Raw genomic sequence first — 72,089 nt, 5'->3', positions numbered from 1 at the left:
TGTATAATTCCTATGTATTTCCACCTGTATGATAATACAATAGTGTGGGGTTTTTAGCTGAGGCTTTCTCCAAAGTATTTTCATGTGTATTGTGTAATTGATTCTTCTTCTTCTGGTTATATTATTCAACTCGATCTTTAAGCTTCCACAAATTGATAGTAGAAGTAGGTTATAGTATTCTGCTTTGATTTATATTGCATTATTGGGTTAACCTACATCAGATTTTCTACATGGTATCAGAGCGAGATTTGTAGAAATTTCTACATGGTATCGGATCTAGATTTGTAGAAATTTTCTACATGGTATTAGAGTTGTGAACAATACACTGAGAAGAGAATTCAAAGGTTGAAGTTCGAGGTTGTAGGTGCAAATTGAATTCATATCATACTTCAAGGTTGGCCAATGGCGTTCCATGGCTTGAGACTCGAGTATGCCTTGGAAGGTAGCTCGAATTACATAGCATGGAAAGATAGAATGGAGGTTGTAATTGAAGACAATGGCTTGAAGGAATTCATTGATCAAGAAATCCCAAAGCCAGCTTCAACTAATGCACAAGGTTTGGCTGAGTGGAAGAAGTGTGTTGTGAAGGCGAGATGGATCATCCTTGAGGGAGTTCGAGACCATACTGTCTCGAGTCTCCATGGGAAGGATACTCCATTTTCAATGTGGAAGACATTGAAGGACCTCTACCAGAAAAGTAGCCACCAGAGGAAATTGGCACTCAAGGATAAGCTTCGAAGAATCAAGATGGAGAAGGGCGATACTATTTCCACATATCTGAACAAGCTCACCACCTGCAAAGATGAGCTTAGCAATGTGGAAATAATTACTGTGGATGATGATATGGTGAGCCTCGCTCTCCTTGTCCTTCTAAAGAGTTGGAATAGCTACCAGGACTCTGTGAATGGACAGGAGAAACTGTCGGATTGGGAACTACTGTGGTTGGATCTTATGCAGGAGGAGATCGGGAGGAGTGCACAAGATGGTTCTTCATCCAAGAATGATGATGAAGAAAATATGGCCTTAGCAAGTAAGGGAAGGAAAGGGAAGGGGAAGGCTTCCCATTTCAAATTGAATTCTTCTCATTGAGGGAAGAAGGGTGACATGTCTAAAGTAAGATGCTTTAATTGTCACAAGATGGGACATTATGTGACTAGTTGCCCATCGAAGAAGTCCAAGAAGGGATCCTCGGGTGGATCGGAAAGTGAGGCATTAGCCTCTCAATTCGAAATGGACTTTACCCTCTTCGCATGCATGGTGTCGTCGATGATGGGTTGTGTTTGGTATCTTGACAGTGGACCCTCATTCACATGACTGGTGATAAAAGTTTATTCAATGCCTTGGAGGAGAAAGACCTCAAGATGCGCATAGATATGGGTGACGATGGAAGGTATAGTGTTTCAGGAGTAAGCACGGTTTCTTTTCAGAGGGAGCATGGAGCTCCTATCACCTTGACAGATGTGAAGTATGTTTCTGGACTAAAGAAGAACTTGGTATCAGTTGCGATGTTGGAGGACAAAGGCTACGATGTTGTCTTCAGTAAAGGAAAGGCATTCCTAAGTCACATAGCCATGGGTCAGACCAAGAGGATAGGGATTCGGGTGAAGAATATCTATAAACTAGAGGTATATGATTGTGTAGCATTGAGTACGAAAGCAAAATTGGTGCAAAGCCAAGACATTGACGAGTTGTGGCACAGGTGGTTGGGCCATTTGCATCATGGGGCTTTGAAGATAATGCAATAGATATCTACAAGACTTCCCAAAGGTTAACTTGAGCAAGTTGACACATGTAAAGGTTGTACCTTGGGAAAGTACACCAAGTCTTCCTTTCATGATTGAGACAGTCGAGCAGAGGCTATCTTAGAGCGAGTTCATACTAATGTGTGTGGACCATTCTTGATCGCATCCACAGTGAAACAAAGGTATTATGTGATTTTCATTGATGACTATTCTCGTAAATGTTGGATTTATTTCATGCAAAATAAGGACCAAACCTTCACAAAGTTTTGTGAGTTCAAATCTTTGGTTGAGAAAGAGTTAGGGAAGAATATCAAGGTCTTGAGAAGTGACAATGGTGGAGAATATGTCTCTCAAGAGTTTAAGGACTTCTGTGCAGCGGAAGGAATTAAACAAGAGTTGACGGAACCTCAAAACCCACAACAGAATGAGGTGGCCAAGAGGAAGAGCAGAACTATTGTAGGGGCAGCATGGGCAATGCTGCATGACCAAGGCCTACCACTTCACTTGTGGGCTGAGGCATGCAACACAATGGTCTATTTGCAGAATAGAAGCCCGCATCGCATACTTGGGATGAAGACACCAGAGGAAGCTTTCTCCCGTAAGAGACCAGATGTTGGTCACTTTAGGATCTTTGGCCCATTGGTATATTGCCATGTGACAAAGGATGCATGGAAGAAGCTTGAGCCGATAGCAGAGTTGGGGATATTTGTGGGGTGCACTGATACACCTCATAACTATTGGGTGTACTTTCCTACCAAACGGAGGATAGTGGTTCGTCGAGATCTCAAGTTTGATGAGAAAAAGGCCATGTGATCTTCCCTTGGGAGGGAACTCCAACTACAACTTGTGGAGGAACTGTTGGTTGCTAAGGAGGAGGAGTCTTAGACTAATGCGGAGCAGCCACATGTAGAGGTTCCAGGAGTGGAGACATCCACTCAATGAGAGTCTTCCAGAGATGGACGGAAGCGCATAAGAGAAGCTGACATATTGTTGGAGGATGCGAGAGAGAATTTGGGAGCAACATTTTCTCAACACAGACAGAGGAGGTCACCTAAGAGGTACACTAGATACATGGCCCTTGCTGGGGAATGTGTTGAGACTGAGCCATCTTCCTTTGAGGAATCAGTGCAGCAGCCGATTTGGGTTAATGCTATGGTGGAGGAGTATGACTCCATAGTTCGTAACAGTGTTTGGGATGTGGTTCTGAGACCAGATAACAAGTCAGTTGTGAGTTCCCATTGGCTTTACCAGGTAAAGCAAGCTGATGATGGTAGTGTGGAGAAGCATAAGTCAAGATTTATTGCTCGTGGCTTTTCACAGGTCGAGAGGATCATGTTGCTGCAGTATATTTCGACAGAGGAGCAACATGCTTACATTTTGACAAAGGCATTGTCAAAGTGTAAATTCGAGTTCCATAGAGACAGGATTGGGTTGGCATATAATCCCTTTCTTGTTGAGAGGGAGTGTTGAAATGTGGCAACAAGAATATTCCAATTTAATTTGTCCTTGAATTAAATTGTGAATTAAAATCGAATTTAGTCTTAATGGCTACTTGGAAATAATTAATTAGTTATTTCTAAATTAGTTAGTTGGAGACATACAAGTTAGAATTCTTTTTGAAGTCATGCAAGATTTATCCCTTAAATTAAAGAGATAAGATTGAGTTATATTTGAGTTGTAATTAGTTAACTCAGTTTATTGAGTTAAGTCCAGATAAATTAGTTCCAAACTATTTGAGGAACTAATGGTGAGTTAACAGTCAGTTGATGCATGCATGCACTCAACTAGTGCTACTCCAGTTAACTGAAGATTCCCTCATCAGAAACTCATGCATGTCTATTCTGAGAAAGACCCAGTTGAGATTAAAGTCAAGGACAATGTACTATCAGTTGCATGTATTTTCTTATAAAGAAAACTCATGCATGCAATCAAGGCATCATTCTTGAGGATTGCGCAGTTTTTAAGGAGGTCATCCACTTGGTTGAAGGAAGATCATCCATAAGGAACTACCCAAGGAAATAGGAGCTTGGAGGGTGGAGAGGAAGGGTGGAGAGAAGCCAAGATTTCCTGTGAGCATCTGTGAGGATTGTACTGAGAGCTGGCTAGCTGTGAGAGTTAAGGCTTTGTGTAATTCCTATGTATTTCCACCTGTATGATAATACAATAGTGTGGGGTTTTTAGTTGAGGCTTTCCCCAAAGTATTTTCATGTGTATTTTGCGATTGATTCTTCTTCTTCTGGTTATATTGTTCAGCTCGATCTTTAAGCTTCTGTAAATTGATAGTAGAAGTAGGTTATAGTATTCTTCTTTGATTTATATTGGATTATCGAGTTAACCTACATCAAATTTTCTACACATAATATCTCTCTAAATTTACACAAGTTCATGATGATCTTGGAGGGGTTGGTGTGAATGTTTTATAAGATGACCTAGTGAGCCTAACTCTTCTAGGCCTTTGAAAATCCTGGCATAACTACCAATACTATGTGAATGGAACGGAAAATTACCGAATTGGGAAAGGTTATGGTCCAATTTGGTTTAAGAAGAGTTTAGGAGAAATAATTGAGATAAAACATCGTCCAAAGATGAGGATGACGAGAAATTTTCATTGCTTAGAAAGGGGAGAAGGAGACTAGGAAGAAGGTGAAGGCTCTCAGGATTGAAAATGGAGGTGAATTTGTTTTGCATGCCTTCAAGGATTTTTGTGCCAAAGAAGGTATTCGAAAGTAATTAACAACACCCCATAACCCACTGTAGAATGGGGTAGATGAAAGGAAGAACATAAGCATAGTGGGAGTAGAAAGGGTTGTGCTACATGATCAGGGTTTGCCATTACATATATGGGCAGAAGTATGCATCATTGCAATCTACTTGCAGAACCAGAGTCCTCATAGGATACTTAGTATGATCACACCAGAGGAAGCTTTCTCTTGGAGAAATCTTGATGTTTCCCATTTCATAATTTTTTTAGATTCAATTTATTTCCATGTCTCCAAGGATTTGAGGAAGAAACTTGAGCCTACAACATATTTGGGAGTTTTTGTAGGAGACACCGAAGCTTCACACAATTATCAGGTGTATTTTCCTTCATTGAGAATGACAACTGTAAGGAGAGATGTCAAGTTCGATGAGGAAAATGTCATGAGATGATCTCTGTAATGAGAGATGAGTACCTCACTGGAGTAGGAGCTTCTTTCTCTAAAGTAGGAGCCTTAGAACGAGCTTTGGGAGGTTGTGGAGCAACCACATGTAGAGGAGCAAAGTGGAGGCAAAGTGGAGGCACCCACTCAACTAGAATCTTCCAGAGAGGGGATAAAGAGAACCAGAGAAGCTGATAGATTGGTACAGGATGCTAGGGAGGATGTGGGATCCCCTACATCATAGTGCAGGAAAAGGAGGTCACCTAATAGGTACACTAATTACATGGCTCTCATGACAGAGCTCATCAAGACAAATCCTTCTTCATTTTAGGAAGTAGTTTCTCAACTAGTTTGGGTTGATGCCATGGCAGAGGAATATGAATCCATCATGAAGAACAATGTAAGGGAGGTGGTGTCGAGACCAAAAGGGAAATCACTGGTTGGTTCTAGATGGATCTGCAAGGTGAAGCATGCAACATACAAGAGCATCGAGAAGTACAAGGCCAGATTTGTGACCAAAGGATTCTCTCAGGTAGAGGGAGTGGACTATGAGAATTTTTTTGCATAAGTTACAATATATTCCTTAATCAGATCCATTCTAGCATTGGCTGTGCATATGGGATGGAAAATCTACCACATGGCTATGAAGATCGCCTTTCTCAATGGTATTGTTGAGGAGGAAATTTACATATCTAGAAGGATCTGAGACATATGATCAAGAGTTGCATGTGTGTAGACTCAAGAGAGAATTATATGGTCTCAAACAGGCACCCTAAGCATGGTACACTCAGATCGACAGTTATATAAGTGGATTGGGCTTCACCAAACGTGAAGCAAATACAAACATATATCACATTGTGGTAGATGGTAAGTTGCTTATTCTTGTTTTTTATGTTGAATATTTAATACTGAAGGGTGATGAGCAGCTGATTCACTCTTACAAAGAGGATCTTGCAAGGGAATTTTAGATGAAAGACACGGGCCTCATGTATTACTTCCTCGGGCTGGAAGTATGGCAAGGTGATGGTGAATTGTTTGTGTCTCAAGGGAAGTATGCCTCCTAAATACTTTAGAGATTTCACATGGAGAGTTGTAAGCCCATGAACACACCTCTAGCTACAAACTGGAGAAAGGAGAATGCCACTTCAGGTGAAGAGGTTGATGCTACGATTTACAAGCAGCATGTGGGTTCACTGATGTATCTTGTGAACACACGACCCGACATGTGCTATGCAGTCAACCAACTTATTCAGGCTATTGATTGAGGTGGATATGTTTGGCCACCCACCTATTCCACCTAGACCTCCAGTTGGTTTTAGCAGTTTGCTTGTTTATAGATTAATTTACTTTTTTAAGCAATTTTTCGGGTCTTGAACTTCCAGAATCGTTTTGACCCCCTAAACGACATTTTTTTGTGGTTCACAGCATGGTCATAACTATAGGTAGTGAGCCTACCACAAATACTGTAGTACTCAAAGATATATTTATAACAAGGTATCTTATGTGCCAAACTGAGATCATATGACCAAGTTACGATCCCGGGAAGTTGGCTATCCAACTAACCCCAATGGGACCCACAAACTCTTGGCATTCCATATCCTAGCGTTAGGGTTTTCCCTTGTTGTTCAATAATAAAAATTCCTTTGAGCCCCATTGTGGAATAGTCAAAAGGCATGTAGCTGCCACATCTCTTCTCAGAGATAAGATACCATCGCCCGAGATAATTTACTTCCATTCTATATGTAAGAATATTTCAGTTCTTTGATATTAATGAAATGAAGACTTATTTATGTTACATATCTATGATTATGTTTATATCTGTATTTTTTTGTGTTCTTGCATAATTTTGGATCAATGGTATTAGAGTAGTCTGTTGTTTCTCTATTTTTCTTTGCATGTCCCCAACAAGGTTGGGTTAGGGCTCGAACTGGTTGAACCTTTCCAATACCAACCTCACAAACCCCGAAGGCATCCCATGGTGGAAGAAAAGAAAGAGTTCCCTTCAAAACATTGCTTGAAGAATCCCTTGATCAACAAAGGAATGTGATGATGGATAACTTTTCCTAGATCCTTCTGCGAATGCCCATGGGCGATGCATCTTCATTTGACAACAACTCTCGAGGCACCACTCCCTTCAAGGTACAAGTCAACTTTGACATTCCCATATTTGAAGGCCAGATAGATGTAGGCATTGTATGATCTGAGTTGACTCAACTACCAGATTTAACCAGGATATTTTACTTCCGTGGTGTAGTTAGAATTGAATTTTATAAGAGCATAAATGAACATATATGCATTCTTAAGCAAATGGAAACACAATAACAATAAACAAATCATAGACATGAGACGTTGATAACGGTTCGTCCGGTGTGGACTACGTCTTTGGGCCCAGTGTCAAGATGGTGTTGCTCGCTTCATTCAGTGCTGTAAATGGTGAAGATGTACATGGATGATTTTTTATGTCATACAAGGACATGTGCCCTCTAAATGAGTGGAAAAGTCTCTCCATGAGACATTCTGCTACAGGAACTATCACTCACAACAGACCTCCTATCAACTTGACATAAACTTACACATGGTGACAATGAGTATCCCAGCATCATGGTATCAAAGGATCTCAACCAAAACACCCATGGTGAAAACGAATATCCCACCATCATGGCAACAAAGGGATCTCAATCAAAACATACATAACAATCCATGATGAATACATCTCACATGAAATAGACACAAAGATTTTGCATCATACATCAAGCAAGAATTGAAACAACATAATACATCTCACAACAAATGATCAAAGAAGTACATGACAAAAACACTTCATATACCTCAAATCTGATGTTGACTGAAGAATGGAATACTCAGCTACTGGATCTGAATGCACCATCGAAATCGTGGAGTCGTATGGTATAGAATCGATTGTCCACACTCTAAAATATAACACCATCAATCCAATCTGGAAAATGGCCGAAACTGGATCAGATACAAAAAATGGTTGCACCACTGAATTTGTGTTATTGAGGGGTGTAAAATTGACTATTCATTTTCTGAATTATGACATCGGAAAAATATGAGCCTGTAGGAATCTTTTAGATTCCCTCGCGATTCTCCAAAGATTCCCTCCTCTGGGTTCACTGGATATCTACAACTCAATACTAATCTCGCCAATGAGATCCAAATCCCAAGAAGAATGAGTATAAAGGTGGTTGCATTCTGGATCTGGGAAATTTCAGCCTCTAAGGAATCTGGAAGATTCCCTCAAGATTCTTGAAGATTCTCCTCTACTGGGAATCTACAAATGCACTGCTCAAAAGGTGAATCCAACCTCACCATAGCGTTCCCTATGAAAATCTAAGAAAAATGACTGTAAACTTGATTACATTCTCACAAAAATAATTTTTATCTCCCACAGAATCTTTTTTGTTGAAAATAGCAATAAGAAATGCTAAAATTAGCATTGGTATAGATAGCATTTCAGGATATATTCCAATTTATTTTTTCCTTGAATTAAAATTGAGAATTAAAGTTCGAATTTAGTCTCACTAGTTGTTTGAAAAATAATTAATTAATTCATCCTGAGTTAATTAGTTGGAGAAATTCAAACATGAAGTCTTTGTAAAGTCATGCAACAGTTATCCCTTAATTAAGGAGATAAGGATGAGTTGTATTTGAGTTTTAATTTGTTAGCTCAGTTAACTGAGTTAAGTCTAGTTAGATTACTTCCAAATAGTTTGTGGAACTGATTGTGACTTCAGTCAATTAATGCATGCATGCATGAAAGTAGTGTACTCCAGATAACTGAATATTCTCTCATAAATAACTCATGCATGTCAGTTCAGACAAAGGCCCAGTTGAGATTAAAGGTAGGGACAATGTACTATCAGTTGCAAGAATTTTCTTATAAGAAAATCTCTTGCATGTAGAAGGAATTCATTTCCTTGAGGATTGTGCAGTTTTACAGTGTGTTGGAGCAGTGTGTGAGAGCAGTGTCACACAAGGTTACAACAGGAGCACCCAGGGAAAACAACGCAAGGAAATAGGAGGCTTGGAGGATAGAGGGAAAGACATATGAATTGTCTGGTCTCTCTATGAGCAGTGAGAGGGATTGTACTGAGAGCTGGATAAATGTGAGAGAAAAATCTTTGTGTAATCCTGAGATATTTCCACTTGTATGATAATACAAATAGCAGGGTTTTTAGCTGAGGCTTTCCCCAAAGTATTCTTCTGTGTTTCATGTGTGATTGATTCTTCTTCTCTGTTATATGTGTTCTATTTGATCTTGCTCAAAATCAATTAAGCTTCCGCAAGTTTGATAGTAGAAGTAGATCAAGTATTTTTCTTTAGTTACATTGCATTATCAAGTGATCTACAATGAGAATTTCTACATGGTATTAGAGCAAAGGTTATTAGAGCTGTGAACAACATATTGAGAAGGGAAAAGTTTGAAGTTTGAAGTTCTTGATTGCAGGTATAAAATCGATTTCTTATCACATCTCAAAGTTCACCAATTGCGTTCAATGGCTTGAGACTCGAGTATGCTGTGGATGGTAGCTCGAATTACATAGCATGGAAGGATCACATGGAAGCAGTATTAGAAGACAATGGCTTGAAGGACTTCATTGATCAAGAAGTCCCCAAGCCAGCAGTAGCTAATGCCCAAGAATTGGCAGAATGGAAGAAATGTGTGGCGAGAGCGAGGAGGATTCTTCTGGAGGGAGTTCGAGACCATATTGTCTCGAGTCTCCATGGGAAGGAGACTCCATTTTCAATGTGGAAGACATTGAAGGACCTATATCAGATCAACAATGACTAGAAGAAGCTGGCACTGAAGGACAAGCTTCGGAAAATCAAGTGTGAAAAGGGTGACATGATTTCTACATATCTGAACAAGCTCACCACCTGCAGAGATGAGCTTGGAAGTGTAGGAATAATGACAGCCAATGATGATATGGTGAGTCTTTCTCTCCTCGATCTTCTTAAGAGTTAGCATAGCTACCAGGACTCAGTGAATGGAAGAGAGAAACTGTCGGATTGGGAACGACTATGGTCGGATCTGATGCAGGAGGAGATCAGGAGGAGCACCAGAGATGGTTCTTCATCTAAGCATGATGATGAAGAAAATCTAGCCTTAGCAATAAAGTCGAGGAAATGGAAAGGGAAGGCTTCCCATTCCAAATCGAGTTCTTCTAATGGTGGGAAGAAGATTGACAAATCTAAAGTGAGATGCTTTAATTGTCATGAGGTGGGTCATTATGCAACTAATTATCCATTGAAGAAATCCAAGAAGGGATCCTCCGAAGGATCAGAAGGTGAGGCACTGGCCTCTCAGTTCGAATTGGATTTTATCCTCATCACATGTATGGTTTCATCGATGGTTGGTTGTGTTTGGTACCTGGACAGTGGAGCCTCATTCCACATGACTGACGATAAGAGTTTATTTAGTACCTTGGAGGAGAAATACCTCAAGAAGTGCATAGAGATGGGCGATGATGGAAAGTACCATGTTCCAGATGAAGGTATAGTTGTGTTTCATAGGGAGCATGGAGATCCTCTCACCCTGACAGATGTAAAGTATGTGCCTAGATTGAAGAAAAACTTGGTATCGGTTGCGATGTTGGAAGACAGAGGTTATGATATTGTCTTCAATAAAGGAAAGGTGTTCTAAAGACACATAGCCACGGGTCAGACCAAGAGGATTAGGATTCGAGTGAAGAATCTCTACAAGCTGGAGGTAGATGATTGTGCTGCCTTAAGTTCCAAAGTAGAATTGGTGCAAAGCCAAGATATTGGTGAGTTATGGCATAGAAGGTTGGACCACTTGCATCATGGGACCTTGAAGATTATGCAGCAGATTTCTACTGGACTTCCCAAAGGTAAACTTGAGCAAGTGGACACATGCAAAGGTTGTACCTTGGGTAAGTATGCAAAATCTTCCTTTCATGATCGAGACAGTTGAGCTGAAGCAATGTTGTAGCGCGTTCATACAGATGTGTGTGGACCATTCTCGACGGCCTCCACCGCTAAAAAAATGTATTATGTGATTTTCATTGATGATTTTTCTCGTAAATGCCGGATCTATTTCATGTAGAAGAAGGATCAAACCTTCTTAAAGTTTTGTGAGTTCAAAGCTTTGGTTGACAAAGAATCAGGGAAGAAGATCAGGGCCTTGAGAAGTGACAATGGTGGAAAGTATGTCTCTCAAGAGTTTAAGGACTTTTGTGCAGCGGAAGGAATTAAACGGGAGTTTACAGCACCACATAACCCACAGTAGAATGGGGTGGATGAAAGAAAGAACAGAACAATTGTGGGGGCAGCTCGAGCGATGCTGCATGACCAAGGCCTACCACTTCATTTGTGGGTTGAGGCATGCAACACAACGGCCTATTTTTAGAATAGAAGCTCGCATTGCATACTTTGGATGAAGACACCAGAGGAAGCTTTCTCTAGGAAGAGACCAGATGTGAGTCACTTTAGGATGTTTGGCTCATTGGTTTATTTCCATGTGACCAAGGATGCCCAAAAGAAACTTGAGCCAACAGTTGAGTTGGGGATACTTGTGGGGTACACTGATACACCCCACAACTATCATGTTCATTTGCCTACCAGTCAGAGGACAATGGTTCGTAGAGATCTTAATTTTGATGAGAAGAAGGTGATGTGAGTTTCCCTTGAGAGGGAGCTCCAACTACAGGGTGTGGAGGAACTTTTGGTTCCTAAGGAGGAGGAGCCTCAGACTGATGCAGAGTAGCCGCATGCAGAGGTTCTAGGAGTGGAGACATACACTCAAGAAGAGTCTTCCAGAGATGGGCCGAAACGCACGAGAGAAGCTGACAGATTATTGTCGGATGCAAGAGAGAATGTGGGAGAACCATCTTCTTAGCGTAGACAGAGGAGGTCACCTGATAGGTACACTAGATACATGGCCCTTACTGGGGAATGTGTTGAGACCGAGCCATCTTCCTTTGAGGAAGTAGTGCAACAGCTGATTTGGGTTGATGTTATGGTGGAGGAGTATGACTCCATAGTTTGGAATAGTGTTTGGGATGTTGTTCCAAGACTAGAGAACAAGTCAATTGTGAGTCCCCATTGGATTTACAAGGTAAATCAAGCTACTAATGGTAGTGTGGAGAAACATAAGGAAAGGTTTGTTGCCCGTGGTTTCTCACAGGTCAAGGGGATTGACTATGATGAAACTTTTTCTCCTGTAGCAAGGTACTCATCTATTAGATCGATGTTGGCACTATCATCACAGATGGGTTGGAAGATCCACCAGATGGATGTGAAGACTACATTCCTCAATGGTAAGATTGAGGAGGAGGTGTACATAGAGCAACCGGAAGGTTTTGAGACCTTTGATCGTAAGTCACATGTGTTCCGACTCAAGAGAGCTTTGTACGGGCTGAAGCAAGCACCTCGTGCTTGGTACACCAGGATCGACAACTACTTCACCGGGTTGGGCTTCACAAAGAGTGAAGCTGATGCAAACGTGTACCACATCATGGTGGAAGGTAAGTAGTTGATCATCTTTCTTTATGTTGATGATCTGATATTGATAGGTGATGATCAGTTGATCATGTCTTGCAAGAAGGACCTTGCAAGAGAGTTTGAGATGAAAGACATGGGTCTCATGCACTACTTTCTAGGCATGGAAGTGTGGCAGAAGGATGAGGAGTTGTTTGTGTCTCAAGGCAAGTATGCCAATAAGATACTTATGAGATTCCACATGGAGAAGTGCAAGCCCATGCAGACTCCTCTAGCAGGTAATTGGAGTAGACTCCTCTAGTAGGCAACTGGAGGAAGGAGGATGCTACTTTAGGAGAAGTAGTAGAAGATACTGTGTATCGGTAGCTTGTGGGTTCACTGATGTATTTAGTGAACACATGACCAAATTTGTGCTATGCGATGAACCAGTTGAGTCAAGCTATGGTTTAGCCTACCAAGCTGTTTTGGAAGGTAGCGAAGCATGTTTTGAGATACCTCACAGGCACATCTCAGCATGGATTATGGTACAGACAGTCAGAGGGAGTGAAGCTACAGGGCTTCACAGATGCAGATTGGGCAGGGAGTCCATCAGATCGGAAGAGCACATCAAGAGGAATTTTCAACCTTAGTTCAACTATAGTTTCTTGGTACAGTAGGAAACAGAGGTTAGTTGCACTCAGCTCAACAAAGGTTGAATACATGGCTGCAAGTCAGGCAACATGTGAGCCCATTTGGATGCGGAAAATTCTAGTTGGTTTGTTTGATCAGAGGATGGATCTAATTGTGATCTATTGTGATAATCAGAGTTGTATCAAACTCTCTGAGAATCTAGTATTTTATGACAGGTCCAAGCATATCGACATTTTGTATCATCATCTCAAAGACTATGTCGTGAGGAAGATCATGTTGTTGCAGTATATTTCGACCGAGGAGCAAGATGCTGACATTTTGACTAAGGCATTGTCAAAGTGTAAATTCAAGTTCCATAGAGATAGGATCGGGGTGGCAGATAATCCCTTTCTTGTTGAGAGGGAGTGTTGAAAATTGTTGAGCTAATTTGTTTACCGAAATTAACACAATTATTTCTTATCAATGCGGGTTGTTTATGCTTTGTGAACTATGTGAAGATCAGATGTAATCAACCCTTGAAAGATAAGTTATTCAAAAGCTTAAAGCAATACATCCTACAACTCTAATTCAATTAGTTTAAAAAGAGGAAAAATATTGAAATGGTTCTTGACTCAAGAAGTCCACTTTTGCCTCAATTACCACTTAATGAATCAGAGATTAAAACAAAGAACTTAAGATGGATAAATTATTAATGAAAGAAGCTCTTAACTTAAGAGACACATAAGGTATTTCATCATAATTCATTCATCTCAATACCAAAATCACATACAGAAACTACTTGCATGCAATCAAGGGAAACTAGTTTTAATTCATCATTTTAGTAGAAGGGATGCTCAACTTGAACACTTGTTTTTCCAACTTAATAAAGTGATGAATAAGCTAATAAATAATGAAATCAATCACCATGCATTAATCATAAAGCAATCTGAAATAAAGCTTTGAAAAACCAGTTCTACAATAAGCAGATTACAAGAAATAAAACTAGTTAACAAGGAAGTGTACTTAGCTTGGAATGGGGGCCCTCCACCCTTGCCTTGCACAATTGAGAAGTGATATTAGAAGCTCAAATTCAGTCACACATCCATAGCATTGAACAACAAAATAATGATAGCACAAGTCTTCAAATTAACTCTCCAATCCAAAAATGTCTCAGCATAAAAGTATAATAAGTCAATACATAAGCCATCAAAGTCTTGGCTCTTAAATAAGAAGTCTCATGAAACAAACTGATCTATATTCACTCAAACAAACCCATCTACTCTCATCCATCTATCTAAGTCGAATTCATTACTCCCATTCCAAGAAATATGACCAATCCCATAGAATCTCAAAACTGCCCTATTTCTATGGGATTTCTGAATGACTAGTCATGATTGACTAGCACCAAATGGGCCTAATAAAGTTTGTTCTGTTCGAACTAAGCATAGCTAGCTTAGTCCTAGTTCCCAAGCTGTCCATCCATGCATTCAATTCGTGCCCAAGTGTCCTGCAACCACATCAACCATAGAGCTATTATGGGAATTTCTGAATTTGCCAATTTTGCACTTAAAACCAAACTTTCATAAAAACTTTAGAAATTGAAAAATTAAAATCAAATACCTGAATGGATATCAAATATAAATCAAAATGGGATGAATGAAGGGAAAATGGGTGGCAAATAGATGGATTAGTAAGTTTCTTAGAGCAAAAATAAGACCAAAACTAAGGCCCAACATCTCTCCCTTGCTTATCATCAAGCATGTCCCCATGCTTGCTTACTCCTCTTTGATCTTCTTCTCTCTGTAGTAGATGTTTTACCTGTAGATGCTTCCTGTTGTGCTGCCTTGACCAAACAATCCAAACCTGAGTCATGTTTTTCCCTGAACAAAGCTGCTTTTACCTTCTGTTTTTCATACTTTGCCTGCCACATATTCTTTTCCTTTAACCATTTAAATGCTTGCTTAGAAAGTAGATAATTTTTCCGTTTCAGTCTCCCTAGCTCTTCATTTAGCTTTTCATTTGCCTTGACCAACTTAGTATTATCCTTCTTATTTGCCTTGTTTTCCTCTTTTAACTGTTTTTCCAGGATTTTACTAATTTCTAATTGGTCAGTTAAGTCCTTGATTCTTCCTAAATTGATTTCTTTTTCAAAATCTTGTGTTGTTTTCAATAATGATGCTGCTGCTGCATCATCATATGAAGATTCCCTCTCAAATACTTCTTGTGCAATGTCATTTTCTTCCTGTTTTCTTGGAGAATATGTATCTACTTCCTTGTCTAAGTCAATGGGACTTTTATTCCTAAATCTTCTAGGAATAGACATAACAAATGTTTCATTTTCCTGCATGGCCATGTTATTTTGTTGTTTAGCTCTTGTTCTGGGATACAAGGGTGAACTCATCAATCCTCTGTTTTCCTGCTCTATTTTATCCTGTACTTCATTAATCTGTTCAATAAACTGATTTTTAGACATGAACTCTCTCCATACTATGCCTTGTGACCTCACTTGATACTCAACTAGGATTTTGATCAATCCTTGGTGGTAAATCTGTCTTGCTTTAGGCTTGTGTTCATGTCTCACTGTTTCAATCATTCTCAAGAGGCTCCTATATAGGAAATATGGCAAGTTAATCCTATCCTCTCCCTTAATATGTTGTAGAAGCCTGACATGATACAGGTGGGCAACACTATATCCTCTATCACAAGTCAAAAACTTCTGGATGACCAAAACCAACTCACCCCATGGTTCATTGAACCATTCCCTTGGTATCCCCTTTGTTCTATCAAAAGTCCCTTTCCGGTTCTTCTCAAGAAAGAAAGTCCATGCTTTCTCCTTGAAGTGCATGCCTTTATAATATTTCTCACCTATCATTGGTAGATCTAAAGCTTGGGAAAGGTATTCCTGAGTCACAGGAATAATAACATCTCCTACCCGTGTCTGGTCCTGACTGAAATTGTTTATAAAGTCCCTGGTTATCTCTTCAGAGTGGCCATCAAATTTTTGTAAAAATCCTATCATTCCTGCTTGGTAAAGTTTTTCTATAGTTTCCTTCCTCCAGCTCTCTATCTAAAATTTTGGCTCTACTCTGGCTGACATTGTTTCTGAAAACCAGTGAATGTATGCTTCTGCTGTTACTAATTTCATCTTGACAATAAAAATTTTATGACTATTGTTCTTTTCAAAATGAAATTCTGAAAGCAGAGAAGCTTACCTGCCTCTTCACAACAATTTAACTTTGATTTCCTCAGCCTCTGTTTACCCTTTCTCTGCAGCAGCACTGTTTTAAATCCCTGTTCAAGCAATCAAACACCTGTATATCCCTGTCAATATGCTAAACTCTGTTCTGGTAAACAAAATACATATGAAAACAACTTTTCCATAAAGGGTCCTTAGTTTTCTAATGTATTTGTTTAGGCATTATTCTCATACTGTTCCATGTATGCCCATCACCCTACACTGTGTATACTATCACCAAAATCAAGCCATATGTTTACTGTGTATATACAATCATTAAAAAAAAACAGTGTTTTTACTGTGTACATACAAGCTCTTAAAACTAGCAGTGCATTCAAATGGCTCTCGGCCCCAACATAAAAATTTGAAAATCAACAAAATGCTCTCGGCCTCAAAACAAATTGAAAAACCAAATAGCACATTTAAAATGAATTTTAAATGGCTCGGCCTTTACTTTCTTTGGCAATCAACAACACTCGGCCTTAAACATTACACACCTCTTTAAACATTACACAGCTCTTTCGGCCTACACAGACCTCAACCCATTGTTTTAATCAAAACAAAGACACACAATGGCAAAAGGTTCCAGAACAGAGACACATCCTTTATGTTTGTTCGCCATACGGGCCGTTTCCATACACAGGCATGTGATATATCAGTTATATAAATAATGACATCAACCAACAGCGCGCAACAAAACAAACATATCATAAAAATCACATCTTTGGCACTATGAGGTAGACTCTGCCTCCTCTGTTTTATGGACTTTGTTTTGATTTACAATACTGCACTCCATTTTGGTTTACACAACTTCTCATGCGAGCCCCATACCACTAACGTGTTATCCATGCAACAAGTTTGAACTTAAATTGCTGCGCTATTTACTAGTGTTTTATGCCATGATATACGCAGTGAATCTTATCGCCAAGCTCATGTTTATTAATTGCTGTCAACCAACTTACTGCTGGAGTTAATGCGTGGTTTTGGCGTTACCTGGTTGTCAACGAGCGCTGAGGAGTGTTAAACAGCGCTCTGAATCCCTGTTGCTTCGTTCAGCTGACTGGTGGCAAGGGCAGAATCATTAACCATTAATCACAGGCAGTATACAACTACATCCCATAGTTGTCGAACTTAAACAAACCACACTGTTACCTGAATAGATCCCGAAAATTCAGTGATCACTTGGCGTTAAGTTTGGGACAATTTCCTTCGTAAATCCTCTCAAACCCGCTTCAGTTTCCTTTTTACTAGCTTGCAGCTCCAAACACAATCGTTCTGAGCTATTCGGCGATGAAGAATGAGTTTTGAACAGTGCAAGAACCATAAGTCAGTTCATGACCGTTTCATGGGTGTACTGTGCACTCTGTTTATTGGTGCTACAACGTATGGTTGGTATGGTTGTCCTGTTGACCAGTCGTCCGACTGTGTCATGAGGATGGCCGAATTATATTTTTAATTTGAAAGTATGCGCATAACTCCCTTCACAGCGCACAGTCCAATGGGAAATGGTCGCTATGCCACGGTGTTTACCCCGTACTTGTGTGCTGGCCTGTATTGATTTGGATTGTCGTTTTATTGATGTCGTTTGATTTGGATGTTCTACCTTGGCTGCATGCAATATGATTGCCGCACATCATATAGACTGTCGTGTGCTTATAACCTTGCTCCACACTCATGCTTATATGCAATGATTTTAAACGATGCGCTCCTATGCAATGAGTTTGAGCGATGCGCAATTAACTTTTAGTCCATATGCAATACCCCACTACCACATATTCAATCATAGTTTTGACTTTGTACGCGGTCTTGCCATATGTATTGCATGCAGTCTTCTCTTTATTGTATGCGCTATATGCACCTTACCTTATACCATATACATGCGCTTTAGTTTATGATATATGCATATTATCTTACTCCACCATTTTGACTATAGCGCATATATTGATATATGCATATTATAACCATTTGGACTATAGCACATATATTACATTTGTTTGTTTTGCATATGGCATATATAGATTTTCATATAGCGCATGACTTATTTGGTTATATGCACATCTTTATAATTTTAAAATGACCATCTTGGGTCATATTTAAAATTATCACCATTACTAATCCTTGAGTTGTATGTGCAGGTTGAAATGTTGTCCCAGTTTGGTCTTTTTATGCTTCTAAAGAAAAATACTTAGGGGTTAATGATCATGAAATAAATATGGGATATGTATGGATATGAAATGGAATATGATGTATAAGGGTTATAGGGTATGTATAGGGAATATAGGATATGGAATGATAATGAATATCCTCAGGTACTAATTTCAACTTAACAAAGACTAAAAATTTCTAAGAAAAATTTGAATTTTCAAGCACAAAATGACTATACATATACTCCCCTAGATGATGTCTGTACAAGTGGAATGAAATCAGTTGATCAAATGTTGTAGATGGATTGAAAAGTAAACTTTATTGCTGCTCCTTGTTCTTCATGCTCTGGTTCTTGAATTGTTGTTCAGGTCCCTCTGTAATGATTTCTTGATTTAGGTCCCTCTACAATGCTTATGGAATATGTACATGTTGTTTTGACATTTGCAGGTCTTTCAGGTCCCTCTGTAATGATTTCTTGTTTCAGGTCCCTCTGTTGACAATACAAGTTCCATCTATACTTTAGCTTTCCAGCTAAAGTTCTTGTGCAATTCTCCCCCTTGCTTAAGATTTGACTTGTCCTCAAGTCAGTTGTTTGTGGAGAATTTCCTGCATTGAAATTATGTGAGAAAAGTAGAACAAGAATAAGGAATTCATAGAGTCCAAGTTGCCCTGGTTTTCCCCTATGAATTCGTGTTTGCTTGGTGCCAGTTTCCTAGTTTTCACTAGCAAACAAGTTATTTATTTTTTATATGTTTTTTTATTTTTTTTATATATTTTATATATTTTTTATTTTGTTTTTTTTCTTTTTATTATTATTCAACTACAAGACTGGAATATGGCTGAGCCTGGTGTGCCATGATTTCCAGTTCTGTATCCTCTACCAGTTGTTTCATAAATGCTTCCTTACTGATAGGCCTATTATAAACTTTGAGCCTATGTCCATTCACTACAAATGAGGTGGAGTCCTGGTCGATTGTCCTGATATTTACTGCTCCATTGTCAAAGATTTCGTCAATTTCATATGGGCCTAGCCAGTGTGTTGTGAACTTTGCTTTGAAGTCTTTGAATTTGGAGTCAAAAAGTAATGCCCAGTCTCCCTTGTGAAATGTCTTAGTTTTGATATATCTGTCGTGCCACTTCATTCTTTGTTGTTGCACCAATGTGGTATGTTCTATGGCTTGCTGACGATGCTCATCTAGTTGATTCAGTTCCATGATCCGCTGCTGTTGTGCTTCAGTCAGGTCTAGTCCTAGTTCAACTGCCAGTCTATATGTTTGTATCTGAAACTCTATAGGCAATAAGGCCTCTTTTCCATATACCAACTGGTATGGACTAAAACCAGTTGTATTCTTCCATGTGATTCTATAGGCCCATAGTGCATATTTTAATTTTTCAGACCAATCTCTTCTGTTCAGCTGTACTGTTTTAGTCATGATATTTTCTAGGACTTTATTTGTTGATTCAACCTGCCCATTTGCTTGAGGGTGATATGGTGTAGACTTTCTGTGTTTGATCTTGTATTTCTCTGTTAGATCTTGTACCAGCTTTGATGTAAACTGTGCTCCTTGATCTGTTACAATTTGTCTGGGTACTCTGTATCTTACAAAGATTTCTTCAAAGAGAAAGGTGACCACTGTATCTTCTGTTGCTCTGTTTACTGCTTTGGCCTCCACCCATTTGGTGACATAATCTGTACATACTAGGATGTACCTCTTTCCATTTGATGGTGGATTAATAGGTCCAACAAAGTCAAGTGCCCATTGCTCAAATGGTTCTATGAGGACCTGTGGCTTGAGCGGCATCTCATCTGATGTGATTGGTCTCCCTGTTCTTTGGCAACTGTCACATTGCTTGACATATGCCTTAGAGTCTCTGAAGATGGATGGCCAGTAATAGCCCAATTGCAGCACATTATATGTTGTTCGTTTGTCTGTAAAATGACCACCACATGGTTCATCATGACATGCTCTCAGGATGTCTAATATTTTATCTTCTCGCACACATTTTCTAATCATCAGATCTGAACCAGTATAAAATAAATCACCATTTACCCAACTATACCTAGAACTTTCTCTAACAATTTTTCGTTTCTGCTTTTTAGAGAATTGTGTTGGAAACTTTCCAGAAGATAAATAATTTGCAATGTCTGCAAACCATGGTGTTTTTACTGTTATGGAAAACAGGTGTTCGTCTAGAAAGTTGTCTACAACCGGATTTGGATCGTTGGGTGAATGTATGCGGGACAGAAAGTCAGCCACTTGATTTTCCTTGCTTGGCCGGTCTTGTATTGTGATATTAAATTCTTGCAATAATAGTAACCATCTTGTTATTCTTCCATTGGTGATGGGTTTATTCATCAAGTATTTGATTGTTGAATGATCTGTATGAATGAAAACTTGATAACCTGTTATATAGTGCTTGAATTTGTTTACTGCATGTATAAAGACTAACATTTCTTTCTCTGTGACTGTGTAGTTCAATTCTGCAGGTGTTAAATTCTTGCTTATAAAGTATATTGCATAATTGAACAAGTTCTCTTTCTGCCCAAGAGAGGCACCTATCGCGGTGTCAGATGCATCAGTTGAAATATGAAATGGCAAAGACCAGTTTGGCCCACGGAGAATGGGTGCAACTGATAATTTTTCTTTTATAATTTGAAATGCATTTTGACAGTCATTTGTCCAGTGAAATTCAATATCTTTTGCTAATAGTTTGAACAGAGGTTGGGCTATTTTACTGAAGTTTTCAATGAATCGTCTATAGTAGCCTGCATAGCCTAAGAAACTTCTTACCTCTTTTTGTGTTGTAGGAGGCATTAAGTTAACTAGGACTTGGATTTTTGCTGGATCCACCTTAATTCCTGAAGCGGAAATATGGTGTCCCAGAACTATTCCTTCTGTCAACATCATATAGCATTTCTCATTGCTCAATGACAAATTTGTTTCAATGCATCGTTTCAAGACTTTCTCAAGGTTATTTAGGCAATCATTATATGTGTTTCCATAAACTGTGAAGTCATCCATATAAACCTCTACACATTCGTGAATTAGATCAGCAAATATTGCAAGCACTGCTCGTTGAAAGGTTGCAGGTGCATTGCATAAACCAAATGGCAAAACATTATATGCATAGGTTCCCCATGGGCAAGTGAATGTTGTCTTGTCTTGGTCTTCTGTTGCTATTCTAATCTGATTGTACCCGCTAAACCCATCCAAAAAGGAGAAAAATTTCTTTCCAGCTAATGAGTCTAACACCTGGTCAATGAATGGTAGAGGAAAATGATCTTTTAATGTAGCTTTGTTTAGTTCCCGATAGTCCACACATACCCTCCACTTTCCATTTTTCTTTGGTACTATAACTAATGGAGAAACCCATTGACTATTTGAAATAGGATAGATGAATCCAACATTGAACAATTTTTGTAGTTCCTCTTTCACTATTTCTTTCATCATGGGATTCATTCGTCTTTGAGGTTGCATTACAGGTTTGAGTTGATCATCTGTATAGATGTGGTGGATACATGTGCTGGGATGGATTCCTTGCATGTCAGTATAATCCCAGGCAAAAGCTTTCGAATATTTCTTTAATAATGCAATTACCTCTTGTTCTTGTGCTGATTGCAACTGGTTTTCAATGTTTAAATGTTTTCCAGGATATACCTCAATTGTTTTTATTGTTGGATTGGAGATTGTGTTTACAGGAAAGATGTCTATAAAAGAATTCTGCAAAGTTTGAACAGTACAAGTTTCCTGAAAGCATTGATTCAAAAGATTACTTGCAGCTTCATATTGGACTTCTCTAAGCTGCTCTGAAATACTTGGTTCTGAAATGAAAAAATCCATTAAGTCTTCATTCTCTTCTTCTTCTCTAAAGTCAAAGAATTGATTTATACTTAAAACTGATTTAGTTTGCTATTTTTCTTGAGTTTCAAGTACTGATTCTAAAGAAGTTGATTGTGCAGGTGAATAAAGAGAAATGTGTTTCCTTTCATCTCCATGTGAAATAATCATGCTTCCTGATCTGCATCCTATAAAGGCATCAACGATAGCTAACCATGGTCTGCCTAAGATTAGAGGATGTCCTCCCAAATTTGTTTTTGGTTGCAATATAAGGAAGTCAACAAGATACTCCCATGAATCCAAAGAGACTATGATATCTTCTAATATTCCTTCCGGAACAACTTTAGATCTGTCTGCTAGTTCTAAAATTGTAGAAGTTGATCTAATGTTGTTTAAATGCGGAGTTTTCATTGTCTCCATTGTCATTACATTTATAGCTGCTCCCAAGTCTATTAATGTGTTTGGTACTGAGAAATTATTTATTGATATAGTAACCATAGGGATACCAGGATCAATATATTTCTCTACAATGGTTTGTGTAGACATGAGGCTTGCTAATTTACCAATGACTTGGATTGTAGTAGGATCCTTCTTCTTTTTCCCTGTTTTCTTAATGCACAATTCCTTTATTGTTTTAGCATATATTGGTATTTCTTTAATTGCCTTCAACAAAGGATTTTTTACATAAGCATTTTTTAACTCATCTAAAATATCAAATTCAGGAAGGGTTATTTCTTTTTGTTGTTCCACTAACCTTTCAGGATAAGGTGGTGTTTGAGTTGTAATGGTTTTTCCTTTCTGAATTTGTATCTCAGTTTGTGATGTTTCAGGTGATTCTCCTTGTTCAGTTGGTTCTTCTATGATTGGAGGAGAATCCTTTTTAAGCACTTTTCCAGACCTTAGATGGACATCATTAAGAGGAAGAATCGAGTATGTGGGAAAACATTCTGCTTCCTCTATAGTGTATGCAGATTTGTCCACCTCATTATTCGGATTTGCCATTGGTTGGGCTGGTAATTGAGTTGGTCTGGGTTGATTTGTGGATCGCTGTAACTGTTGTGGTTGGGTCAACAACGGTGGTGGATTCTGCTGTGGAAATGGCATGGATTGTGGATATGCAGAATGTTATTGTTGAAATGGTATGGATTGTGAATATTGTGGATATGCACATGGCTGTTGGTATTGTTGCTGGTATTGTTGTTGATACTGTTGAGGTGGCTAGTTTCTATAACCATATCCTCTCCAACCTTGTGCAGGTTGTTGTGGATATTGTTGTGGAGGCCAAGCTTGCCATGGCATTGGAGGGGTCCAAGGATTTTGAGGTGGATAAAGGTAATTTTGTTGAGGGAATTGTTGTTGATTTTGTTGAGGCATCCTAGGTTTCCATGGTCTTCGTGGTGCTACATAATAAAAACCTTCTATTCCTGGCACTTCTTCCATTGAGTTCATTTGTAATTCTTTCAATCTTAGACAATTTTCTGTGGAATGATTTTCTATACAAAGACCACAAACCTGAATACTATCCAAAGGACATTCTCTCAATGGATGTTTCTTTCTACATTTGGAACAAAAGATTGCTAGAGCTTGTTCTTGTTCTTCTTTCTTCTTGTTTGCCTTTAGAACATCTACTTGTGTTCCTAATGTACTTAAGAGGTCTGTTTTGAAGTTTTCCAATAAGCTTCCTATTTCAGCTCTTGTTATCCCTTCTCTTTTTCCTGTTTTTGATTTTCCTCTAGAATATTTTTGACATAACTCAACAATTTCTTCGAATGGTAGGTTTGAAATGTCTCCTTTACCCATCACATTCAAAATGTCAAGGTATTCATCCCTTACACCTTTGAGAAAGATTGTTCGAATGGTTTTGTTGAGTCTTGAAAATGTCATTCATTTCCATTACACTTTCACTGTTATGTCCATTATATCACCTCCATTTCACTACTATGTCACCACATTCATCCCACTTTCATTATCATTGGGCCACCTTTATGTTTTTCCAATCTTTATTATTTCTAAGCCTTTTAAGTGAATTTGTGGTTAAACATTAGAAAATAATGTGCATATGCTTATACCTAACAAATGGGTTGAGGTTGTTGACATGTGTAGGTTGAAAGGAGACTTCTAGAAGACCCTTATGTGGCACTCTAAGGCCAAATTCGAATTTGGTTGGAAAGAATCATGGGATCATGAGGATATGTGTCACATCTCCTAATTGTATTGTAACTCTAAAAAGACATGTGTTTTATCAGTTCCTATTCTGATTAGGACTCTAGAGGTAGAGGGAGAGATTCATGGATTCTCATTAATGAGATGGCTCTCATCTTTTTGTATAAATAGGAGATCTCTCTCCTTCATTAGTTAGTCCTTTTTAGTCTTTTAGTTTCTAGTTCTCAAGTTTGTAGTTCTTACTTGATGGCTTTTGAAAGCTTTTGTACTTTGTACTTTTGAAGAAATTGAATAAAGCTTTGATGTTCTCAACATGGAAGGAGATGTGAAGTAGATGTCATGGAGCATATTAGGATGTAAGGTAGAGTAGATTTCATTTTGTAAATATTGCTTTGTAGAATGTAAGGTAGATTAGATTTTTCATTCATGCAATTTTAATTCATGCAAGTGTGTTTAATTTTGCTTTGATTTCATGACTAGTGGCATGTGTGATCATCTTGTCTATGTTGCTGACCTTTATTTTTCTGCAGTTTGATTTTCATTAGTATCATTTCTTTAGCTTGCACTTTACTTTCTGCTCTTAGATATCAAGTTGTTCATCTATTGATGGTTCTTTTTCCATAATCAAATAACTTTATTGGAGCCAAAATATCACTTAGTACAGCTTGGTTTAGTTTGCTTTAAGACTCACATTGCTGACTTGTTCATAACTGTTCTCACACGATAAATCTAGCTGAAAGGCAAAAAGGTTAAGAAAAGGTTAAAGTAGTGTGATTTGTCTCCTTTATGTAGTGTCACTTAGATTTCACATTTCATTTTCATTTTAAATCAGCAGCAGAGATACTGGGCCGATGTCATTAGTCCTTTATTTGATGTCTTTATTTTCCTTTAAGCATTTGATTTCATAGGTGGAAGGGGGCCCCTGCCTTGTATAGTTGTCATTTTATTTTTGCATTTTATTTCACCATGTATATTAGCTGTACATAAATTGCTTTCAAGTTGATTGTAGATTAGTGATGCACATAGCCTTTTAATGAACTAATGACGTGATAGAATCATCTTGTCCTTTTGCTGAAGCAGCAAGGATACTGGGTCTCATAGTCATTCTCTCATTATTTGATTATTGCATTTTATTTCGATTGAACTAGTTGCATTAAACACTTTAGAAAAGCAACAAGAATAAAACCCCAAAAACAACATAAACTATAAAACAACGAAGTAAGAGAAAGGTTAACTAAGCACATATAGTGCACCACACTTCATCAGTTTACGATACCCGGATTGATAATTTATGTAGAGCAATTTAAGACATTAAATTGACTAGACAGGTTTCTTGATTTAGAGAGTGTTGTTTAGAGTTTTGTATATTATATGCAAATCTTTCCAAATATTCTTCTAAACTTTCATCTTCTTGTTGTGTCATTCTAAAAACATCTTCCTTTGAATCTATAGATCTACAATAAGCTTGATATTTTTTAAGGAATACCGATCTCATATGATCCCAAGAAGCTATTGTTTGTTCTCCTAAACCCATGAACCATTTTAAAGCTGCTGCTTTTAATGTTGCAGGGAAAAGACAAAGTTTATGAATGTCATCAGTGTATCCATATGTTCTACATAGAATATCAAATTCAAACATAAAAGCATCAGGATCTTCCGTGGACATTCCATAAAAATTTGGCAATACAGAAGGTGGAATATTTTTCATTTTCACTTCTTCTCCTAATATTGCACTTGTGTCTACTATTGGAAAGCCAAAGGTAGCCTCTTGATCATTACCATCTTCTTGTCTTTTCCGATCATTTTCTATCTTCCTATCATTTTCTTGTTTTGCCTCCTCCTCTCTCTTTCTTCTCCATTCTCTTTGTTGTCTTTCATACTCAATTCGTTGTTCAGGAGTGAAAATAGCAGATCCATGTCCCTCTTCTGCCATTGGTTTATTTGTTTCAATTTTGAGTGGAGATTCAGGTTGTTGAAAGACAGGTGGATTTATGGATGGAAAGACAAGTTGTTTTTCTTTGATAATTTCTTTTTGTTTTCCTGAAATTGAAGGTTGTTTTTGTTTTGCTTCCCAAGCTAACAAAGTTTGCCTCTCAATCAAAGTTAATCTTTGTCTAGTTCTTTGTTTTTCTGCCAATTCCTCAATTATTGGATTACCAGTAACTGGGGTGTTTGATGATCCTATCTCTATTTGTGGGGGGTTTTTAATAAATCTACCTTGAGGATCTCTATATCTAGGCATAAAGAAACATAACAAAAAAGGAATGTAACTAATGTTTTTTTGTTTGTTTTGAAATTTATATTTCTATTGACTATGCCGATATTTGCCTCCCCGGCAACGGCGCCAAAATGTTGAGCTAATTTGTTTACCGAAATTAACACAATTATTTCTTATCAATTCGGGTTGTTATTCTTTGAGGCAAGTTCACTATATGTGATGATCAGATGTAATCAAACCTTGAAAGATAATTTATTCAAAAGCTTAAAGCAATACATCCTACAACTCTAATTCAATTAGTTTAAAAAGAGGAAAAATATTGAAATGGTTCTTGACTCAAGAAGTCCACTTTTTCCTCAATTACCACTTAATGAATCAAAAATTAAAACAAAGAACTTAAGATGGATAAATTATTAATGAAAGAAGCTCTTAACTTAAGAGACACATAAGGTATTTCATCATAATTCATTCATCTCAATACCAAAATCACATAAAGAAACTACTTGCATGCAATCAAGGGAAACTAGTTTTAGTTCATCATTTTAGTAGAAGGGATGCTCAACTTGAACACTTATTTTTCCAACTTAATAAAGTGATGAATAAGCTAAGAATTAATGAAATCAATCACTATGCATTAATCATAAAGCAATCTGAAATAAAGCTTTGAAAAACCAGTTCTACAATAACCAGATTACAAGAAATAAAACTAGTTAACAAGGAAGTGTACTTAGCTTGGAATGGGGGACCTCCACCCTTGCCTTGCACACTTGAGAAGTGATATCAGAAGCTCAAATTCAGTCACACATCCATAGCATTGAACAGCAAAATAATGATAGCACAAGTCTTCAAATTAACTCTCCAATCCAAAAGTGTCTCAGCATAAAAGTATAATAAGTCAATACATAAGCCATCAAAGTCTTGGCTCTTAAATAAGAAGTCTCATGAAACAAACTGATCTATATTCACTCAAACAAATCCATCTACTCTCATCCATCTATCTAAGTCGAATTCATTACTCCCATCCCAAGAAATATGACCAATCCCATAGAATCTCAAAATTGCCCTATTTCTATGGGATTTCTGAATGACTAGTCATGATTGACTAGCACAAAATGGGCCTAATAAAGCTTGTTCTGTTCGAACTAAGCATAGCTGGCTTAGTCCTAGTTCCCAAGCTATCCATCCATGCATTCAAATCGTGCCCAAGTGTCCTGCAACCACATCAACCATAGAGCTATTACGAGAATTTTTGAATCTACCAATTTTGCACTTAAAACCAAACTTTCATAAAAACTTTAGAAATTGAAAAATTAAAATTAAATACCTGAATGGATATCAAATATACATCAAAATGGGATGATTGAAGGGAAAATGGATGGAAAATAGATGGATTAGTAAGTTTCTTAGAGAAAAAATAAGACAAAAGTTAAGGCCCAACAAAAATAACAACAAGAAATGCTAAAAATAGAAGTGCTAAAATTAGCATTGCTATAGATAGCATTTCAGGATATATTCCAATTTTAATTTGTCTTTGAATTAAAATTGAGAATTAAAATTCGAATTTAGTCTCACCAACTGTTTGAAAAATAATTAATTAATTCATCCTGAGTTAATTAGTTGGAGAAATTCAAGCATGAAGTCTTTGTAAAGTCATGCAACAGTTATCCCTTTGATTGAGGAAGTTATCCCTTAATTAAGGAGATAAGGATGAGTTGTATTTAAGTTGTAATTAGTTAGCTCTGTTAACTGAGTTAAGTCCAGTTAGATTAGTTCTAAATAGTTTGTGGAACTGATTGTGAATTCAGTCAGTAAATGCATGCATGCATGAAACTAGCGTACTCGAGATAAATGAATATTCTCTCATAAATAACTCATGCATGTCAGTTCAAACAAAGGCCCAGTTGAGATTAAAGGCAGGGACAGTGTACTATCAGTTGCAAGAATTTTCCAATAAGAAAATCTCTTGCATGTAGAAGGAATTCATTTCCTTGAGGATTGCGTAGTTTTACAGTGTGTTGGAGCAGTGTGTGAGAGCAGTGTCACACAAGGTTACAACAGGAGCACCCATGGAAAACAACGCAAGGAAATAGGAGGCTTAGAGGACAGAGGAAAAGGCATATGAGTTGTCTGGTCTCTCTATGAGCAGTGAGAGGGATTGTACTAAGAGCTAGATAGTTGTGAGAGCAAAAGCTTTGTGTAATCCTGAGATATTTCCACTTGTATGATAATACAGATAGCAGGGATTTTAGCTGAGGCTTTCCCCAGAGTATTCTTCTGTGTTTCATGTGTGATTGATTCTTCTTCTCTGTTATATGTGTTCTGTTTGATCTTGCTCAAAATCGATTAAGCTTTTGCAAGTTTGATAGTAGAAGTAGATCAAGTATTTTGCTTTAGTTACATTGCATTATCAGGTGATGTATAGTGAGAATTTATAAATTTTTGGCATCTTAAGGTTCTTTGCAAAAATGTTGTCTCGAAAAGCGTGCCATCATTCTGCCTCCTGGAACTGCATCATGGTTCCACCACACTGTTATGTTGGTTTCTGTTCCATTCAAATCTGCCTCCGTTCTCAAATCTGCTCCTTTGTTCGGCACTCCTCTGTGCAAATGAATTTGAAGGCTTAAATAAAAGAACATGGGTGGAGATATCAAGAAAATGTTGTTGGCGTAGTGGCAAAAATGAAAATTGGTTGAGGAGAGGTCGTCGTATCAAATCCGCCCCTCCTAAATTCGAGGTGCATATTTTTTTTGGCTCGTTAATTAAATGGAAAACTCTTTGTGCGCATAACCGTTGGTGATATATTTGAATGGGCACATTTAAGTGGAGCTGCCTGGGTGGTGGGTCAGCTAGGCTGGCCGAGCGGGTTCAAGCCCCGCCACCTCCAGAACTATATGGCACATGGCGGAGTGTGGGTCGGGTCTATGAGAGGTGGCCCACCCAATACAATGTATTGTTTTCTTTTTATATATATAATGTTATATGGTGGTTGGGGGGCCAGCGAGGGTCATGGCCCGTCAGCCCATATTTAATTTAAAATCGTTTTTAATACATATCCAACCAGTGGGGGTGGTGGCTCACCACCCCTATTCATATTTTTTATTTAATTTTTATTAAATAGAGGTATTTTTTTAATTTTGCCTAATATAACAATTATTAGACAAATTATGTATCCAACAAATTCGCCCATTCCTTGGGAGCCATATTCCATATCCTAGACTCGGTTAATTTGTAGGACCATTAAACCTAGCCCATATAGCAACTTTGACCAACACTTAGACTAAATATTTCTCCCTTGGACGAGCTCATATTTGAGTTTCGTTTGCACAGTTGGAATTAGGGAGACGAGCACTTCGATCTGGTGCTAGTTTGGGACAAATCTGACCACTTTGAATTTTGTGTTATAGATCTAACCCGGAAATACTATAGATCTGATATGAAAATATGAGATAATGCAAATAAACCCAGAAATAATATGAAATGATTCTTTATTGATCAAACCCTTAAGGTAGGGCAACACCATACATTCACTCCTTAAGGAAGGAGAACACTCCACAAGCCATATGATTGTTCATACAATAATCCTTGACAATTCCTTGACATGGAGTCTCTAGCCTCTATATAGGCCTCATACATACAATACCATGGGTCATTACCATGGTTCCCTCATACCATCAAACTAATACCATGGGCCCATTACATTATTACTAACTACTTGTGGTCCTTTACATGATATGGGTTAACCACCTTATTTATTACTATGGCCCCTCCCATTATTACATTATTACCTTGGGTACCTCCCTCAGTACCACATATGATCCCCCCTAGGTATATAACATTCCACCCCCCTTAGCATGTTTCGTCCCCGAAACATGGGAAGAACACAAATAATAAGATCTAGTCAAAAGAGTAGTCCACTGGTACCATGCACATGCATCTAGCCATCCAAGAGAGAGGTGAACCCTTGGTCTCGCTGGTGCCTCGCTCGCTTGAGATGGAAGTTGACCGTGGTAGCTCTTCTGTGTTGATGTGTAGTAGGTGGATCTTCGCTCCTCTCTATCTGTCCTGCGGGGGTTGTTGTCAGTGTGGCTAATTGGTTGCCATCTTGATGGTTGTCTTGCGGGATGATGTGGGTGATGATATGTTGAAGTTTTAATCCACGATGGCTTTTTCTTTAATTCACCCCTTACGGGATCCTGACTGTTATCTGGTGCATGTTGTGGTGCCTGCTGTAGTGTCTTATCTTTCAATATTACTTCAACCACTGAGCCCTCCTCTAATGTATCAGCACTTGTAACCTTTTCTGCTTCAGCCTCTGTTTGTGTTTGATTGTCTATCATCATTGGCTCATCATCTAATATGTCAGACCCTGAAACATCTTCTGCTTCAGCCTCCTTGGACTCTACCTGTTTATTAATGGAAATATCCTGTAATGTAATTTTCTTCTTTTTATACCAGAGCTTCAGGAATTTCTTCTGTACATTAATATTGATAATACCCACTGATTCCATCCAAGGGTATCCCAAAACAACATCCATATTATCCATATTTGAAGCATAAAAGTCACCATGCAACACATATTTATCCATAGAAATCTTCAAATCCTTGTACACTTGAACATCCTCATCATCCACTTGAGTTTTTTCAATGTGTTTTGCTGGAATTTGCAATTTTTTTGCCAAGTTGACTTTTATGAGATTTTGCTTTCAACTCGGATTTCTAGACACAATGACTTTCTCCTTTTGAATCAATCCATGAACCTGTAATAAGGATATACCAGTAGGAAATAGACCCACATGTTTCTCCTTATCTTGTTCTCTGGCATGAGACCATCTGTCTAAAAGTAATTTTTCAAATTCTTCATCGGGCATGTTGAAACACTTCTTTTGGTTAAGTAATCCCCATCATGTGGCTGCCTCATCTTCAAAATTAGCCAGTGCCACCCATTTCCAATTGTGTCTAAATAACCTCTTGTATTCCTTTATGTATTCTTCAATAGTAGAACCATTATCTTTTCCTGTAAAACATAGAACCGCCATGAAGAGGGTTCTGAAAAAATTCACTTACTTGGAGAAAATTTGAAATTGTCACAGTTTAGTCAATATTGCTCAGAATCCCTATTATGACCTGTGTTCAGAAATGGAACAATCATTCTGCATCTGCCCATGTGATAGAAATCTTGATCCAGGCACTGGAATTTCAGATCTGCACTGCAACTCTCCCGTCGTCACCAAAATTTCTGCAAAAAAGAGCTGATTTTAAATCAGTAATATCTCCCTCATCCGGACTCCAATTCGACTGATTTTTTTTTTGAAATTGGGTATTTTTTAACAAAGAATCCAGATCTACAATTAGATTTTGCAGATATTTCACTAGGACATCTAAATCTGCACCGCAAACTCGATGCCCTGAAAATTTGTCTGCAACCCCACTGATTTTTAAATCAGTGATATCTCCTTCATCCGGACTCCGATTCGACCGATTTTTTTTTTGAAATTGGGTATTTTTTCACATAGAATCCAGACCTACAATTAAATTTTTCATATTTTGCACCAAATCGTACAGATCTAATCTGCAAACTCGCCGCCCCCGAAATCCTGCAAAAAATAATAAAAAAGAAATTCTCCACTTTTGCCCAAGAAAGTGCTATGATACCACTTTTTATAGATCTAACCCGGAAATACTATAGATCTGATATGAAAATATAAGATAATTCAAATAAACCCAGAAATAATATGAAATGATTCTTTATTGATCAAACCCTTAAGGTAGGGCAACACCATACATTCACTCCTTAAGGAAGGAGAACACTCCACAAGCCATATGCTTGTTCATACAATAATCCTTGACAATTCCTTGACATGGAGTCTCTAGCCTCTATATAGGCCTCATACATACAATACCATGGGTCATTACCATGGTTCCCTCATACCATCAAACTAATACCATGGGCCCATTACATTATTACTAACTACTTGTGGTCCCTTACATGATATGGGTTAACCACCTTATTTATTACTATGGCCCATCCCATTATTACATTATTACCTTGGGTACCTCCCTTGGTACCCCATATTATCCCCCCTAGGTATATAACATTTTGACCCTTTCTGAGTCATTTGGGACATCTGCATGTGTCTGGAGCCACTTGGATCAATCCTCCTCACTGAGGAGCTTTTGGTCCTCCAAAAGCATGAAAAATAATCTATAGATTCTTTGTACCTTGTCTACACTTACAAGTGTCTGATAAGTCACCCTTCCTTCTCCTTCACCTTTGTCCTTCGATGCCATAAGCGATGAGCTAACACCTGCAACCTCTGCAAACCTGTAGTACATTGTTTTGCAAATTACATGCTTGATTTACAAGACCAACTAATGACCCAAGCATCCCATAATTTCCACGAGTTTATAACACATACTTGGTGGCCAAGTTTACATCAAAATGAAACAATACCCTAACTATGAAAACAAGGCCAAAATATCATTGTTGCTTCAATAAGTGAAGGAAAACACATCATCATTGCAACACATGATTTAAAAAAATAAGGCCAAACATTATTGTTGCTTTAACAAGTGAGGGAAAACACATCATCACTTAACAGTTTAAAATACATCAAAAGATAAGGCCAGACATCATTGTTGCTGCAAAAAGTGATGGAAAACACATAATCACTTTTACAATTTAAAATACAACAAATGATTTACAAAAGCACGACCATGACAAGCTAACATATCTAGAAACCATTTTTCACTTATCAAAGTGAATGGTCGCATCCATGTGGCGCATTCGATGGCCGAACAACTGTTTCATCTAGTTCATGCACTGATGCTTTGTCTTTAAGTTACTGCTATGGATGGAGACTCCAACATGTGGCCTTTTGATGACCACTTCTATTGCAATAACTACAATAAGGCTTCTTCCTCCAGATATGCTTTACCTTATTCCTTGCCTGCTGTTGAGAGGGTCTTTCACACCTCATCCTTTTGTGTGCTGATATTCTTTTCCAGCGCTCAACAAATGTATGGTTATGTAATCCACAAAAAATACATGTTTTTCGGTGCCATGTTTTACGTTCATCATTAACAACATGATTATAATCGAAATGAACATTCAAATATTGAGACTTGTTATACCTTTGCTTGTTGTCTTTGGTGCAAGTATGGCGTTGAGAGGTTGCCTCAGCTCTTTCCCTGAAATGGGCATTGCCATGGGATGATGGTGATGTGTTCCCATCATTCTATTTCCTCAACGATTTCAACAATGTCGTGGAAGATTATGACACCTTCGAGTATTCTCCTTCGATGTATCCCAAGTCTGCAAATCGAGGTCTCTGCTCAACCTCCAATGGTTGAGTTATGCCTTGGCTATTAACACCAAGTCCTTCTTCCTCCTTGTACCTCATCCTAGTAAGGAGCCTCAGGTTTGTCCCTGTAATTGGTATCTCCACATTTCCAACAAAAATTATACTATGTGAAGATGAAACTGATGGGAAATCAACATCTTTTACCTCCATCTTTGAGTTGGAAAGAAATAATGAGGGTTTCTCATCATCTATTGTTGGTGGTTCGCTAGCTGTCTCAACGCATTCCCCAACTTCCTTCCCAACATACCTAAGTTCTGCGTGACAGGGTAATTCCTCTACTTTGATGGGGTTGACAATGCCTTGGCCATTAGTGCCTAAGCCTTTTCCTTCATACTCCATTTTCCTCAACAGTTTTGTGCCAATTCCTATGGTATGATTTTCAAAAATAGCAAAATCATCATCAGGAAACATACATGAAGACGGAGAATTACTTTTTACCTGACATGGGTCACGCTGCGACTTTTCCAAGGCCTCATCCTTAGCTTGCAGTTGGAGTATCAATCTATGTTTCTCCTCTTTCTCTTCATGTAGAAGCATCTTCAATTCAGCGTTATCTGCTTGAAGACTTTGGTTGTTGTGCTTCAACTCTTCCAGGGCCTCTTCCGTGGCTCACAACTGAAGTTGCGATCACTGCTTTTCCTCTGTCTCTTTTTGTAGAGCTTCATACATTATTTCCATCTTTTCGGACACTCTGAGCATGGTCTCATAAATCTCTTTTTCATCCTCCATTATTGCATGTTCCATTGTTCACGCTCGCAATTCACATCCACACGAAGACCACTCTGATACCAAACTTGATCCGAGTTAACTCAACTCCCGGATCTAACCAAGATCTTTTACTTTTGTGATGTAGTTAGAATTTCATTTTATAAGAGCATAAATGAACATATATGCATACTTAAGAAAATGGAAACACAATAACAATCAGAAAATCATATACATGAGATGTTGATAATGGAGTTCGTCCAGTCTGGACTACATCTCCGGGCCCGGTGTCAAGATGGTGTGGCCACTTTATGCAGTGCTAGAAAAGGTGAAGATGTACATGGACGATGTTCTATGTCATACAAGGACATGTGCCCTATAAATGAGTAGCAAAGTCTCTCCACGAGACGTTCTACTATAGGAACTATCACTCACAACAGACCTCCTATCAGCGTGACATAAGCTTACACATGGTGACAATGAGTAGCCCAACATCATGACATCAAAGGTATCTTGACCAAAACACCCATGGTGACAACGAGTACCCTGCCGTCATGGAAAAAAAGGGATCTTAATCATAATATACATAACAATCCATGATGAATACATCTCACATGAAATAGACACAAAGATTTTGCATCATACATCAAGCAGGAATCGAAACAACATAATACATCTCATAGAAAATGATCAAAGAAGCACATGACAACAACACTTCATACCTAAAATTTGATGCTAATTGAAGAATGGAATACTCAACTACTGGATATGAATGCACCATCGAAATCGTGGAGTCGAATGGTATAGAATTGACTGTCCCCACTCTGAAATCTGACATCATCACTCTAATTTGGAAAATGGCTGAAAATTAAAAGGCTCAGATGCAAAAACTGGCTACACCACTAAATTTTTGTCATCGAGGGGTGTAAAATCGACTATCCATTTTCTGAATTCTGACATCAAAAAAATCTGGGCCTCTAGGAATCTTTTAGATTCCCTCACGATTCTCCAAAGATTCCCTCCTCTGGGTTGACTGGAGATCTACAACTCAAAACAAAAAACTGATCTCACCAATGACATCCTTGCAAAATTCTGAGAAGAATGAGTACAAAGTTAGCTGCATTCTAGATCTGGGAAATTTTAGCCTCCAAGGAATCTAGAAGATTCCCTCAAGATTCTCCTCTGCTGGGAATCTGCAAATGCACTGCTCAAAAGGCGAATCTGACCTCACCATAGCGTTCCCTATGAAAATCTAAGAAAAATTACTGTAAACTTGATTACATTCTCACAAAAAGAATTTTTACCTCCTAGGGAATATTTTTGGCATCTTAAGATTCTCTACAAAACTTTTGTCTCAAAAAGTGTGTGATCATTTTACCTCTTGGAACTGTCGTTGTTCCACCACACTGTTCTGTTGGTCTCTGTTCCATTCAAATATGCCTCTGTTATCAAATCCGCTCCTCTGTTCGCCCCTCCTCCGTGCAAATGGATTTGAAGGCTTAAATAAAAGAACATGGGCAGAGATATCAAGAAAAGGTCGTTGGCGTAGTGGCAAAAATGCAAATTGGTTAAGAAGAGGTCACAAGACCAAATCTCACCCCTCCCAAATTCAATGTGCATATTTTTTTGGCGCGTTGATTAAATGGCAAACTGTTTGGGCGCATAACCATTGGTGATATATTTGAATGGGCGCATTTAAGTGGAGGTGCCCGGGTGGTGGGCTGGCCAAGCTGGCCGGGCGGGTTCAAACCACCGCCTCCAAAACTATGTGGCACATGGCGGAGGCTGCACTGGGTCCATCAGAGGTGGCCCACCCGATACAGTGTATTTTTTTTTCTTTTATATATAGTGTTATATGGTGGTTAGGGGGTCGGCGGGGGTCATGGCCTGTCGGCCCATATTTAATTTAAAATTGTTTTTAATACATATCCAACTAGCGGGGAAGGTGGGGGTGGTGGCATGCCACCCCTATTCATATTTTCTTTTATTAAATAGAGGTATTTTTTCGATTTTGTCTAATATAACGGTTATTAGACAAATTATGTATCCACCAAATTCACTCGCTCCTCGGGAGCCAGATACCATGTCCCGGACTCAGTCAATTTGTAGGACCATTAAACCTGGCCCACAAGGCAAATTTGACCAAAAATTGACTGGATCTTTCTCCCTCATACGAGCTTGTATTTGAGTGTCGTTCACACTGTTGGAATCAAGGCAACGAGCACTTCGATCTGGCACTGGTTTGGGAGAAATCTCACCACTTTGAATTTTGACCCATTCTGAGTCCTTTGGGACGTCTGCATGTGTCTAGAGCCACCTAGATCACCGTAGATAGATGGTTAAATATGTTGGAAAGATATTTTTCGGTTCATGATTTTTCCAATAGGGAAAAGATTACTCTTTCACTTCTCAAAGACACCCCCATGTCAAGGACTAGTGGGAAACATACTGTGAACATAGAGATGAGAGAGAAACTTATTGTTTTCCATCACACCCACTTCAAATTCATTCTAAAATGTCGTCAAGGAACAATATTACCTTGTGTGGAGCTATGAGGACAAGTTTATATAATGGACTACGTTGCAGAAGCAAAAGGATCAAGATGTGCACAAGTTGACGAATCTTTTCCATACCCTGTGCACAAAGTTGGGTATTAGAGATTCTGAGAAACATCTAGTACTCAAGTACCACAATTGTTCATACAAATACGTTCAAGAGGAAATGGAGTTCCTAGACATCTCCTTGATTGGTGCAACATATCGATATGCTATGAAGATTGTGCAAAATTCAAGCAGAAGAAGAAATAATTTGGATTTGTGAACCCAAAGCAGAGCAAAGGCACCCCTAAGCCATAGAGAAAAGGGCAGAGTCAGGCCACGGCCCCCCAAAACAACTCCTTAAAGCTGCAAGCCAAGAATAATGGGAAGGAAAATAAAGACACCAAAAAGTGGTGTGAGTTCCATAAAACTCCCACTAACAACATGAACGAATGTCGCGCGAAGCAGGCACTGTCGAGCTAAAAGACTCATAGATGGATGCATGCTCTAACTCTAAGCTAGAACCCGACAAGGGAAACCATATCATTGACGTTGAACCCACTGTGATGGTAGCCACCATAAAGCTCCAAAACGCAGAACATGAGGATCAAGAGGAGGGGGAGTACATCTTCCACTTGTAGATGTGGGTGAAGGGTTTGCCGGTGTAGTTCATCATTGACAACAGGAACCAAAAGAGCCTGATCTTAGCCGAGATTGTTAAGAGATTGAAACTTCCAATAATGCCACACCCACATCCATACACCATTGGGTGGCTCAACCAAGGGAAAGATCTTCGTGTCAGCCAACATTGTCACTTGCCTTATAGCATCAAGCCCTTTGTAGATGAGGTATTGTGTGATGTTTCCCCTATGGAAGTCTATGATGATTTATTAGGTCAACCATACCTATGGGAGTGTCATGTTGTATATGAATATATACCTCATTCTATTATTATTACTTTGATTCAGAAATTGTATAGGTACCAAATGTAGTACCATCGATCACCCTTTCTTTGATCTCTGCTGAACAATGTAGGAAGGTCATCTCCCATACTGGTAAATTTGTCTTCCTTATGATTCACCCTTAGAACAAGAGAAATATTGTGGCCACACCCATAGCCTCTAGAAAGGGATCCTCTACATGGCAACATCACATGGACAAGGTCATGGAGGAGTCAGGTCAAGCACTCCATCGATTTAACCCCGGGTGCACCGCTACCCAATGGACAAATCTACCAATACTCTGTTTTGGAGAATGATGATATCAAGAGGCATATTCAGGAGCTATTGCAAAAAGGGAACATCATGCCAAGTTCATCACCGTGTGGGATCCCTGATTATGTTGGTATAGAAGAAGGAAAAAACCTGGAGGCTCTGTATTATCTATCGAGCACTAAATAAGATCATTGTCTAGAATAGGTATCCAATCCCACAGATTTATCACCTTCTAGACTAGGTCAAGGTGGTCAAATATTTCAGAAAGATTGACTTTAAATTTTCTTATCACCAGGTACAGGTTGAACCCTCTAATGTGTGGAAGGTTGTCATGAAATCTAAGGAGGGCCTTTTCGAATGGATGGTCATGCCTTCCAGGTTGATGAATGCCCCCATAACCCTCATGTGGCTGATGGACGACATATTTTGGTCCTTCACCAAATCATTCACGATAGTGAACCTAGGTGACATCCTAATCTTCAACCGAAGTTGGGAAGAGCACATACACCATATCCAACAGGTCCTCCAAACCCTACGACAACACAAATTGTGTGCAATTTGGAGAAATGCACTTTTGTTATGACCAAAGTTAAATATTTGGGGTACATAATTGATGATCAGGGGATGCATGTGGACCCAACCAAGATACAATTTATTCAGGATTGGCTAGCCCTAACCACTCTAATAAAGCTTTGTAGCTTTATGCGTCTTGCTAATTTCTATTACAGGTTCTTGTTGGGATTCTCTCATATCACTTGGCCTTTAAGTCAAGTCACCAAGGGTGGAGTGAAAGAACATTTTTTTGGTCTAAATCCCAATAGAAGGTGTTTGTCGAGTTGAAGCATCACCTCTTCTTTACACCAATGCTCACATTACCAGACCTGCAACAACGATTTAAAACTGAGACAAATGCCTCCGACTATGCTATTGGTGCAGTTCTTACCCAGCAGGGGCATCTGATGGCATATCAGAGTGAGAAACTTTCAGATACACTCTAAAATTATCCCACTTATGACAAAGAGATATATTCCATTGTGCAGACCTACCATCATTGGAAGCATTACATTCTGGGGAAGGAAATGGTCATCCATAAAGACCATCGACCCGTGCAGTTCATACCTATGCAAGGGAAGTTGCAGAACAATCATCATAAAAAATGGTCCACATATCTAGAACAATTCCACTTGAACATCAAGTACAAGAAGGGTAGCACCAATAATGTTGTAGATTGTCTCAGCTGACCACCAGTTATGGCATTGACCACTATGCTCGACTCTTATGGGACACGAGACTTTAGGGTGGCCACATATTTACAAGAGTGATCCAAAATTCGGCACCACATATCATATGTTCTTGGAAGGCAAGAAAGTTCCATATTTTCACCTCTAGGGTGCACTATTATGCCACCTGGGACACCTATGTGTTCCTTCAAGTGAGCATGCCAAGATGATTTTGGAGGTGCACTAGAATCGTGTCACTAGACATTTTGGGTAGAGAAAGTAGTGGCAGTGTTGCAGAAGTTTATTTTCCTAACCTTTGATAGCATTATCACATTTTAGTTTGAATTTGAAAGTTTTTATGTAAACGCTGACAATTCCAGTGTCAGCGAAAACAATTTGTAATAAACAAGAGAATGTTGTTAATGGAACTATCAGTGCTTATAGATTTAGAAAATGATTGACAAGAATATGTTGACAACGAGAGTGTCAATGTTAACAGGTATTGGCTGATAACCGGAATATCAGTGCCAAAAGTAAAATTTCAATTTCAATTATTAAATTAGCGCTGACACATTCCACGTCAGCGATACAATAATCATTGCTCAATCACGCCACAAATTATCTGGAGGTGAAAGGTACGTATTGAAAGTGATTTTTTTCACTACCAAAGAGCTATGGTGTGATTTTGTAGTTATCAAAGGGTTAAAAATTCATTTCACCTATCAATCAGTTAGTCTACTTGAAAAATCTCATAGTTTTTACCACATATTGTTTTCACCATTGTCATTTGCACAGTTGTGTTAGTTTAAGCATTGGAGGGCTACTTGTTTCGGATTTATCGGTGAAGATACAAAATTTGATTCCTCTCTCTGGTTTGTGTAATTACTAAATTGTATGGATAATGGGGAAGAGCGGAAAACTTAATAGAAACGAGCCCAAAGGTTCCGACCTTATGGATATTTATCCATATATTCAGCAACAATTCGAGTGGCTTGGGTGGCAGGAATTTTTCCACTGATGCAAAGATTACCATGACACCATGGCTCGAGAATTCACCTAGGGATTTGATGGACATCGTGTGGAGTTAGGAGGGATTTCATTCCTATTCATAGAGGAATTGATCGCAAAAGTTACATCCCTACCTATGGATGGGGAAGAGGTCTTCAGAAGCCATGTTCTAGCTGGGATTGATGTCCTATTTTTCCTGGAGTCCAAATTCAAGGAAAAAAATTGGAAGGCATGGGTGAAGAGATCCTGGCTGGAGGATAAATGGCATGGGTTGCTATGCATTACCCAGTCATGCGTCACGTGTGAAGGGCATTTAAACTGGGTAAATCTTTACCATTTTTATTTCCTATCTCATGACTATCATGGCAAGTAATAATGAACGATTTATTTATTTATTTATTGGAGAGTCTTAAGCACATGGATGCTCGTTTCTGGGCCAGGGGAGACCCATCATCTCATTTTATTTATCACAAGGCCTTAATTAAGTTGTTAATTTAGAACTAGTTGGGCAACGCTGGTAGAACTTGGAGACATTTCTTGTTCTAGGGAGGGTTTCAACCCTAGCCCCCTAAGGACAAACAAGGGGGGAAGAAGGGTACTAAGCAAGGTAAGACAATTTAGGTAGAAACCTATGCTCAGGGAACCTCCATTGAAACCCAAAGCTAAAAGGAGAGAGTCATTCCCTCATCCTTTGGTCCTACAATCCCTAAGGTTTATGCCAGAAGAAGACGCAGATTGAATAAGACTCGGCCTACTGCTAAAAACCTTCTCGTTGAAAACCTACCTCATTATGTGAATTCCCCTCATACGAAAAGGATACCCATTGAGAGTTCCCCTGCAGAAACTCATCCACCAGAGAAGACCAAGGGAAAATAAATTAAAGTTGAACCCCAGGATGAAGAAGAACCCTCTATTTTTTAAATTTTCAAGGTAGGTAAGAGACCTCACACCAGGCCTTTAAACAAATTAAGGCTGAAAATAAAGTTAAAACAAAATCTTGGCCTCACTAAGGAAGTAATAGATGTGGACAATGTCCCATTAAAGGGCTTGATAATAAACAAAGGGAAAATTGCAGGTTATAAAAGGTCAAAGGCCAAGGAGACTAAAAAGAAAATCCCCATGGAAACCAGACAGACTAAGAGGTAGATAATGGATAAGGTGGATGTTCTTTTAGAGGCAACCAATACCCTCAGCTAGGAAGTTGATAACCATTTTTTTGGTTTTTGATTAAGACAATGTTAAAGTGAGTTCCGCTGATCTATCACTAACCATGCACCTATCAGCATTTAGATACAGAGCAACACAGAGGTGAGTTTACATTTCCCTTTTCAACGAATTTTTCACAGAAACCATTGACATTTCCATTGTCAGCGCATTCTAAAAAGAAATAGTTTGGAAAGGGTGTTGATAGTCGACCTATCTACAAAACTATAATTTCAAGAAGCTAAAATACTAGCAACGACGATATTAGTGTATTTCAACAGGGATGATCGAGAAGACAACAACGAAACATAAACCCATTTTTGGAGGATGAGAAGGCTAATCTACAGCAAGGGGAACACAAGCATGATACATTTTCTCAGCCCCATTTTCAGCATAATTTTCAGCAAGTTATTATGATTTTTGATATGTTTAAAAAAATATTTTCAGATGCATGTACCTAAGATATTTATTCTATTTCTAGATTACTCTAAATATTTTTTGAGCTACAAACATGTTTTAGTTATTGTAATGTTTATATAAGAAAATATTGTAGAAGGAAAAAGGGTTCATATTTATTTTAAGATTGGGCATCCTTGGGTATTTTGAGCAGATCATTAATGAAAAACAGTCTTTATAAGCTTTTGTAGAAATTCTTGTGTTGTATTTCCTTGTCTGTTTTTTATTTGTTTTATATTTCCTCATGTCTGAAAAATAGAGTATGAGATTGGAATGCATGTTTTATGCTCAATTTTCTTTATTTCTCAGGCATTAATAATTGTTATTCATTTAACCCTCACACTAAATTCCTTTATATTCCTCTAAATCATTGAAGTTTCAATGGAACTACTGCTACCTTGCTTTTGTGTTTTTCTCATCAAAGCTATGTTTGTATAAGACCTGATTAGGTTAGACTCCATGCCCAATGGTGGAAATTTCACATAGACCAACCGAATTTCAATCATTTTTCAATAAATCTGGACATAAGACTCGATTGCAAACCTTCTACTACAGTGATCTTGACTAGTTGAGCTTTTTAGGGAGAGATCCCTCTCTATATTGAAGGGCCAACTTTCAACCTCAAAGAGGTTCAAGGTTACCTTAGATGTTTTCCTACAACTGGGTTTCCTCTAAGATTTAAACTTTTGGCATTGTTTCCAGGGACTGAAAGACATATTTTCCCTAAACAATTTTATTGTTGAAGATAAGATCTCTGAGGGAAAACAAAGATTTGTATATTAGTTTGGCTGCAAGGTGTTTGCTCTGGCGACTCCACATTATAATATGAAGTTTTCTTATTGATGAAGTTCTACCTCATAGAGGCATTTATACTAGGACGAACCTTGATTCCAATCCACCCCAGATTTTTTCAAGCTCGAGTAAGTTGTCTAGGAAGAAAACTCCAAAGGAATCAAGTACGATCTACTTAGAAATGTCTTATTCTCTACCTACAAAGGTTGAAGCTCTTGAGGATTTGCTGTTAGATATTAAATTTGAAAGTAATTTACTCAGATCTAAGTCTGAAAGTAGTCTTTTAGACACTGTCCTTGATCTAACAAATCTAAAGACCTTTACCCCTGGTTCCTCCATCCCAGAATTAGAGTTATTACCACAAGATTTTGAGATTTGGTCTCATTTTCAGAAATTAGAACAAAAAGTCCAGGAACTCCAGGAAGTTGCGGCTAAGTCTTCAACCTTTCCTTATTTCATCCCATATTTATTTGCTTCAACTACTCCTTTGTCCTCTGTGGGTGTCCAAAATCCCATTTTATCAACTATTATCACAACAGTCTCAGTGCCTTTGAGATCAGTTGTTCAATTTCTTGTTGTCAGTCTAATTTCATATCCCAGTGCCATGGCTTCTAGATGTGCACCTTTGAATCTTCAAGGTATGATACATGACCTCCCTTTGAATTATGGACAGTGCTTGATCCAGTTTGATGGCACTAGGCTTTATACAACTCAACAACATGTAGACAAGCTTAATGAATTTATAGATTTAGAGGAGGTTGACCATGAGGACGTCAAATTGAGACTTTTTTCACAAAGTATATCAATAGAGGTAAAAAAATGGTTCATATCCTTACTTGTAGCAAGTATCAATACTTTCCATTAGTTTGAACAATTATTTCTCACCAAGTGGGAGGTGAAGAAAAATCCCTTGCAGATTTTAGTTGAATATGAAGGTCTAAAAAGGAATCCAGGGGAGTCAGTTCAAGAATTCACAACTATATTTAACAGAGTTTACAATTCAATTCCATCTAAGATAAAACCTCCTCCTAGATTATCCTTGTTAAATTATCCTGACAGTTTTGATATTGAAATGGCTTATTAACCCGAGGAAAGAAATCCTATCACTTTAGAAGCAATGCAGAGTAATGCAATCGGAGTAGAAGCCAATTTGTTGGCTAAGAAGGAAAAAATGAAAATTAAGAAGAGAGTGGTGTTCAAAGAAGAATCATCTTCTTCACTTGATCTGAAATTTGATGTGATGTTGAAAACGATGGAAAAGTTGGTTGATAAGATAACTCCTTCTAGGTCTAAAAATCAACCTTAGGTGAGAAATCCAAACTTTAGGAGGCCTCAAGGGGCTCAGAATCATCCAAGAGAGCAGAAGGGTCTTGAAGATCAGCAAGTTATTGTTTGGACTCCTTTTCCAGAGGGATTTGTTGATGAGGAGGTCACTGAGGAAGAAGATCATCAAATTGGATGTTTTGATGATAAAGAAACACAAGTGTTTTCTACCAAGGAGGAGCATGAACTTTCTGCTAGATGCTAAGTCAAAAAGGAAAACATTAACATTTGTGATTCTATAGTTTATCAACATGGCTATAACAATACAGTAGCATTTTTCCAAAGGAAGTACAATCTTAGGGGTCACATTGTTCCTATTAACTCCACCACAAAAGATAATAATTGAGCAACAAGCTGATTCAAAAAGGAAATATTGAAGAGACTAGAGGAGTCTAAGAAGGACAGTCTGAAAAAGGAGGAATAAGCTAAAAAGGAGATTAAAGAATTGGAAAAACGCAGTCAACTTTCAATCTGAAAAGTGAAATCAGTAAGTTGAAAGTTTCCATTCCCTTTGGTGAACTTTTAAGAAATGAATAGTACAGAAAAAAGAATCTTCACAATGGTTAAGAGTTCAGAGAGTGATCATGTTAATATAAACTCACAGTATTCCATAAATCTATATGATGATGCTCCTGAATTTGTTTTTGGTCCACATGTCACCAGCATAAATGATGATGTTCCTGTAGAATTTCCCACTATAGGTCACCTGGTAATGCAATATCCTAAAGCAAAATACTTGATCTACTTCTACAAACAAACTTGCGGAAGCTTAATCAATTATGAGAAAGATCAAATAGAACACATATAACAGAGAATGAGAAATCAATCAGACATGAACACAGAAGAATATTCTGGGGAAAGCCTCAGCTAAAAAAACCTTGATCTCTGTATTATCATACAAGTGGAAATATGTCCGGATTACACAAAGCTTTAACTCACAAGCTATCCAGCTCTTAGTATAATCCCTCAATACAGCTCACAGACTGAATAGACACAACATATGCCTTCCTCCAATCCTCCAAGCCTCCTATTTCCTTGTGTAGTTTCTCCTGGGGTCTAATGCTGCCACCTGTGTGAATTGGCCTCATCACACACTCATCAAAACTCATAAATAACTGCGCAATCCTCAAGGAATGAATTCATTCTGCATGCAAGAGATATCCTCAATGGAATATTCCTGCAACTGATAGTACACTGTCCCATCATCTGATGTCAACTAGGTATCTGATTGAACTGACATGCATGAGTTATTTATGAGAGAATATTTAGTTATCTGAAGTGCAGTAGTTACATGCATGCATGCATTAACTAACTAAACTCACAATCAGTTCAACAAATTGTTGGAACTAATCTAACTGGACTTAACTCAGTTAATTGAGCTAACTAATTACAAGATCTCCTTAATCAAGGGATAACTTCCTCAATCAAAGGGAAAACTGTTGCATGTCTTCACATAGACTTCATGTTTGATTTTATACAACTAATTAACTCAAGATGAATTAATTAATTATTTTACAAACAACTGCTAAGATTAAATTCGAATTTTAATTCTCAATTTTAGTTTAGGGATTAACTAAAATTGGAATGTATCCCGAAATGCTATTTATAGTAGTGCTATTTTTAGCACTTCTATTTTTAGCATTTCTTGTTGCTATTTTCAACACTCCCTCTCAATAAGAAATGGATTATCAGTCACTCCAATCCTGTCTCTATGGAAATTGAACTTGCATTTTGACAATGCCTTAGTCAAAATATCTGCATTCTATTCCTCGGTCGAAACAGACAGCAACAACATGATCCTCTTCACCACACAGTCTCAAAGATGATGATATCGGATATCTATGTTCTTGGACCTGTCATGAAATACTGGATTCTCAGAGAGTTTGATACAACTCTGATTATCGCAATAGATCACAGTTGGATCCATCCTCTGACCAAACAATTCCACTAGAATCTTCCTCATCCAAATGGCCTCGCATGCTACCTAACTGGAAGCCATGTATTCAGCCTTTGCTGAGCTAAGTGCAACTGACCTCTGTTTCTTGTTGTACCAGGAAACTCCATCTAAACCAAGGTTGAAGATTCCTCCAGAAGTTCTCTTCCAGTCTGATGGACTGCCTGCCCAATCTGCATCTGTGAAGCCCTGAAGCTTCACTCCCTCTATCCATCTGTACCACAATCCATACTAAGATGTGCCTCTAAGGTATCTCAGCACATGCTTTGCTGCTTTTCAAAACATCTTGGTAGGATGAACCATAGCTTGACTCAGTTTGTTCACCACAAAGCATGAATCTGGTCGTGTGTTCACTAGATACATCAATGAACCCACAAGCTGCCGATAAACAATAGCAGCTACTACCTCACTTGAAGTAGTATCCTCCTTCCTCCAGTTACTAGCTAGAGGAGTCTACATGGGCTTGAACTTCTCCATGTGGAATCACCTAACTATTTCATTGGCATACTTTCCTTGAGACACAAACACTTCCCCATCCTTCTGCCACACTTCCATACCTAGGAAGTAGTGCATAAGACCCATGTCTTTCATCTCAAACTCTCTTGCAAGGTCCTCCTTGAAAGACTTGATCAACTGATCATCACCTGTCAAAATCAAATCATCCACATAAAGAATAATGATCAATGGCTTGGCTTCTACCATGATGTGGTAAAGGTTTGCATCTTCTTCACTCTTGGTGAAGCCCAACCCAATGAAATAGCAGTCGATCTTGGTGTACCAAGCACGAGGTGCATGCTTCAGCCTATACAAAGCCCTCTTGAGTCAGCACACATGCAACTCACGATCGAAGGTCTCAAAACCTTCTGGCTACTCAATGTACACCTCTTCCTCAATCTTCCCATTGAGGAATGCAGTCTTCACATCCATCTGATGGATCTTCCAACCCATCTGACCTGATAGTGCCAACATCGATCTAATAGATGAGTACCTTGCTACAGGAGCAAAAGTATCATCATAGTCAATCCCCTTGACCCGTGAGAAACCACGGCCAACAAACATTGCCTTATGTTTCTCAACACTGCCATCAGTTGCCTGCTTTACCTTGTAAAGCCATCGGGAACTCACCACTGACTTGTCCTCCGGTCGTGGGACAAAATCTCACACATTGTTCCGAATGATAGAGTCATACTCTTATACCATAGCATCAACCCAGACTGGTTGCTGCACTGCTTCCTCGAATGAAGAAGGTTCAGACTCTACACACTCCCCAACTAGGGCCATGTAACTAGTGTATCGCTTGAGTGACCTCCTCTGTCTGCGCTGAGAAGATGGCTGTCCCACATTCTCTCGCGCATCTAGCATCAACCTGTCAGCCTCCCTTGAGCATTTTTTCCCATCTCTGGAAGACTCAGCATGAGTGGATTTCTCCACTCCCAGATCCTCTGCATGCAGCTGCTTCACACCAGTCTGAGGCTCCTCCTCCTTAGGAACTGAAAGTTCCTCCTATGCATGCAACTTGAGCTCCCTCTCAAGTGATACTCGCATGGCTTTCTGCTCGTCAAAATTCAGATCTCTACGTACCACTATCCTCTGACTAGTAGGCAGGAACACTTGATAGTTATGGGGTGTATCAGTGTACCCCACAAGTATCCCCAACTCAACTGTTGGATCTAACTTCTTCTGGGCATCTCTGGTCACATGGCAATAAACTGATGATCCAAAGATCCTAAAGTGACTCACATCTGGTCACTTCCTGGAAAATGCTTCCATTGGTGTCTTCATCCCCAGTATATGGTGTGGGCTTCTGTTCTGCAAGTATACTGTTGTATTGCATGCCTCAGCCCACAAATGAAGTGGTAGGCTTTGGTCATGCAACATCGCTTGAGCTGCTCCCACAATTGATATGTTCTTCCTTTCAGCCACCCCATTCTACTGCGGGTTATGGGGTGTCTTCAACTCCCATTTAATTCCTTCTACTGCACAGAAGTCCTTAAACCATTGGGAGAAATACTCTCCACCATTGCCGCTATGCAAGGCCCTTATTTTCTTTCCAGATTCTTTCTCTGCCAAGGCTTTAAACTCAAAAAACCTTGAGAAGGTATGATCCTTCTTCTGCATAAAGTAGATCCAAAATCTATGAGAAAAACCATCAATAAAAATAACATAGTACCTTTGTCATGCAGAAAGAGTCAATTTTGTGGACAAAACTGACCTCCCTAGAAGCTAAGGCTTTCTAGTGACAAACAAAACAATCAAGCACTATCTTTCCCTAAATATGCATTTAAAATACAAGCAACCAGGTGTTTAAAGCATACCTTTAGTCCAACGCTATTTGTAGCAGCCAAGCCTCTCTGATCCAGATGAGCTCCTCCTTCTCTTTGAAACCTGCATTCACTAACAAGCAAACGATTACATAGCACCTGAATAACTCATATAATAAAACATATTCATCATAAAGACCAAGGAGTATATGAAACAAATTATATATAACAACTTGTTGAGAAAAATGAACTTGTTTGTATTAATTGAAAACAAAAGAAACCTTACAACCAGTGCCTTGGTGTTGTGCAGGTCCCTCCTAGGGTCCAGCAAGAGTTCTCCTTTACTTTGATCAGCTCACCCACTTCCAAATGAAGCTAAGAAAGGATAGGAATCTCTCCTCTCAAGCTCTATAAGGGAGTCCTAATTTCAGCAGCATCTACCCTTAGGAATGTTCAGATTTCAACCTCCCCTCCCTCTGGCCCAATGCCTGTATTTATAGTGCTTTGGAGGAAGTTAATCCGGTCCACCATGAATGGGATAAGCCCCTCTTTCAATGGGATAGCTCCCCTCTTCATGGGATAAGTTCCTCTTTCTTTGGGATGCATGAACCATCTGGAGGCGCTCAATACACGTCAAACCATCTTCTAGAATGCTCTAGAATCGACCACAAGTAACTTTTTTGAAGTAAAACTCGCGCCTTTTGACCTTTACAGGAGTACGCACCCACCCCTTTACATACAGAGCGTACAAGTACGCAGGTAATGTGAACTTGAGGTGCGTACACGCAGGTAAGGTTAAGAGAAACTGCGTAACCAGAGTTAATTGACTTTTTAAGGACTTTCTCTCTTTCTTGGAGTTTGACATGAGGAGCAGAGGTATAAGACTTGCCAAGGAGGATAGTATGACAGTTGATGGAGCCATACTAACTGCAAATAGTCATGGTGACAAATTTTAGTGTAACAGATTGCCCCCTAAAGTGCGAAGCCTGTAGTAGATTAGGGTTTCATATCATCTAGGAAGGGTGAAGCACTTTATCATTTCAAGGATTATCTTGTGGAGAGCCCAGTCGGAACCTGCAAATATTCAACACAAAATACATATATAAGATCATATCATCGCTGACGTAGGCATTCCCATACTCAGATTGAAAACTTTAACTAACAAACTAACTACTGCTCTGATATAGGAATGATTTCGCAGTACATTACAGTCATAGACTCATGTAGACACAGTATGGACGCAACCATCTGTTTATGATTAGTCTACTATATAATGAATACAAAACTCCTCGCAGCCTGGATGGTGGAAACTAGATCCAGGGTCTTCATTTCTACTTCCCGAAATAGTACGATTCTATCCATGCGAATAAATGAGTTGATGTCGAACATGGTAGAAACCACTTGATTACCAGTCAATGATGTAAACTGTTAACAAGTGTGAGAGAGACCACCAGTGATGTCAATGGTTCTCAAAGTACCCAGTACAATCCATGAGATGTGAATGAATGTGTTGATGTCGAACATGTCACGGAATCCTTCGATCAAAAGTCAATGATGTAAACTGTCGTCAAAGGCGAGAAACCTGCCATTGATGCATGCAGATTTCAAGGTACTGACGATTTCTAGGTCATCTTTCTAGATAATGTGCTGATGTCGATAGAAAGTGACCCGTTGCAGGCAAGCCCACAACACGAAATCAAAAATCAAGTTGAAGAAATGTAGCTGTGAGGACTGACTCAGGGATGGTCAAAACGGATGACAGGTATTTTGCAGATGAATGGTTTATTTGCAGCAACCTCTTGAACACATAACGACACAACAGATGACTTGGTGACAATTGACCCAAAGTTAATACCCAGAAACCGGCTGAAGATTTTCAATGTGGCTTGATCAACTTTTAGGCAAAGGATTTCCCAACCCAGGTGAATGAAAAGTGTCGTGTTCAAGAGTGGTGATAAGGTTTTTCTGAGACAAAGGATAACAAATAGGGTCATTTTTCTCTCTTTTCCCCCACCATTTCTGGCAAGTACCTCTTTATTTTTTACAAGCTTGAGGAGGATAACATATGCTTGATTATAAGCTCATCCTTCGGATGAGTCCAACTTAGTTTAGATTCGAACCCTAAGAAGGAGTGGTCCGTTCCTGTTTGTAATCGAACAGGTCCTTTACTGTGAAATTTTAACGAGTCCAGTATAGGAGAAACTCGGCGTTTTTCAATTTTAGAGAGTCTGAAAAAACTTAAGAAGACTCCAGGGTTGAACTTTTTCGTAAATTTGTGTCTCCCAAGCTCAAAAAAGTATAAAATAATACTTGAGAGAACCGCTTGATCTTTACGACCAAGGAGTACTTTCATGATTAGTGTCTCTTATCTGAAAAGTAAAAAGCGATCAAGGACACGTCGTCTTATTTCCAATATCGAATTTGAAACGACAAAAATCCGGCAATCTTTTCGTGTTTTTACGGTCAGAAAAGGGCTATAAGAGGACCGTCTTTTAATTCCGTTTTAATGAGTGTAAAAGAAACGCTCGGCAATCTTTTCATGTTTTAGGAGTCAGAAAAGGGCTTAAAGATGACTCTGATGTTTTTGTTCGTAAAAAATGACAATTTTCCCTGAAAATCCTTTATCCTGCACAAAAACCAACACATTACTCATACCTGTTGAAAATAGATAAAAATACTTTGAAAAATACCTTTTCATGGTGAAAAATAAACAAATTTACCATTTATTTACCCAAAAACACCTATAAAAAGGGCTTTTACCAATTCGTTTTTACCTTTTTACTGTTGAGGAGAGAAAAAGGGCTTTTGGCAAGAAACTTCCCGTGGACTTTGCGGAGAATCCGACCGTTAAAATTGAACGCCGTCTCTTTCAGGTATTCTACAACATCCTCCTCTTCATTTTCATCCATTTAGAATTTGTTTTTAGGCCCTAGATTTTATTTTTTGGAAGCTTTGGGGTTTCAAGATCCGCCTTTCGGGGTACGCAGGTGCCACACTAGGGACCCGCGTACCCCGACATTTTCTCAGTTGGGAAAATGTCGGGCGTACGCACCTTGCCTCAAGAGAACCCGCGTACCCACGCTCTGTTCCTAAAGGCGGGGTGCGTACACCGCGCAAAGGGTTTTCAAACCCCAAATTCTCCAAATTGGACCAATAATTTTTTATTTTATGGATTCTAATGGATGTTTTCTGGTGTGTAGATTGCCCACCATGCTTGATTGGCGCGAGAGAGAGCACGAAGATGTTGATTTGGCCGCCATTAATCATCAACCGTCCATTGATGCTTTGAAGGCATGCGGCCTTTACAAATACTGGGCCATACCTAGCATGAGGGCCCAGGTGCGCTTTCTAGAGTGGCTGGTAGAAAGATGGAACGTTCAGGAGCAGTGTTTTTATATTGGAGGGCACCAGCTCGAGATAGAGCCCTCGGATATCTACTTCCTCACTGGTTTGCCCAAGAGAGGCGAACACTTGACTCTGTTCGGGACTAGGCCGGGTGGCCAGTCCATCGCTAGTCTCTGACTAGAGTGGTGTAACACTCAGACTCAGGAGAAGGGGATAGAGATCAAAACTATATCCCGCCCTGAACTTATGGTGATTGCTTTTACAGTTACCAAACTTTGCGGGGCTACCGCTTTACACATTGCCACTGGATCCCAGATGCGGATGGCGATTGATTGCTATCGAGGTACCATTTTCAACTGGTGTGATGCTGTGTTGGCCAATATAAAAGGCCAACTGACTAGAGCCAAAAACGGACAGCTAAACACCTTTGGTTATGGGCCTTTAGTTGTGAGTTTTGGCTTAGAGAGGGTTCCGATGCTGATCCCACAGCATCTCACTGTTGAGGTTGGGCTTCCTCGAGAGCCCAAATTGATGCGATGGGTTGCGGTTATGGCCCGTCATCCTGATGAGGGAACGGGGGTTGTCCGATTTACTCCGGAGTACTTTCACTGGTTAGAGGACCAGGTCTTTTCTATACAGGATTTTCCTTGTGTCGGAGTTGATTTTCGTGGAGATCCGGACATGGTTCTTCCACCGGGAGAACAATGGGATGACACAGGTAATTCATTTTTCACAAGTTTTTAAATTATCTATTTTTTTTTTTATATCGTCTCAAAACCGACAGTAATAATTTTCAAAATGCAGATGTAGACCCACGTCGCCCAGCCAATCTCCGGCCTTTCGAGAGGAGACTACCAGTTGCACCGGCACCGGCCCCACAGGACGAGGCCACAGAGACTTTAGCTGAGTTGGAACATGATCTAGAGCGTCTTACAGCAGATATACCAGAGACTACCATAGATGATATTCCTATCAGGCTTCAGCGCTATGTAGTCGGGGTCCCAGGACCTTTTAGGAGGTTCTTATGTAGGGTGGCCCGTGCAGTGGTGTCATATAGAGATCATCACCAGTGATTGGATGGTCGTTTTTGTAGACACATGTGACATTTTGGTTTTTGTACTTATCATTTTTGCCGATCATAAGGTGTTTTTCAACCTATGATCGAAGACGATGTATTTTTTGACACACTCCTATCTATATATATCATTATTACCGGCTTATCTCGTTAAACATGTGTGATGAAATGTTTTTAAATTTACATGTATGATTATTGCAAATGTCTATTTAACATTCGAGAAGCAATTGCATCTGCTAATGTATTTAAAGACCTTGGAATATGCTGATATTCAATGTAATCAAATTCACGTTCCAAGAGACGCACTCTCAAAAATAACCTTAATAACACTGGATTTCTAATGGCATAGACTCTATTAAGCTGTAATACAACGAGTTCAGAATCTAACCTCACTATCAAACTCCGAATCTCAAATGAAATAGATTCAGACAATAACTCAATCAATGCACTGTATTCTGCAATGTTGTTTGTTGTTTGACCGAGGCTCACCCCATGCATAGAAACTAACTCGTCAGAGGGCGAATAGATAACCCAAGCTGCGGAAGAGATATTCCGTGTACTACGACAAGCACCATCAGCGAATCCAATGTACGTTTGGAGAGGCATCGACATCTGCAATATCAAGAGTAAAACCAAGATAAGCCAGAATAACGACAAAAAACACACTCTCTAGGCTAAGCACACTGTCTAAACTAACAAACACACCAGCTAGAAAGAAAAACCTAACCTAACTAAAATCTCCATACCCATCATTTAAGCATAATACCTCTTTAAGTAAAGTCCATTTCTGGGTTTACCCAAAGAGTCCCCGTCAAAGTCTACCAGCTCATAGGCCCCTTTTGCTAGCTTTCGCTTGACAATACAGGGCTCATGCCACATAGGAATGAATTTTCCAGCACCTAATCTATCATTATCTTGATCATATAATAACACTAGGTCTCCTTCCGAAAAATTTCGAGGGGTCACATTTCGATCATACTGAGCTTTCATACGTTTTGCGTGAGTCTTGATTGCCAATGCATCATCACGTCGAGTCTCATCTAATTGAGCTAAGTACAATAAACGCTTCTCCTCTTCGGAAGTAGCTGGAAGTAATTCGATGGCCATTTGCAGTGACGGGATTTCGCATTCAATGGGTAGCACGGCTTCCAAACCATAAACTAGTTGGAAAGGAGTGAACCCTGTTGATGTTTTCACTGAGGTTCGGTACGCCCAAAGCGCTGAAAATAACATGTTGTGCCAATTCGACCGATGAATACCAATGATTCGTCGGATCATGATAACTAAAACTTTGTTGATGGACTCAACCAGACCATTCGCTTGTGGATAATAAGGAGTTGAGCTATCGTGACGCAAACCAAGCTGGCCTGTAAGTTCTGTCATCATAACGTTTCGAAAATGGCGCCCATGGTCAGTGATTATTGCTTGTGGGACACCAAACCTAGCAATAATGTGATTGAATACGAAAATTGCAGCTGTCTTGCCGTCTGCCTCGAATGTAGGCATCGCCTCGGCCCACTTAGTAAAATAATCAACCGCAAGGATGATATACGCATGCCCCCCGGCCGAGTGAGGTTACATGTAATAAAATCGATACCCCATTTGGCAAAAGGACCAACGACAATTATAGGGTGGAGAGGAGCAGGTGGAGCACGCATCTTTCGATCAAACACTTGACAGTTGTGGCATTTTCGGACCGCAGTAATACAATCTTTAAACAAGGACGGCCAGAAGTAGCCAGCGCGCAATATCTTTTGGGCGGTGGCATACCCAGACATATGACCGTCACATGCTCCAGAGTGACAGTCATTCAGAACCCTTTCAGCTTCCTCGTGAGTTAAGCAACGTCGAAAAACCAAATCCGCCCCACGACGATAAAGAGTATCTCCAATAATTTTGTATTGTTGGGACTGGAATCGAATTTTCCGACGTTCCGAATTTGAAACTTCGGGCTGAAAGGATTGGGTCTGGAGATAGACGATTATATCCCCATACCACGGATCTAAAGTGCTGATTAGAAACAAAGATTCGTCCGCAATGGGCTCCTCTGCCACAGTTTCCGTGTCAGCACGCGGGAAGTCACACATTAACTCTGCAAAGACTAAAGATTTCTTAGACTTAGATTTCTCAAACTCCAAGTCGATCTCCTGCAGGATAGCTATCCATTTGGAGTACTTGCCCCCTAGCAATTGTTTAGTCAAAATGTAGATCATAGGGTTACAATCCGAAATGACTGTAGTTTTACGGAGTAAAATGTAGTGACGAAAATGCTGGACAGCTTGAACGGCTGCCAGTGCCAATTTCTCCACATGTGAGTATTTTAGCTCAGTCGGATTTAACGTCCGACTAAGGTAATATATCACATGTTCCGTTCCGAATTCATCTTCCTGAACTAAGACCATCCCAATGGTGGAATGGGGGGCGGCGAGGTACAAAATGTAATCCTGGTTGTAGTTGGGAGGATGCAGCAACGGTGCATGGGTCAACGTGTGCTTGAGTGCATCAAAAGATTTCTGAGTTATCTCATCCCAAGAGAATTGAGCGTTCTGTTTCAACAACCGTGTAAAACCCTTTGTAACCTCGGCGTAGTTAGGAATGAATCGTCGTAAAAAGTTTGCTTTCCCCTGCAAACTTTGGAGTTGGCGAAGACTCGAAGGAGGAGGCAATTTGATGATAGCTTCTACCTTCGAGGGATCGACGCGAATGCCGGCTTTCGAAACTACAAATCCCAGCAATCGTCCCACTTCTATACAGAAGACACATTTGTGTGGGTTCAACCGAATTCGATAATGCCTACACCTCATGAAAATTGCTCGTAAATGGACAAGGTGATCAGCTCGATGTAAAGAATGAGCGGGCAAATCATCGAGATACGGTTGAACAATGTGTTTGATGTCATGAAACGCATAAGACATCGCCCTTTGAAAAGTTGCTCCGGCATTCTTAAGCCCAAAAGGTAATTTGCAATAAGCAAATGTCCCCCATGGACAAATGAAAGCCGTTTTTGGTTGATCGGCAGGTAGAATATTGATTTGATTGTAACCGGAAAAACCGTCCATAAAGGAAAATATTTCACTGTCGGCACAATCATCAATTATTTGATCGATATAGGGTGTTGGGTAGTTGTCCTTTGGACAAGCTCGATTAATATCCCTATAGTCGATGCATATTCTTATTGTTCCCTGTTTTTTGTTAACCGGAACAATATTCGATACCCAATCCGTTAGCGGGATCGGATAAATGAAACCTGCTTTCAACAGCTTCTCAACTTCTGCTTTAATTGCAGCCGCTTTTCGTGGGTGAATCTGACGCAAACGTTGCCGGACGGGTTTACCGTCCGGGTAAGTCTTGATCTCATGGACAACAATCGCGGGATCAATTCCTGGAATTTCCTCATAGGACCAGGCAAACACGTCGCGAAATTCTTGAAATAGGGCCTTGTATGTCTGAATTTCGTCATCTGTACACGAGGCACCTATATGAATGTTCTCAACAATTCCAGGCTTGGCTGAAATGTCAATGGGAATAGTTCGAGAAATGTTTCCCAAATTCAGCTCTGAATCAGGATGTTTCATTGGATTCTGAGCTTCTTTGACATATTCAGCTGTAAAGATTGATGAGAAATCATTTTCAAAACGATCATCCTCAGGTAAAAACGAAGATCTGTGATGGAGATCTTCCCATGGTAAAGCGTCTACACACAGGAATTCACGAAGTTGCTCGTCAGATGACACAACTTTGGGAAACGCTATTAACTCCGAGGTTGATGTGAAAAGTGATTCCTCACGAACCACATTCATTTGGTCGATTTTGGTTGAACGCGGGTCGGTAAAAGACTGCACGGCTTCATAGGCAATTTCATATGGACTCAAAGGCATAGCATCACCAAATGAGTCTATTTCAGATTCAGAAGGAACGATCCAAGGATCGTCATAAACAATGGTGTCTGATGTAATCATATGAATGGATGCAAATGAAGACAATGCGTTGATTGGAGGAAAAGGAAAAGTTCCCAGTAAACCGGCATCTTTAACCAATCCTACGCCAACATCCTTATAAGGGATAGTCGTTTTACCGACATGCTGAATACTCTCTGAAGAGGGTGGGTCGGATGAAAAGTAAGCCAGCTGGTCTATTGTTTTGATCTTGCCATTATGTGGAAACTTTATTACTCGAAAGACCGATGAAACGACCGCTGTCATAGCGTAAGACCAACTTCGACCCAAGAGAAGGTTGTAGTCTAGAGGGGCATCAACCACCTCCACATCCAGACTAACGGTTTTTCCTTCAACCCCTATAGGCAAATCCTGTAGAATGCCAAACGGATGAAACCCACGGCCACCAAAGGCCTTAAGAATTGTCGGGGATTGATTCAGTGAAGGAGAACCAAGCGATCTCCAACACTGTATCGACATAATACACGTGGAAGCTCCCTCATCAATTACAGTCCGATGAATAGGCCTGTTTTTGACTATCACTGGGATCTGGAAAGCCATTTGATGAGGCAAACACGGTGTACTATTTTCTAGATCAAAGATTATTAGGTTCGGGTCCTGAACATCAACAGCTCCTATAGCCGACAAAAGTAATTTGCGTTGTGCTGGGCATGATTGCAGCACTTCCAAAGCCGACATTGCTGAGGGTGAAACAGCTAAGTCCTCAACAATGTTATAATTCTGGGCCGCTCTCGCATGTGGATTGAAAGCAGACTTTCGAAGTATACCCTTGGCGGGCGGTTTGATTACTAAGTCCGAGTTAGGTTTCTCGATCTGTAGTGGATTGAAACCGGGAGCTGAGGTTGATGGATTAGAATGAGAAAATTCTGCTTCTTTGCCATCAACAGGACTTTTACTACCATAATCTTGCGATCGAGTTGCAATCCTTACATGAGACATCATCAATATGGGTTCTTCACTGGCACTCGAGGAAGAACCTATCATCTTACTCTCCTGCTTTGGAAATGGATCTCTCAAAACAGCAGGAGTTGGGGAACCTTTGACGATTTTCACAACCTCTGCCCGATGAGGGAAATCTCTTTTAAAATGATCCTCTTCACAAATAAGACAAGGATAACGAGGTTTGTGCTTTTCGTCATTAGTTTCCGACTTTTCAGTTTTCTCCTTTGGAGTTTTGTCTGCTTTATTCTTCTTCTTGCCTTTCTTTTTTCCACCGGATTTTGATTTAGCCGTAGATGACTCTACAGCGTGAATATCGGCGGAAACTTCAGCAGAAGATTCTCCTGTCGGGGAGTCTGGTAAGGTTATAATAGGAGAAGAATTCTTCTTACTTTTAGTATTCACCGTACCAATCATGCCATCAGCGGCATGAGACCCCGAAGGAGCAGCAGCGATTTGATTTGACTTAGGAAGATCTGGGATCTTTTCGTGTAACGTACCTGACTGAGTATAAACTAAGTCAAGGTACTGCGCTTGAGCAATCACTTGCTCCTCAGTAACTACTCTGGCCTTAGCTACATCTTCAGTAATCTTCGGTAACAATGATTTAACAAACCATTCAGCTAAGATTTGGTCCGGGATAAAAACTTTCACTAACCGCCTTCGATGTCTCCATTCATGAATATGATCGGAAATATATGTGGACGTCGATTGTTTTAATGAAGTTAGTAACTCTGTGCCATTATCATATCTGACTGGCAACTGAAAATGAGTTAAAAACGAGGTAGCTAACTGGCTAAAATTATAAAAAGAGGCCCGTGGTAACTCAATGTACCACTTGGCCGCGAGACCAATGAGAGTACGCTGGAAAAGACGTAAGCGGATCGAATCATCCGAGATGGAATTAGAGGCACACCAGAGGTGGTAAGTCATCACATGATTTGACGGGTCCTCTCCAGACTTACCTTCGAACTTGGGAATGTCACTGGGCAACTTATTTGGCATTGGCGGCCAAAACAGAAGATAATTTATTGGATCGTTCGTTAGGCATGACAAGTCTGGTAAATCCAAAGTTGCGATAAACGGTAATTGCCGATTAGGATCCCTAAAACTCTGGGTCACAAGACCAGTCCCAGGAGGAGGATATCCAGGATAACTAGGAATAGGAATCGCATTCGGGATATTGTATCCTCCCGGAAAACCAGGATTAACCGGACTGTACTGGGGTTGTTGTGGTTGTTGATAAGTGTACCCAGGATACGGTTAATACTGGTAAACTGGCTGTTGGATAGCAGGACCGAATTGGTACTGTCCCTGGTACGGTTGATAAGTGAATTGTGGTTGACTTGTGACAACCGTACTTAAACCAGGTTGTCCTACAGGCATCTGAACCGTAGTTTGAATCGTGGATCCAGACAATGGTAAAGATGTCTTAGGAGTAGTTACAGAGACAGTAGAAACCGGAGCTGTCGATACTCCAGAAGTAAGTGGGGTAGATTGAACAGATGTTGTGGTAGTTGCAGCAGTCATTTGAGATGGAGTACTAGGCGCAATGGGCGACTAAGAAACTACCGAAGGTACAGAAGTTTGAATATTAGACTGGACTGGTTGCTGGGGTGAACCAGAAACTAAGGGTTGTCCAGTTTGGGATGACAACTGTACACTTGGCTGCAACACTTGTTGAACTTGTGATGGATCCCACACTACGTTCATTCCGGGGTATTGACCCATGACAGGTTGAGGATATTGAGATCCGTAACCAGGTTCAGGTAGGATTGATAATTGAAAGGTACATTTCCCATACCTTGAACATAAGATTGACCTTGGGGTGGTTGGTAACCTTGACTCGAGTACTGACCTTGGGGTTGATACCCTTGAGGCACGTACTGATACTGGGGTTGACCTTGAGGTATAAATTGATACTGAGGTTGACCTTGGGGTACATATTGAGGCTGGGGTTGACCTTGAGGAATGTACTGTACCATGGGTACATACTGTCCTTGAGGTTGCCCCCCAGACGCAATTTGTGTACCTTGAGGTTGCCCCCCAGGCGTTAATTGAGGCTGCCCCCCAGGCGGTAACTGGCCACCTTGAGGTTGAGAACTGGGAATTGAACCTGACATCATGTAAATGTCTCCTACGCTCAACGGTTTATTACCATTGTTTCCAGTTAATAACCCATGTTCAATGGGTTGAGGAGATGCTCCCGCAAAAGTACCAGAAAGTGACTGATACCCAGAGGGAACAGAAGGACCGCCGTACAAAAAAGATTCAGGCGATTGAGTAAACATGGACGACTGACCTGACATATTTATAGGAGTATAAATACCTCCAGATGGATAAGGAGCACGAGGTGGAGAAAAACTTAACCTTGAGTTGTCTAAATAATTAGTTAACGAAAGATACCAAGTAGTACTTCTAGGTGGACTGTAAAAAATGGATTCACGCTCCCTTAGATCAATAGTAGGTTGATTTTCAGGGATAGGGACGCCTATTTCTTCTTCTGGAGCAAGTTCTTCAATAGCTATCAAACCAGAAGGAAGATTTTCGGTGATGACTCTTTCTACCCTAGGTGAATCAGGAGCACTAGAAGTTGGAGTAACAGGTTCAGATATCTCAGGTTCTTCACCTATATCACTAGTAGATGAAAAACTACCAGCAAGCTCGGAAACTGCAATAGCTTCGGGATTATAACCTGTTTCTAGACTTTGGTAATCAGGATGAACTACCAATGAAGACTCTCCTTCTTCAGGTGAACCTACTTTACTGCCACTAGGAGTTACGAGGACTTTCAAACCTTCGTAATGACCCGGAACTTCTTCAGGAGGTTGGCCCCGAAGTCTACGAGACCTCCTCAACAAATTAGCCACGGTTACAACCTTAGGAGACTGGCCCCGAATTCTACGGACTGTCTCGGTAATTCAGCCACAGTTAAAAACTTTTAACTACTGCACACGCAAACAAAGTAAAATCTCAAAGCAAACCGCCTAAAGTCTCTAAAGAAACAAACAAATTCGAATCACACGCCTAAAGAATCTAGGGCGTCAAACCATACACAAACAGTAACCTTCTGGACCGAAAACACTAGTTGGTGATGAAGCCCAACATCGTAGAATTCAGTACAGAAGTGGCGGGTGGAACAGTTACCCCGGCAACCTGCTTAATGAATAGACTGGACCAAGTTCCTCCACTTTAACCGTCTCGAGTGAAGTGAACCCCCCAGAAAATCCAAGTGAGTCTAGCCGACGTCTGCTCCAGGTACAGTGGGATCTTCCCTCCACCGTCACCTTGGGTAGAACCCTAAAGATAATGGTCACTAAGGTCACCAACAACAACAAATATACCTGGGGGAACAGTCTACGATCCGATAGCACGCAAGGGCAGAGTAACAAGCTCAATCCCCTTGCCGGCTCCTTGACAATAATCCAAGGTTTATCGACAAGTGACCCCAGGCTCCTCGACAATGGTCAATCCGAGGTTTACCGTTTGTAGTACGTGCGTATCTGGCGTCGTTCCCAATGAAGGAGGATTGATCCCCTCACTGGTTCGGACATGATCTCATGCTTCTCTTTTATGAGGAGCTTTCCCAGAGCATAAATGTAACTATTGGATTTATCCTACCACAAGATGAGCTACTTGTTTGGTTTTGCTGTCTTGGAGAGTTAATTACTCTCCTACTCCAAGACACTAGCCTGATCTATATTGGTGTTTCAGAGCCCTAGTAAATAAAAAGTTACTAAGTTAATTTTACTTTAAGCGTTAATTTTATAGCTTTTGTTTAGGACAAAAGGTAGTGGAGATGAAACTGATGGTGTGTAGACTCGACTCAAATCCACTAAAAAGATGCACCTAAGATGATTTAAACTATCTTTCCTTTTTAATGAATTCCCTAGCTAAGAGAGTTGGAGAATTCAAAATTTATATAAAGACAACTTTCTTGGCAATGAAAATCAAAGAAACAATCTCTTTATCTTTTCCAAAGCATACAACACATGACCACTAATTATTTCACGAAAATTCCTTTTTCTTTTCAAAGACTTCAAATGCTACTAAAACAAACTTTCTTCAAAAGAGTTTTTTTTATTTTTTCCTATATTAACAAAGCATGTAAAACTACTTAACAAAAATCAATTTTTAAAAATCTATGAAAATCAAATCAATTTTACCTAAAAGCAAATCTAAGAGAAATTTACCTAAAAGCAAACCTAATGAGGTAAAAGCCTACAAAATATAATTCCAGGATGTTTTACTCAGTTACAATTCAACCAAGGACTAGTTCATGCAGAATCATAAACCAGTCAAAAACAAAAATCAAAATCTTTTGTTCTTTTTCTTAAGAATGAAATTCACAGCTTAACCAACAAGCTTTCTCGAAATTCCACAAAGAGACAACACAAAGGTAGGTTTCTCACAAAGGTGGATTTTACGAAAGGTCCGACTCCTAAGAAGAATGAAAAGACCAGGGATATCCAAGGTTTTTACAACTTCTAAAGCCAAAGTCACTACAAGACCAATACAAAAATCAAACCTAGGGCTAGAACTTCTATGAATTTCACTAAAACCCTTGATACTAACGAAACAAGCTTAGATGAAGACCTCTGACAGGTAACCAGTGGATCTGGGCAGTAAAAATAAATTATAAACAAAATCTAAGAGGAAAAATGGAAAAAATTGGAATTTTCTCAACTTTTGACAGGGTACGCAGGCAGCCTGTTTGCACAGGTGCGGCCACGCTCTGTGTACAAAGCTGCAGTGCGTACAGGTACGCACTGTGCTTAACGCAGAGGGTGCGTACTGCTTTCAAAACCAAGAAAAATAAAAACTAACTTAACCCTAAGCTATTCCACCCAAATTCACAGTCAATCAGTCAAAAACCAGAAAGAAATCGAATTTTCTCAAATCAAAGTATCCAAAAAAAGAGAAATCAATCAAATCCATGGATTCCCCAGCGGAGTCGCCATTTTGTCATGCGGAAAGAGTTAATTTTGCGGACAAAACCGACCTCCCTAGAAGCTAAGGCTTTCTAGTGACAAACAAAACAATCAAGCACTATCTTTCCCTAAATATGCATTTAAAATACAAGCAACCAGGTGTTTAAAGCATACCTTTAGTCCAACGCTGTTTGTAGCAGCCAAGCCTCTCTGATCCAGATGAGCTCCTCCTTCTCTTTGAAACCTGCATTCACTAACAAGCAAACGATTACATAGCACCTGAATAACTCATATAATAAAACATATTCATCATAAAGACCAAGGAGTATATGAAACAAATTATATATAACAACTTGTTGAGAAAAATGAACTTGTTTGTATTAATTGGAAACAAAAGAAACCTTACAACCAGTGCCTTGGTGTTGTGCAGGTCCCTCCCAGGGTCCAGCAAGAGTTCTCCTTTACTTTGATCAGCTCACCCACTTCCAAATGAAGCTAAGAAAGGATAGGAATCTCTCCTCTCAAGCTCTATAAGGGAGTCCTAATTTCAGCAACATCTACCCTTAGGAATGTTCAGCTTTCAACCTCCCCTCCCTCTAGCCCAATGCCTGTATTTATAGTGCTTTGGAGGAAGTTAATCAGGTCCACCATGAATGGGATAAGCCCCTCTTTCAATGGGATAGCTCCCCTCTTCATGGGATAAGTTCCTCTTTCTTTGGGATGCATGAACCATCTGGAGGCGCTCAATACACGTCAAACCATATTCTAGAATGCTCTAGAATCGACCACAAGTAACTTTTTTGAAGTAAAACTCGCGCCTTTTGACCTTTACAGGAGTACGCACCCACCCCTCTACAGACAGAGCGTACAAGTACGCAGGTAATGTGAACTTGAGGTGCGTACACGCAGGTAAGGTTAAGAGAAACTGCGTAACCAGAGTTAATTGACTTTTTAAGGACTTTCTCTCTTTCTTGGAGTTTGACATGAGGAGCAGAGGTATAAGACTTGCCAAGGAGGATAGTATGACAGTTGATGGAGCCATACTAACTGCAAATAGTCATGGTGACAAATTTTAGTGTAACGACCTTTTTTTAGCAGTGGAGGCTGTAGAGAATGGTCCACACACATCTGTGTGAACTCGCTCCAGGATTTCTCCAGCTCTACTGTCTCAATCCGGAAAGGAAGATTTCGCATACTTACCCAAGGTACAACCTTTGCATGTATCCGTCTGCTCCAGTTTTCCCTTGAGAAATCAGGTAGAAATTTGCTGCATGATCTTCAAGGCTCCATGGTGCAAGTGGCCCAATCTTCTATGCCATAGCTCACCAATATCTTGGCTCTGCACCAAATCTACTTTGGAACTCAATGTAGCACAATCATCAACCTCCATCTTGTAGAGATTCTTAACTTGAATCCCAATCCTCTTGGTCTATCCAGTGTTGATATGTCTCAGGAATACCTTTCCTTTACTAAAGACTACATCATAACCTTTGTCTTCCAGCATAGCGACAGACACAAGATTCTTCTTTAGACCCGGTACACACTTTACATTAGTCAGCATGAGAGGAGCTCCATGATCCCTCTGAAACACAACCGTACCTTCACCTGAAATACAGTACTTTCCATCATCGCCCATCTCGATCTGCATCTGGAGATCCTTCTCCTCCAAGGTACTGAAAATATTCTTGTTGTCGGTCATGTGGAATGAAGCTCCACTGTCCAGGTACCAAACACATCCCACCATGGATGAAACCATGCATGCAATGAGAGAAAAATCCAATTCAAACTGTGAGGCCAATGCCTCACCATCTGACCCCTTCGAGGATCCATTCTTGGATTTCTTCTGTGGACAATTCGTAGCATAATGGCCCACCTCATGACAATGAAAGCATCGCACTTTCGATTTTTCAAACTTCTTTCCACCATGGGAAGAAATGGATTTGGAATGGGACGCCTTCCCTTTCCCTTTCCTTGCCTTACTCGCTAAGGTTAGATTTTATTCATCATCTTTCTTTGATGAGGATCCATCTCTGGTGCTTCTTCTTATCTCCTCCCGCATCAGATTTGACTAAAGTTGTTCCTAATCTGGCAATTTCTCTCTTCCATTTACCAAGTATTGGTAGTTATGCCAGCTCTTAGGAAGACTGAGGAGAGCAAGACTCACCATGTCATCATCGGCTATCATGATTCCTACACTTCCAAGCTCATCCCTACAGGTGGTGAGCTTGTTTAGATATGTAGAGATCGTGTCACCCTTTTCACACTTGATTTCCGTAGCTTGTATTTCAGCGCCAACTTCCTCTGATCGTTGCTATTCTAATATAGATCCTTCAATTTTTTCCACAATGAAAATGGTGTCTCCTTCCCATGGAGGCTCGAGACAATGTGGTCTCGAACTCCCTCCAAGAGGATTCTCCTTGCTCTAGCCACACATTTCTTCCATTCCTCCAATTCTTGGGCATTAGCTACTGCTGGCTTGGGGAATTCTTGATCAATGAAGTCCTTTAGGCCGTTGTCCTCTAATACCACTTCCATGCAATCCTTCCAGGCTATATAACTCGAGCTTCCATCAAGGGTATACTCGAGTCTTAAATCGTTGAATGCCATTGGTGAAATTTGAGATGTGATAAGAATTCGAATTCTATAATCAGGAACTTCAAGCTTCGAACTTCTCCCTTCTTTGTACACTGTTCTCTGCTTTTATCACCTTTTCTCTGATACCATGTAGAATTTCCCATTGTAGATCACTTGATAATGCAATATACTAAAGCAAAATACTTGATCTACTTCTACAAAAAAACTTGCAGAAGCTTAATCGATTATGAGCAAGATCAAATAGAACACATATAACAGAGAATGAGAAATCAATCACACATGAACACAAAAGAATACTCTGGGGAAAGCCTCAACTAAAAAACCTCGATCTTTGTATTATCATACAAGTGGAAATATGTCCAGATTACACAAAGCTTTAGCTCACAAGCTATCCAGATCTCAATACAATCCCTCAATACAGCTCACAGACTGAATAGACACAACATATGCCTTCCTCCAATTCTCCAAGCCTCCTATTTCCTTACGCAGTTTCTCTTGGGGTCCAATGCTGCCATCTGTGTGAATTGGCCTCATCACACACTCATCAAAACTTAGAAATAACTACACAATCCTCAAGAAATGAATTCCTTTTGCATGCAAGAGATATCCTCAATGGAATATTCCTGCAACTGATAGTACACTGTCACATCATCTGATCTCAACTGGGTCTCTGACTGAATTGACATGCATGAGCTATTTATGAGATAATATTCAGTTATCTGAAGTGCAGTAGTTACATTCATGCATGCATTAACTAACTGAACTCACAATCAGTTCAACAAACTGTTGGAACTAATCTAAATGGACTTAACTTAGTTCACTGAGCTAACTAATTACAACTCAAGGCACAACTCATCCTGATCTCCTTAATAAATGGATAACTTCCTCAATCAAAGGGAAAACTGTTGCATGTCTTCACATAGACTTCATGTTTGATTTTCTACAACTAATTAACTCAAGTTGAATTAATTAATTGTTTTACAAACAGCTGCTAAGATCAAATTTGAATTTTAATTCTCAATTTTAGTTTAGGGACCAGCTAAAATTGGAATGTATCCCAAAATTCTATTTACAGCAGTGTTATTTTTAACACTTCTATTTTTAGCATTTCTTGTTTCTATTTTCAACAGCTCCCCCATTTTATGTAAGTTTGAACATACATGATATGATTCTTCATAACACTATGTTAGACTCTAGAGCTTCGCATAACCTAATGCCAAAATTAGTCATGGACCATCTAGGACTCCAGATTACCAAACCTTACAAAGACCTATTCTCATTTGATTCCATAAAAGTAAAATGTTTAGGGCTCATAAAGGATCTAGTTGTAACTTTGGCACAAATGCCTGCTAAGAGTGTAATGATGGACATAGTGGTAGCAGATATTCCAACTAGGTTTGGCATGTTATTGTCTCGGTCTTGGGCAGCAAGACTAGGAGGAACATTGTAGATGGACATGACTTATGCATCAATATCGTTGTTTGGTGAGTTGAAAATATTATATAGGGAAGTCCAAATGGCCTATATGGTAAGCAGTAGAACTCAACTAGATAATCATCCCATTTATGCAGTAGATATAGAGGTAGGATCACAAATTTTCTTTAATGATTTTTGTATTGATGGAGAAGTATTAGAATAGGTTGAGGTTGATGTTCAACAAAAATAGGTTCAAACATTTTCAGATGAAGTCTGGAATTTGTATTTTGATGGCTCCACTTGTGAGAAGGGTTCTAGGGAAGGAATTTGGATTGTTCTGCCAGATTATACTAGTCAATTGCATTCATACAAATTGTATTTTGACTGTACAAACAATGTGGTAGAATATGAAGCTTTGATTATTGGGTTGAACCTGTTAAGAGATCATAAAGCGAAAAAAATTCATATTTTTGGATATTCAGAGCTAATTGTGAACCAATTCAAAGGCACTTATCAAACCAGACACCCGTGGATGAGGGCGTACTAGAATGAGATATGGGAATTCTTTTCAAAAAAAATTTGAGAGTAAAATTTTCTTGTTCCTAGAGAAGAAAACGGAATTGTGGACTCTTTAATAACAGTTGCTGGTGCATTCAGAATTCCTATTTATCCTAATGAAAAATATGAGATCAATGTGAAACATAGGCCATTTATTCTGGATAATACTAGGCATTGGAAGGTGTTTGAAGACAATCAAAAAATTAGAAGATTTCTTGAAAGAACTGATGAATTTCTTAGCACTCCAATTGACAAAGATGAAGTTGAGACCACAGAGAAAGATGTTGAAACAACAGGCTTTTTGAATATTGTTGTTGGACAAGATATAATTCAGTTAAGTAATAATATAATCCCTAGAGGTTTAGTTCCTTTAGAGTGATTGTTTGATTCAAATGATGTGGTAGTAAAGCCTAGAATCTTGCCAAGTGATGGGGAGATGGAAGACTACAATTTGGGAACTAAAGATAATCCAAAGATGGTCAAATTTTCTAACACTTTGAAACTAGAGTAGAAGTTGAAGTATGCAGAATTGTTAAAGGAGTTTGCAGATGTATTCACTTGGAGATATGAGGACTTAAATGTCTATGACAAAACCGTTATCCAACATACTATACCACTCAAGGAGAATGAGAAGCCCTTTAAACAGAAGTTGAGAAGGATTAATCCAAAGCTACTTTCATTGATTGAAAAAGAGGTGAAGAGACTATTGGCTACAAAAATCATCATCCCATTGATATTTTCAAATTGGATAGCAAACTTGGTACTACTCAAGTAAAAGAGTGGGGAAATTCACCTGTGTGTGGATTTAAGAAATTTAAATAAAGTCTCATTGAAGGATAATTACCCTTTACCAAAAATGGATCACATTCTGCAAAAGGTGGTTGGATCAGAAATGATTTCCATGTTAGGTGAGTTTTCTGGATATAATCAGATCCTGGTGGATCCAAGGGATCAGGACAAGACTACTTTCACCACGCCATGGGGCACATTTAGGTATTCAAAAATTCTATTCATACTCATGAATGATGGAGCCACTTTCCAGAGACCAATGGATATCACTTTCGTTGATGAAAGAGATAAGTTTGTTGTAATTTATTTAGATGATATAATTGTCTTTTCAAAATATGAATCTGCACATTTAAAACATATGAGGACAATCTTCACTAAGTGCATAAAGTTTGGAATTTCTAAAAATCCCAAAAAATAACAATGTAAACTTTGAAATGGGAACTATAAACTCAAAACAGGAACTCTGGCCAAAAACCCCTGTAAAAACATCAAAAATAGTGCTAAAAACGAAAAGTGTTGGTGCTAGAATAACATCTTTTTTTTTCTAGGGTAAATTTTCAACATGTTTTAAAAATGGCGGTGAAAACCAATTTTTTGTGCAAAAATTGTCCAAAAAACACCCTCAAAACGAAAAGTGTTGACGTTGGGATAACAAAAAAAATCAACATTTTGAAATCATGGCGTACAATATTTTATCATGACCCCAAAAAACATTAAAATTTCAAAAAAATAAATAAATTAAAATAAAATAAAACAATGAAACAACACAAAAAATAAATAAATAAAAATATAAATAAATAAATCAAGCAATCAATCATAAAAAAAGAAAAAAGAAAAAAAAAAACCTATAAAAGATAAGAATTAAAAAACTAATTTTTTTTTTACAAATTATAAACAAATAAATAGTAAAAAAAATATTAAAAAAAATGGAAAAATAAAACAAATATGTAAACCATAAAAAAATTTGGGAGAAAAAGATAAATAAATAAATAAATAAAAATATAAAATTTAGGTAAAAATAGAAAAATTATAAAAACATTAACAAAAAACTCAAAAAAAAAAAAAAAAAAAATAAAAACAAACTAGATTTAAAAAAAAAATGGAAAATTAACAAACAAAAAAAATAAAAAACTAGTGAAATTAAGATTAAAATGTTGATTACTTAAAAAAACAAATATAAAAATATATATAAAAAAAGACAAAAAAAAAATGTTAAATAAAAAATATATATATATATCTCATAAACCATAAAAGAATTTGGAAAAAGAACAAAAAAACAAAATTTTATATATATAAAGTTAAGTAAGTAAAAATAGAAAAATTAAAAATGCATTAACAAAAACTAGGGGCAAAAAAAATTAAAAACAAGCTAGATTAAACAAAAATAGAGAATTAACCCAAAAAAAAAGGAGTTGTCTATAATGCGACTTTTTGGAGATTCCGGTGACGGAATCCGGCGGAAGAAATTGAGGTTAAATCTTGATTTGTTGCAGTTAAAATGGTTTTTTAACTGCATATTTGGATTCAGCACCCTGAAAAACCCCTGGGACGCTTTGATTGTGCATAAACTAGCTATCAAACTTGCGATTCCAATAAATCGCTGCCGGATTTTGACCGGAAAGGCTTCCAAAAAGTCTCATTATAGACAACTGCAAAAAAAATTTTAAAAACTAGTAAAATTGATATTAAAAACATTTAAAAAAAATTGAAAAAACAAAAATAAACTCAAATTATTATTATATATATATATGAAAATTTTAAAAATATATGTCTTTAAAAAAAAAAAAACATCTTAAACTTGTAAAAAAATGTGTTTTTGATTTAAAAATAATAATAATAATAATAATTTTATTATTATTAAATTTTCATTATTAATTTAAAAACAAACAAAAAAAACATTTCAATTAAATTAAATTAATTTTTTTTAAACAAAATTTGGAGTTTTTTTATTTAAAATATATATATATATATATATATATATATATATATATATTTATAAATAAATAAATAAATAAAATTTAACGCCGCCCGCCCGCTGCCAGGGGGAGACGCGACTGTGGGCGGAGGGCTACACGCAGCCCCTCCAACCACGGCCGTGCCCCCACCGGGCGGCGAGCAGGCGATGTTAAATTTTTTATTTTTTATTTTTTTTTATTTATTTATTTGTTTTGAATAGAAACAAAAAGAAAGAAAGAAAGAAAAATTTGAATTTTTTTAATATTAATTTATTTATTTTTAAATAAAAAACACAAAATTTTGTTAAATAAATAAATTTAAATGTTTTTATTTGTTTGTTTTTAAATTAACAATGAAAATTAAATTTTTTTTTTTTAATCAAAAACACATTTTTTTATATGTTTAAAATGTTTTTTAATTATTATTATTGTTTTTTTAATTTGAAAAGTCATATATTTTTAAAATTTTCATATTTTTTTAGTTTTTTTTTTTAATAATTTGAGTTTATTTTTGTTCTTTTAGTTTTTTTAAATGTTTTTAATATTAATTTTATTAGTTTTTATTTTTTTTTTGGTTAATTCTCTATTTTTGTTTAAACTAGTTTGTTTTCTTTCCTTTTTTTATATATATATTATATATATATATATATATATATATAATGCACTCGACAACCCCTCAAGTATCAACAGTTATGAGGATTCGAATATCGTGCAAAATAAATCTTCATTTAACAACAAAGCAGATCTTCTAGACCAAACTTCTTCTCCGACTATCTTCAAAAGGACGAACACAAATGATCTCGAAGCTAAGACACCATTGTCTCAAGAACTAGAAGAGATGAAGGAGATGCAAGATAAAGGAAGTTGGAAGACCGTAGAAAAAAAAAAGAGCTACAACACCAATCTCGCCAAGAAAGACGAGGAGCCAGACAACTAAAAATTAAAAATATTGTAGGTCCGATAGACCAATTTGGTCTGAGTGGACGGTAACCACTATCATCATCATCATCATCATCATCATATATATATATATATATATATATATTTTTTTTTTTTAATTTTGTTTTTTGTTTTTTGTTTTTCCAAATTCTTTTATGGTTACAGATAATTTTTTTTTTTAATTTTTTTTTTTTTTTTTTTGTTTATCTTTTTTTTATATATATATTTATATTTGTTTTTTTTAACTAATCAACATTTAAAAAAATAAAAATAAAACAACTTGAATATTCGTTAAGTAATCATAATTTAAAAAAAAAATGGACATAATAAATTTTAAAGTGTGAAAAATAAGTCCTCTAAGAAAAAGGTATACTGCATCAACACGTTTCAAAATCAACATAAAAATCACTAATATTTAAAAAAAATATTTATATTTGATACATAAGAAAATTTAAAATGTCAAAAATATGTTCCCAACAAAAAGAAGTGTATTTTGCTAACCCACTATTGAAAATCGGGTCACGTTTTTACTACCCCTACGAAATGGGTGATCGTATCGGTTATTTAAAGTGGCAAAAACTATATAGTTACTTTCCTACATAACATATTGAGCTAGTAGAGAAACATCTTGAACGTTGTTGCGCTGGTTCCTCCTGCGCGCGCCCTTGACCTCCCAGCGTTCTGCCTGTAGTTGCCTGGGCCACGGCCCCTGTTCTGGACCCTCCGGATCCCCCTTCGGAAGGGATGGATCCCCAAAGTGCGTTTTCTGCTCTGGTTAAATCGCTGCCGCCACAACGCCCCAGGCCTGCCCTCTCTAAATTTGTGAAGAAACTGGATGGGCTCCAAGAGGTTCAGTTACCCCCAGTCTTGCCTCGCATGGCCGCTCTGTCTCTGGCTGAAAAAGGCCTCATAGGTCAATTCACAGGCCTCTGGCCGTCTCCTAGAACCGTTCAAAGATGGGTGGAGAGAAATTGGACTGATAAA

The sequence above is a fragment of the Pinus tabuliformis genome, chromosome 1_2, assembly GCF_031772625.1.
Source record: "Pinus tabuliformis cultivar Carrire ecotype Pingquan chromosome 1_2, CPIR1, whole genome shotgun sequence".
NCBI lineage: Eukaryota > Viridiplantae > Streptophyta > Pinopsida > Pinales > Pinaceae > Pinus > Pinus tabuliformis.
The sequence above is the reverse complement of the archived record's forward strand: the minus strand, read 5'-3'. Positions refer to the sequence as shown.